The 72,089-nt window shown below is 44.5% G+C and overlaps 5 protein-coding genes across 5 annotated transcripts; 2 read left to right on the top strand and 3 right to left on the bottom strand.

The window, feature by feature from the left end:
- Positions 1-12,056: 12,056 nt before the first annotated feature.
- Positions 12,057-12,989, bottom strand: LOC124803430 (circumsporozoite protein-like). Its single transcript, XM_047264614.1, has one exon. It carries the CDS (start codon positions 12,987-12,989, stop codon positions 12,057-12,059), a length of 933 nt encoding a protein of 310 aa, XP_047120570.1.
- A 30-nt stretch (positions 12,990-13,019) lies between these two features.
- On the top strand, positions 13,020-13,829 carry LOC124803431 (transcriptional regulatory protein AlgP-like). The gene has a single exon (XM_047264615.1). The coding sequence runs from the start codon at positions 13,020-13,022 to the stop codon at positions 13,827-13,829; it is 810 nt and encodes a 269-aa protein (XP_047120571.1).
- An 8,794-nt stretch (positions 13,830-22,623) lies between these two features.
- On the bottom strand, positions 22,624-23,187 carry LOC124803432 (circumsporozoite protein-like). The gene has a single exon (XM_047264616.1). The coding sequence runs from the start codon at positions 23,185-23,187 to the stop codon at positions 22,624-22,626; it is 564 nt and encodes a 187-aa protein (XP_047120572.1).
- Positions 23,188-55,845: 32,658 nt separating this feature from the next.
- On the bottom strand, positions 55,846-56,415 carry LOC124803433 (circumsporozoite protein-like). Its single transcript, XM_047264617.1, has one exon. It carries the CDS (start codon positions 56,413-56,415, stop codon positions 55,846-55,848), a length of 570 nt encoding a protein of 189 aa, XP_047120573.1.
- Positions 56,416-56,428: 13 nt separating this feature from the next.
- LOC124803434 (putative cell agglutination protein SPAPB2C8.01) lies at positions 56,429-57,892 on the top strand. Its single transcript, XM_047264618.1, has one exon. The coding sequence runs from the start codon at positions 56,429-56,431 to the stop codon at positions 57,890-57,892; it is 1,464 nt and encodes a 487-aa protein (XP_047120574.1).
- Positions 57,893-72,089: the final 14,197 nt, after the last annotated feature.

Here is a 72,089-nt window from a genome sequence, read left to right on the forward strand (position 1 = left end):
GTTGTGCTGAGTCTTGCCCACAGTCGGCAAGACTCAGCACAACGAGGAGCACCTCCGAAGATTTCCAACGTAGCCTTGGCCGAAACGTCAGGGATTGAAGAGTTCCACGGACCACGGCCATACAGCCCGGAAGAATTCTGGTTGTGCTGAGTCTTGCCCACAGTCGGCAAGACTCAGCGCAACCAGGAGCACCTCCGTAGATTTCCAACGTACCCTTGGCCGAAACGCCAGGGATTGAAGAGTTCCACGGACCACGGCCATACAGCCCGGAAGAATTCTCAGCAATGTGAAATTTGTATTTTGATCTCCCAATAAATTAAAAGGATAGGACTTGATTTTTGGCTGTTCTCGACGATACACAGTCCAATCAGACTAATGTGACTACCGCCTATGTTCGATGTCAACGTGCCATAACCACTCATAGACGGCAGATTGCAGCTCTAGCAGCGGAGAATATATAAAGCGTGTCTAGGGGACGTGGAAAACTGTGGCGTTGTACTTATAATGCTGAAACAGAGCGATGTATCTAAGTCCAAAAGGGCGTGGTCATTAGCTTTTGGGCCGACTCATTTCCGAAACTGCTAAGTCTGTAAACTGTTTACGTGCTACCGTGGTTAAAGCATACCGTGACTGTCATAATGGCGCTTTCCAAAACCGGAGTTGAGGAAACTGTGGTGGACCACAGATGAGAGGGGTGAATGACAGCTGCTGAGACGCGTACGGGTGAATAGACGTCGAACTGTTGAGCAACTGACCGCCGAGATGAACCGATGGACGTCAGTGTCTCCTCAACCACAGTTCAGCGAACATGGCTGTGTATGGTCCTCCACAGCAGGCATCTGGTTCCTGGACCCATGCTGAGTGCTATTCATCGGCGACGAATGCTGAAATTCGCAAGCCAGTGCCGCAACTGGACGTCCACTGAGGTGGCATTCCCCGATGGATCATTTCTTTCTGGAAGGCACAGTGAATCAATACACGTATGCGACATGTGACCTTTTCAGATGAATCATGTTTCATGCTCAATCGACATCAAAGTCTGTGAGCAATCGCCTCACAATAATCGCCGGATGAATGCAGTCCGGAGCAGGTAGCGTTATTGTTTGGGGAAAGTTTACATGACTTTTCCTTGTTGATATAGTAATTAAGGAAGATACAGTCCGTCAACACGTGTACATCTATCCATGTCCACCCCTCGATGCGGTTTCTTTTTCTACAGCATGGTAGCACCTACAAGAAGGAGAACACAACGAGTCACACAGCTCGCAGTGTCTGTGCGCGATTTGAAGAATTAGGATGAGTTTAGGGTATACGTCTGACCATGTGACCCCCTAGTTTAAAGCTGATCGAGATTTGTGGAAGCATTTCGATCGTGCTGTTGCGCCATGGATCCTCAACCGGAAATCCAGCCAGCTGGTCACGGCACTGGGATCGCCATTGCTCCACAACCCTGTCGGTACCTTGCAGAACATTGCTAATTCTCTTCCAGCACCTCTCGCAGCAATCCGTGCTGCAAAAGGTGGTTATTGAGGATTTTGATGGGTGGTCACATTAATGAGAATGGAAAGATGATTGCAAGCCACAATTTAAGTAACAGCGCAAGCACAGGTTTCCTTGTAACGAATGACAAGTCATATCTCGTGTCAGTGTCATCAATATTTACACTCTTGCTCATAAATTAAGGATAATTGCAGAATGTGGTGCCACACAACGTGGCACTACACAAAACTGGCGCTAATAGCAAAGGCACATAGGGAACACACACTACACAGATCTGTAAGTCCACGGTATTGGTGATAAGTTGAGAAACCGTCCCGAAACTCATGTGCTAAAAAACGCCACTATTTTTTGCGCATTTACCCCAACATCCATATGGGATAAGATCACCATGCACACGTACACAGGCCGCATAACGGGTTGGCATACTCTGGATCAGGTGGTCGAACAGCTGCTGGGGTATAGCCTCCCATTCTTGCACCAGTGCCTGTCGGAGCTACTGAAGTGTCGGAGGGGTTTGTAGACGTGCAGCGATACGTCGACGAGAGCATCCCAGACGTGCTCGATGGGGCTTAGGTCTGGAGAACAGGGCCGGCCGCGGTGGCCGAGCGGTTCTAGGCGCTTCAGTCCGGAACCGCGCGACTCCTACGGTCGCAGGTTCGAATCCTGCCTCGAGCATGGATGTATGTGATGTCCTTAGGTTAGTTAGATTTAAGTAGTTCTACGTTCTAGGGGATTGATGACCTCAGATGTTAAGTCGCATATTGCTCAGAGCCATTTGAACCATTTTTGGAGAACAGGCAGGCCACTCCATTCGCCTGATATCTTCCGTTTCAAGGTACTCCTCGACGATGGCATCTGAATGGGGCCGTGCGTCGTCATCCATCAGGAGGAAGGTGGGACCCACTAGGCGGACATACTGGTGCAAAATGACGTCCCGATACACCTGACCTCTTACAGTTCCTCTGTCAAAGACGTGCTGAGGTGTACATGTGCCAGTCATAATCCCACCCCACACCATCAAGCCTTCACCTTCATACAGGTCTCTTTGAAGGACATTAAGGGTTTCATATCTTGTTCCTGGTTCAAGCCAGATGAAAACCCAGCGAGAACCACTGTTCAGACTATACCTGAACTCGTCAGTGAACATAACCAGGGACCACTGTTCCAATGACCATCTACTGTGTTCTTGACATCGGGCTTTACGACCCTTCCTGTGACCAGGGGTCAGTGGAATGCACCTTTCAGGTCTCCAGGCGAATAAACCATGTCTGTTCAGTCATCTGCAGACTGTGTCCGGAAACAAATGTTCCAGTGGCTGCGTTAAGGTCCCGAACAAGTACTCCGTGGCCGTCTGCGGGCACTGATGGTGAGATATCGGTCTTCTTGCGGTGCTGTACACTGTGGACGTCCCGTACTGTAGCGCCTGAGCGCATTTCCTGTCTGCTGGGATCGTTGCCATAATCTTGAGATCACACTTTGTGGCACACGGAGGGCCCGTGCTACGACCTGTTGTGTTTGACCAGCCTCCAGTCGTCCTGGTATTCTATCCCTGATAACGTCATCAATATGTGTTCTTTGAGCCATTTTCAACACACAGTCACCATTAGCACGTCTGAAAACGTCTGCACACTTGCTCGCCGCACCGTACTCTGATATGCACCAACACACCTCTGCGCATGTGGACTCTTGCCATCGCCACAGTGCGACGACCGCAGGTGAAGTGCACCGCATGGTCATAGCCCGAGGTGATTTAAAACCGCAAACCGCCTACCATGCGGTGTTTCACCATGTATCAGCATTATCCTTAATTTATGAGCATGAGTGTAATTTCTTATAAATGATAGAGCAGCAATCAGTCCTCCTTTTTTTCTTGCAGGTTTTATTACGCAAATACAGATTTCGACTCGTTCCTACCCATTATCAATGCACTATTTTTTAATCTCGATGCATGTTAGTTCCCTCTTGTTCAGGCGTCAGTCACAGTTCTTTAAATACTCTGACGACTGATTGCTGCACGTTATCGTTTATAAGTTACATAACAGTCGCTGAGTGCGGCCACTTCCCTAATGGAAGATAACCTGATCTAATTTCTAGATGAGTCTCTGTCTCACTTTTATAGCAGAAGTACGATACAGGTGGAACTGTATGATCTCTCTATATTTCGTCAAAAAACTTTTTCTTTCTTAAAGTGATGGTAATTGTTTAAATTTTTGGGCTTGAAATCGCGCTATGAACAATGGAATGATCTAACAGAGTGGAGTCAATAATCCAGTGCGTTAATTTGTCTGTTCCGAGATCAAACACCATTCTTGTCTCTTTGTGATTGCAGTTAAATGCATACGTGGTAAGATCAGTGGCCAATCGTAAGTTACAGTGGCCAGTGGTCATGAATCGTTTCCTCAGTGCTTAAATAATCTATAAGTTTCGGTACCTTTTGCCCTCGTGTACATAGTTACAATGGTTCGACCTAATTATAAATAAATCTGTGGTACTCAGACGCTCTGTTATGATTTACGGCAGTGCGTATTTTAATGTGATCCCGTAACTAAAATACGATTTGATGACGTTGTAAAAGGTAATATGCACTGAGACATAAAGTATACAAAATATAGTTTCACAGTTTTAAATGATGCTGACAGCAGTAACAGTAAATTAACTTTCAATAGATGAGGTATACAGTCAACCGGTTGCATGAAGTTTGTCGCAATAAAATATATGCAGCCGGCTGGCTGTATACACCATTTAATGAAAACACAGTGTGTTTAAGAGGTCCATCTAATTTCACAAGTCTGTGTCTACTACAGGGCTGAAGACAGAAAGTGGGATTGAATTTGAACTTACGCTCGTTAATGACTCACTGTGAACCGGGTCAAGATTCAGATAACACGTCAACAAAAGGCGTTTTGATTTCTCCACTTTAACAAGTACAGTATACTGTAATTCAGTGGCAACGGCCTCTGCGTCACTTTCGTCGAGAATACATTATTCCTTCTACAACTCAGAGGACTCCACGGTGCCTGAAACAGTCTCACAGTGCTGGTTGTGTGTGTAACAATCATCGCCCTGTGCTCGGTCGAGGCGCAGAGCGCATTTATCTGAGCTTTAAAGACAGCCCTCAGAAGTTCCCTTGGTGTGCCAGGCAAGTGTTAGCCATTCCTCATGAATTAATAATTCTGTTCAGTGAAATTATAGGGAAGACACTGAATATCCTCGAGGAAGTGCAGATAGTCACTCACCCACACTCTGAATAGCCAGATCGATCTTAGGCATCGGAGGATTTGGGCGAACTTCCGTCGCTTTAACACAACTGGTTAACTGCCTTCTACCGTCAGCATACGACTGTTTGTATTCAGAAATGCTATATTATGTTGTATCCCATTGAGCGTATTTCATAAACCGTGCATTATTTATTCCAAACAGTTCGTTATGAACATAGTTCACCAGAGCAGACAATATGTACTTTAATTAACTACAGATATGACGCGGTTGCATCCCATACTGGTTCCACGTCCGCCGATGTCATCACCTATTATGGGAATGGTTTTACATGTTTTACGCTTTTTGTAAAGGCGTCTCTGCAAAAACCCTCGGTAAGTAACATTACTTTTATGGGACTGTGCCGTTCGTTTTTCCATAACGGTCCGCCAGAGTTCCTGCAAGTAGTTCCTTGCAACAGGTTCACTCATTTTCGTTCTTTCCATCACAGAGGATATCAAATTCTGGATAGAGGTTTGCCAATATAAGTTTCTTGTACAACACCAACAATTACCAGTATGTAGCAATGGCCGTTTTCAGATTTGCTTAATGGTTAGTGATCTTAAACTTAGTAGTACTCGTACTTTTGATAGGTAGCTATCATTCACTTTCGTAGAACCGACAGACGTTACATACCGAAAACATTGTTAAAATGTTTTATATGCTTTAGCTAAAAGTTTTAAAATCTGTAGTTATTTTTGTACTTAGACTCACCACCCCATATGTGCTGTTTGACATTCACCTGGAGGTCATTAATGTCAGTTTTACTATTGACAAGAGCTTATAATCAGTCTATAATGAATTAACATTTTCGATATACAGTGATACACCTGAACTATGGGACATCGTAGGTTCCCGATTGTTTCAGGGCTATCATGCGACATGCGAATAATGTTCTTTTTTTTTTAAATTCAGGTACAGCACATATGAAAATATCTTTAAGAAATTTTATAATTTTTCCCGTTTGTTATAAAATCTAATTCTACGTACCTGTAGCTTATTTAAAGACACAACACTTCAGGTTCCATTTGCAACGATGCGTAACCGGCAGTGTTCCCAATAAAGGACTAGGAAACAGCTAAAGCAGTCTGAAGATTCTTCATTCACTGCGCATTCCATTAATTCATAAGACATTCTTTTAGTAAGAGCGGTTTCGAAGATACTTAAATATTAACAATGTACTTTCTTGGCTGTAGTTGGTCTTATGTACAAAACAGTATGCCATTCCTCATGAGTCTCTCTGGCGTGTTTTACGATGATGTTTCAGTTTCAAACTGTATAGGATTCATTTTGCAAAAAAACCCTCATGATGGTGATAAAACAACAATATACAGAGCTTCGTAAGTTCTATCAGGGTGTGGAGATGGAAGATAATAATATCCTTACTTTTACCGTTCACTGATGAGGCTACGTTCCATTTAAGAGGAAAAATGAACCGCCACAACATAAGAATATTGGGTCCACTGCAGGATGATTGAATATGAGAGAGAGAGAGAGAGACAGACTCTCCAAAGCTTCATGTGTTTGCAGAGATCACGCTGATACTTTCATTTCTCAACAGCACTGTTCAATAGGGAGTTGCCTCAAAGCTGTGGCCATAAGAGGCGGGCGGACCTCGCATCGCACCACTGATCTCCAAGATCGTCTGATGTTACGGTACATGTATCTCTCTTTATTGTGAAGCGTGTATAAAGTAACTTCTGATACGTAAAGGGTAAATCAAGACAAGGGCAACACTGATATTTGTTTAACTTGCTGAATGTTAAGTGCCGCTGCATTTGCTCGTAATTGTCTTCACTGTTGAAAGGTATCACCAGCGCTTGTCTGCTGTCGCGGTACAAAATTGCCACTTTTTATGACAGCAAGTTGATGAAGCTACCTTTCGTGTCGAAAACTCGTGAAACTGCCAGCGTAGTCATTTGAACGAGCAGTTTTCTCCTTGAAGTTACCTTGGTTTCGCAGAGTCACTATTTTTTCAAGTCTGAACGTAAGCATTTGCACCAGCCTTCGACTATTTTTACTGAATATTTACCAACTTACATTCACAAACTTCAGTAACGAGTGACGGGGTCGTACTTCCACTGAGAAAATTTGAGTCTGGTAACTGTTCCCAGTATCTCTAGATCGAGCTGTTTTGGTTTTGTTCGTTTCCCAAACACACGACGTGGCTCCCACACGGATCAGAGTGAGATAAGCTTTCTTGCTCTAACAACCACTGTACCATCCTTACCTCAGCCCACACGCAGTCTTGCAGCTGTGCTTCTCTGCCGCAGTTCCGTCTATAGAAAAAGCGTCTTGCTAACCTGTCTTGTATTCAAAGAAATTCAAGTATAGTGTAAGAGATCCAGGCTCTTCCGCTGTTGTTGACTATGGCTGTTAAAATCCTGCATCTAATTAACGAGAAACATAAATAAAAGATATTGCGAAACTTACGTTCAATGTCCATAAAAGGACTACATTTGCAGAATAAAATTTATTCCCTGTTTCAATATTCAAAGAATTAAATTTTCCACGTTGTACATTCGAACATCGTACTGGCTGATTTGTTATTTCAAGTAATAATTTTTGTACTTGCATGTTTATTTCCTTAATTTACACTTCTGTTCAAAAGAGACACGATTATGAAATGCGGTAATATATAGACTCCGAAACATTGTGTAACAACAGTAAGACACAGTCAGTTAATAGCATACATACAGTTATCTGGGTTGTCTGTCAACAATGCAACCTCACCTGAAGTGATCTGTGCTGTTGTCTAGAAACATTGCGAGTTCGAATATTCTCGCTCGCTCTAGTATTCTTTCGAAGTGCTCTGAAAAAAATGTAACTTAACATTTAATTTAAACAACACAGTTGTGCAAGTTTCTTATTACCATCTGGAAAGAAGCCTAAAGGTCCATTTTTCCAGGTGGGCACTAGTTCTTTGGAACAGGTATGTAATGAGCGATCCTCTAGATCCTTGTTTGCCGCTAGACAGATACCATATTTGCTCTCGCAGGATCGCAACCATTTCTGTTGTGCGCGTCAGCAAAAAACTCCAACAGCATCAAATTAGTAATTTTTGCAACGCAGGGACTATTGATTTCCATTCAGCAATTTAGCAAAGTACAACTTACGTTCTTGGTATAGGAAATATTTTGAAATTTCTTTCTTTTAATATTTTGACCCATGTGTCTTCCCTGTATTTGTTTCAAAGGAGTATACTGTATAAGCCTTTCCCTGTAAGCACTCCTTTTGTCAGAAACTGTGTAATTAAACAGGTACGTCACAACCGTTACAGTTTTGCGTTATTGGCTGTTCGAAGTGTGAAGCGTTGTAAGAATGATTGCCTATCGAAGCCGGAAGGGTCCACACGATACATATCGAACGTGCGATAGTAAATCGATTATGGTAGTTTCGTGGCGGGCGTTATGATCAATTATTTGTGATCGTCACTTTTATCAGTTTTCCGTTGTTCCTTCTTCGGTCCATGTACATTACATTCCCGCCGTAATTATTTGTGATTTGATTGGGAAACCCACACGGTTTCTATCAATAGCGAGTGTAATGTTTGCTGTTTCTCACGTTTCTTCTGCAGATTGTCTGACATGGAAAACTCTAATTCCATGCATATCCAGCATAGACAAATGCTTGACTTTCTGCCGCATATATGGAGTTCTGCCGGGCGAGGAGAGGAGAGACTGTGGTGCTGCGAAGTCTGTAAAACTTCGTAAGAGGAGTGTCGACACTGACATACCGTAGCAATTTCATTTCGGACTTTGCGGAAAGCGAACCAGCATCAGGAAAAATACGTGGTTCGAGTCCTCCAAATTATCAAATGGTTATGAGCACTATGGGACTTAACTGCTGAGGTCATCAGGCCCCTAGAACTTAGAGCTACTTAAACCTAACTAATCTAAGGAGATCACACACATCCATGCCCGAGGCAGGATTCGAACCTGCGACAGTAGCGGTCGCGCGGTTCCAGACTGTAGCGCCTAGAACCGCTTGGCCACTCCGGCCTCCAAATTATCGATTCAGACGAGCGTAATTCTTGTGTCGTGCTGGATTGGAGATTACTCATTGCAAGCCAGAGCATCAGAAACTGAGTTATCGGCAAATACCGTGTGTGACTATTTCGGGTTTTGCCGAGAATTCTGTTACGTGGTAGTGACAAATGATAGTGTGCCAATTGGTGGAGCGAATAAAATAGTAGAAGTAGACGAATCTCATATTGCTAGACGAAAGAACCAGAGAGGCCGACCTTCTGAAAGTGAAGTAGATCATATTTGCGTATTCGATGGGATAGAGAGAGAGTCCCGTAAGTGTTTCTTTGTGAGGGTATTGTCCCGAGACTAGGTGACTTTAGTGGGTCTCATAAAAACACTTCATACTACCTGGAACAAAAGTCATCACAGACGGGTTTCAGTCATATCAGACTCTGAAAGCTGAAGGGTTCGACCACGAATTCGTGAACCATTCTGTGGAGTTTGTTTCTTCGGATGACGCCATTCTCCTCATCCAGAATATTGAACGGCTGCGGAAGTCTGTCAAGTCTACCACAAAAAGAGAAGGACGTCCAGGACAAAGGGACGAACTGTACTTCTTCCAGTACCTATACTTCCATAACTTGCGTTTGCAGGGGAAAGTCGACGCATGCGACACTCTGCCGATATTCCTGCGCGGTATTGGCAGAGTTTACCCTGGCTACGGGAAAAAAGGAATTGCCCCTTAGCTTCTACATCACACGGACTGTCACAAAACGATATCACCGACGACGAATAAGGTAAGTCGCCTCCTTTGAATTTACAAGTGCTTCTCTAACGCTTTTCTTTTGTCGTTGCTGTAGTGACAACTTGAATCATACTCATAACGCCCGCCACGAGATTTCCATACTCGATTTACTATCGTGCTTTCGATATGTATCGTCTGGACCCATCCGACATTGATAGGCAATCATTCTTGTAAATTACTCAGTTTTGCGTTATTGTCTGTTCGAAGTGTAAAGCGTCGTTAGAGCATCGCATTCACACAGAATGTCGGACAGTATTTAGTGTGTTTCTTTCTTGCAGAAGAATTTCCGCCGGTGTCGCCGGTGGCTGCCCTGCTGTAGCACTGGGAAGGGGAGAGAGGCAGACGACCCGCCGAAAGAGAAGACCGCCCCTTGCCACCCACTGGACAGGATGGAGGTAAAGGGCGCCGTGGTGCCTGCCTTCTGACAGGCATCGCAGGGGCAGCCAACTTGTTTTAAAAATGCCATTTTTTATCTATCACACTTGGACTCACTATTAAGTGTTTTGTGAAACTTGTCAATCTTTCTTAGCAAGTGGCTGGGATAAAAAACGGTTTTCTAAATTACATGCTCCCTTTACACTGCGTTTATTTATATACTGTTGTTTGTAAGACTCAATAAAACATCACTTTCGTCAATTATGGGATTCTCTGTTCTCCTGTTAAGTGCTTAGTTCAAATGGTTCAAATGGCTCTGAGCACTATGGGACTGAACCGCTGTGGTCATAAGTCCCCTAGAACTTAGAACTACTTAAGCCTAACTAACCTAAGGACAGCACACAACACCCAGCCATCACGAGGCAGAGAAAATCCCTGGCCCCGCCGGGAATCGAACCTGGGAACCCGGGCGTGGGAAGCGAGAACGCTACCGCACGACCACGAGATGCGGGCTAAGTGCTTAGTCCTTATACATTCACAGGAATGAAAATTAGCACTAACATAAGGTGTCAAACGTATTTTTATATTTATCAGTAGAATAAGGAACTACCGACCAAAATTAATAGGGGGAAATTACGAGGAAAACAGCTCTGTGCAACGTTATATACTGGCCTAATACTGATTACCGTAAACAATATGCACACTGTGTACCTCAAGATTAAATGCTGCCTTCTGGCATTGGCAGCACTTGGTGCGTTAAGGAAGCTATCAAAATGGAGCAGGAATAAATGAAGCATCATTCTAGCTACCATACAGGTCGATAATGCGGAAATGCACTGACTTAATTGTTTATGAGAGAAGGCAGTCTCTTACGGCCAGGTGCCAGGGGCCAGCCATTCGGAAATGGCGAACATGGTTGGCTGTCGCGATCTATGAAAAGAGGTTGAATGACGGTGAAACCGGAAGTAGGCGCTAGGATCTGCGATGTCCACTCCTTCTCACGGAACGTGGAGGTCGGAATCGTCTACGGTCTCTAGAGGAGGACTGGTGGCTATCTGTGGCAGTTGTCACGACACAATGCTGGTACAGGCACAATGGCCTAATCTCCTAGAGCCATAACCGCTGGTGTATTGCGTTCCAGAGGTGGACCAACATCCTATTAATTATTCGGTCACATTGTTTTGGGTCGTCAGTATAAGTTAGCAGTACACAGACCATCATGAAACCCTGCGGAATGGAAATATGCATCCTCGCCTCTTTTCTCGTGAGTGCAGAATCAAGCTTACAGGCATGGTCCAGATCAAGTGATAGGAAAGCATCACAGCTGGTCATGTTGTGAATCAAATTGTCTCATCGTACGGCGCTTCGAGCAGTGATAGTCTTTTGCTAATGTTTAGATTGGTTCAAATGGCTCCGAGCACTATGGGACTTAACTGCTGTGGTCATCAGTCCGCTAGAACCTAGAACTACTTAAACCTAACTAACCTAAGGACATCACACACATCCATGACCGAGACAGGATTCGAACCTGCCCCCGTAGCGGTCGCGCGGTTCCGGACTGTAGCGCCTAGAACCGCTCGGCCACTTCAGCCGGCAATGTTTAGATTATTACGCAGAATAACACGCTCTTAAGGATCCATATCCGAACAAATAAAATGCACGAGAATAAAATGGAAATCAATATAATTTCAGAATATTGATTATTTCACAATACTGATTGTTAAAAAGTTATCATCTTTGTTCATTTGAAATATATACAGAGGAGTTGTACAAAAGAACTGGAACTACTTTCACATTTTAAATTACTTTGTGTAAATCTTCTCTCAATTTGTATCACAAGGAACACATTTAGCATCGTCTTAGCATCATCTATAATACCTTTTTCTTACAGGAGCCATCATTTGCAACACACGTGGCATCTCCAGCCACGTCTCCAGCTACAACACTTTTCATCAGGCATGACACAAGTGGCGTCGGCACCTACAATACTAGTGGCGTCGCCATCCTCAACAAGAGCGACCCTTCGAGCCTCATCGCCAGGCAAAACACAAGTGAATCCACCAGCAGTGCTTCTAACCACAAGCAGTGTGTCGTCAGTACCTACAGTTCAAGTGGTGTTCCACACAGTATCCTCAGTCTCAACGTGCATGCCGTTAATGAGCAGAATGAGCAGCTACAACAAAGGTAGAATCCCAAGCGCCATTGCCAACGACAATTCGAGTCACACCGCAAGCCCCATCGCCAAATACAACATGAGATGTGGTGCCAGTCCCAGCGGCAGCTGTATCTCTCATCGTGTCACCAGTCCTCTTGTGGGCTACAACAGACGTCCTGCCTCCAGTCCTGTTGCTAGCTACAGCACGTGTCCTTCCACCGGTCCTGTCGCCGGCTACAGCATGCGACCTGCCACTGATCCTGTTGCTGGCTACAGCATGCGTCCTGCCACCAGTCCTGTTGCCGGATACAGCATGCATCCTACCACCAAACCTGTTGCCGGCTACAGCATGTCTCCTGCCACCAGTTCTGTTGCCAGCTAAGGCACGCGTCGTGCCACCAGTCCTGTTGCTGGATACAGCACGCGTCCTTCCACCAGTCCTGTTGCCGGCTACAGCATGCTTCCTGCCACGAGTCCTGCTGCCAGCTAAGGCACGTGTCCTGCCACCATTCCTGTTGTCGGATACAGCATGAATCCTGCCAACAGACCTGTTGCCGGCTACAGCACGAACTGTGCCACAAGTCCTGTTGCCAGCTAAGGCACGCGTCCTGCCACCAGTCCTGTTGCCGGATACAGCATGTGTCCTGCCATCAGTCCTGTTGCCGCCTAGACCACGCTTCTTGCCACGAGTCCTGTTGCCAGCTAAGGCACGCGTCCTGCCACCAGTCCTGTTTCTGAATACAGCACTTGTCCTGTCACCAGTCCTGTTGCCAGATACAGCATGCGTCCTGCCACCAGTCCTGTTGCCGCCTACACCACGCTTCTTGCCACGAGTCCTGTTGCCAGCTAAGGCACGCGTCCTGCCACCAGTCCTGTTTCTGAATACAGCACGTGTCCTGCCACCAGTCCTGTTGCCAGATACAGCACACATCCTGCCACTGATCCTGTTGCCGGCTTCAGCATGTGTCTTCCCACCAGTCCTGTTGCCGGCTACAGCATGCGTCCTTCCACCAGTCCTGTTGCTGGCTACACCACATGTCCTGCCATCAGTCCTGTTGCCGGCTACAGCACGCGTCCTGCCATGAGTCCTGTTGCCAGCCACAGCACACGTCCTGCTGAGAGTCCTGTTGCCAGCTACAGCATACTTCCTGCCACCAGACCTGTTGCTGACTACATCATGCGTCCTGCCACCAGACCTCTTGTTGGCTACAGCAAATTTCCTTCCACCGGTCCTGTTGCCGGCTACAGAATGCGTCCTGCCACCAGTCCTGTTGCCGGCTACAACACATGTCCTGCCACTGGTCCTGTTGCCAGTTACAGCACGTGTCCTTCCACCAGTCCTGTTGTCAACTACAGCTTGTGTCTTGCCACCAGTATTGTTGCCGGCTACAACACATGTCCTGCCACCAGTTCTGTTGCCGGATACAGCACGCGTCCTGCCACCAGTCCTGTTGCTGGCTACAGCACACGTCCTGCTACCAGACCTGTTGCTGGCTACATCATGCGTCCTGCCACCAGACCTCTTGCTGGCTACAGCACATGTCCTCCCACCGGTCCTGTTGCCAGCTGGAGCATGCGTCCTTCCATCAGTCCTGTTGCCGGCTACACCACATGTCCTGCCATCAGTCCTGTTGCCGGCTACAGCACACGTCCTGTCACTGCTCCTTTTGCTGGCTACACCACATGTCCTGCCACTTGTCCGGTTGCTTGTTACAACACGCATCCTGCCATCAGTCCTGTTACTGACTACAATATGATACTTGTCGCATGATTCTGAATTTCAGCGAAATATATGATTTGTTCATTTTTACACTTTTGGCGAAATAAAAACAAAATTTTGTGTGTTACATACTGAGTCAATTTCTAACAAAGCTGATACGTCTTTGGCTGCATGTTAATCTAATCAGTAAATCATATTCTGATACTTTTCTAGTACTTCACAACTGATCCTAAGTAAATTTCCAGATGCTAATTCTACTGCAGTGTTAGCTGATATGAGAAGAAAGCGTTGTTGCTTAAAGGTTAAAGGCACGAATGGAGCATTATGACTACTGTACAGATAGCTTAACATCTCTCGCATGGCTATGATTGAGTCGAAATATTGGAAAGCGTGTCGCCCAGCATTCGGGTTTTACAGATCAATCACGTTTTGAATGAAATTTAATTTGAAACAATCTTGCTTTGTGACTAGATTAGATACTAGGTAGCAGCAAATTTTTCTTTGGGATTATTGATAGGTACACCAAGAGGGTCATACCTGCTAGAAACAATTTGTGGAGCAAGAGTCTGTGTGTGTGCCTGCAAAATTCGACGAGTGCTTCACATTTGCTTCAAAACAACCAAAAGTTCAATACTTTTAAGGGCACTTTATTCTGTGGAACCCCATCACAGTTAATAGAGTGCTGCAGGAAGAACTGGTATGTGAAAATTCGATTCATGCTTTTTAGAGCGGTTGGCATCAACAGGGTACAAAGAGATGATCACACATCATCTGTGCTGATAGTCATGCTGATGCCCCGGTTAGATCTAAACAATTGTGCATGTGCATTCAGTAGTACTTTCTCCTGCACGTAAAATTTCTAAATAATACACATCATAAAATATATCAACCACTGAAATTGCATATTACTGCGTGTACTCCCTACACTTTTGTATTTACTCCAGGCAGTAAATACTGTACCTATCTACAAATTTCCCATATCCGGTCCCTCATAGACTTTTCCTGAGATGATGCTAATACTGGACGATGAGTCATATATAGGTTTAGCTATAACTCTTACATTCCAACCATTTTGTCATATTATGACAGTTTTTTTTTCACTTTTTTACTGGTACATGTTATGGAGTCGACTTCGCTATTGCTCTCGTCTACAACCAAGCATCCGATTTCAACGAACACGGTTTCCACTTGAGACTTTCCTGATTTCTAGATTTAATGTTTAAAAAGGTATGACTCATATGTACTTGCAAATTTAGGTATCAAGTTAAGTAAGTCAAACACATTGAAAAAATAAACTGGAACTCTCCTATAGTGGCTCCTTTTCGTAGCGGTAAACCTTAGAGATGCTGCACATCGGACTATAACCTACGCCCAACGAACAAGACGGTCAGTAAACCAAAATAAGCCTGAACCATGGGAAGTATAACATACCCTGTGCTGCTCCACATTTATTTCGCATATCAGGGGAGTATGTGACTAAGATAAACACAGGCACCAACGCGAAGGAATATCTGTCACAAGACGGTCAGTAAACCAAAATAAGCCTGAACCATGGGAAGTATAACATACCCTGTGCTGCTCCACATTTATTTCAGCATATCAGTGGAGTATGTGACTAAGATAAACACAGGCACCAACGCGAAGGAATATCTGTCACGTATTTTGAATTCTTTTACCTCTTGACAATAGTATAAAGACGGGTCACAGATGTTCATCAGGATTCTTGAGGGTAATTATTCAGTTGTTTGCTTTCATGTGTAGTGACGAGTTGCTGACATCATTTTACGCACAGTATTCCCACTACTGATCCAGCAGTCTTCTTCAGTTGCCTCTGATTGTGTTATTTGTACTCCCTGCCCGAATCTCGGAGACAGGACACACTCACTGAGCGTGAGAAATGTAACGCTTGCTGCCCAAAATACACCGCGTGGCCCTTAGTCGAACTCATACTTTTTCACTGTCACCTACACGCGACGGAACATGAAACACTTACGTCTCGATGGTGGTGTGATACAGCCAATCAGGAGCAGAGGTAAATGGATATTAACAAATGATTATGTTTCACGGACAATGCATGAAGGACACAGAACGTAGACAAGACGATACTTGATTTAGGATAAGGTGGTATTTAGAATAGTACAATAGCATTAATAGTTTTGTGGTCATTAATCGCAATAAATATGTGGAACTTGCAATAATTGTATTATTATAGTAAAATTTTTATTATAACGTTCTCGCAGTCATTATGCCTCCACTGACATGTAAAATCTTTATTGCAGCACTCGTAATTTAACGAACACAGTTAAGTGATTTAACGAACACATATGGCATTGCATGCACAATGTCGATTTTTATCGATGTCGATTTTTTATCGAGGAAACAGTTGCACTAATAGTAACAACTTAGCTAATAATTTACATTCGAAAATCACGTTACACTGAACAAGTACACAGATCTTTCCGAATTGTAAATAGTATGTATAGTACGTAACTAAGTAGTTTCAGAAGAAACAGTTTGATCCAAAACTGCCAGACTCGAAGGCATCCTGATGTCACCGGCTCGGTTAGAGTTATCATCGGTCGTCTCTTTCCCTTTCTCCGTAGTTGCTCTTTCCCATCCTATATTTTTTTAAATCTACTTAGGCATCTTAATAACTGATGTATCACATCCTAGACTTATTTTATATTTAATTATTTTATTATATACAAGCCAAAATAATAAACTACATTTTTTTTGTAAAATTGTAATCAAAAGAGATAATTCCCAAACAAACTGAGAAACTGGGAGATATGAAGTGGTCTGCCTCTTCGTGGCTTTGGGCGGGCTACATCGACGGTAGCCAGAAGCTACCACAACTTGCTACTGTTCACGATGACCGAGAGACAAATAACATCTAGGCTGGGTATGTTATAACGAATCAGTTGTAATAAGAGAAGAAGGAGCCTTATAACCGTAGGCAGCTGGTTACCCATCCGGCGTAACGGAGGAAAAACGTTCAATTACCAGCTGTGCCAACCGGAAGAAGTGCTGTTCTTTAACCAGCGGTCCCGCATGCGAAGAGGATGGGAGGTAGAAAGAAATCGTATTGTGTCCCAGGTGTTCTGATGAGCAACTTCTGTCTCAGTACAGAGTACAGAAATTATCTGTTTGAGAACATTGCTGTATGTGTGAAATATAGTAATGTAGTGGGCGACAGAGGATAGAGAAGATTCCCCCCGATATAGAAAGACCTTGGCTTTAACTTCTTCTTAAAGATATTACTAACAGGAAATATGTCTTCCCGCTATTACTTAAATCGCAATCCAGGTACAAATTTCCTAGTAACGCATGAAAAGTCAAAATTTTCTTCACGGCGGAAAAAAAGTAATTTCCTGGTGATACAATGTCAGTTCAGAGCTATGATCGAAGAGAAAATGATGTGGACGTTCACTTTTTTACCTCAACACTTATGCATTATTGAAGTGATAGTAACAGTTTAGATTTTAAACTGATAAACAATACAATTATCTAAGAATGTGGACGCAGTGGTCCATTCCATTAGTCTCTTGATTCACATCAAAAATACCTTCCATGACCTCGGAGATGACAACTAAACGCATATTCATTGCGTTCATGTTAAGATAAGGTACTTGGATACATTTACAGATTTTCAGGAATGGTCTCCAAAAAGCTTAAATAAATCATCAGTTCCAGTACCCCTTGTTTTGAATAACTGATTGCTGTGATGCGATCTACTTTCTTTTAGTGCTCTGCTCGCATTTTCACACGCTTTGTTATTATCTATGGTGCTGTGTTATTTAATTTATTTTCGAAATATAAAATTACGTTTGTTTAGGGTGTAGAAGCTATTATGCACTCAGACCGACAGCTGAAACACAATATACTTTCAACTCCAACGCTCTTTATTTATTAAGCGAATCAATATAGAAACTTGGAATGAAGTTTAACTTCCACTTCGAAGTTAAAAGTGTACATTGTTGGCTACTGTTAGTTGCCGGTTCAAGTACTTGCAGCAGGAACTCTTCTTATTCGAGAACCAAACTCGTACGTTCGCTCATCCATTACCCAACAAGCGCGAAATCAAGATAGAGAAAACAGGCAACAAATAGCGTATTACATTCTCCGTTTAACCCGGCACAATTAATTTACGACGATGCGACATGGTTTTCTCCAAGAATGCGATATCGCATCTTCTATAACTGAAGCGATTCTACGATTTGTGTCATTATTTCGACACTCTTCTTGTCTGTGAGAGAGCCGCCCTGTACGCATCCCCAAGGCGCAGAGCACGTTATCAGAGTGTTAAGTATAGTTCTCTAATTTTCCTTTCTGGATTTAAATTTAATCCGTAGCAGTTTAGTCTGCGTAACAATCCGGAGTTCCCCATTCCGTACGGCAAGATTTGGGACAATATTTGAGTTTTACGCAATACAGCATTCAATTGCAAACAAGCCAATCTGATGGCAGTAAACAACTAGTTCGGATTTGTAATTTCGGTATGTGCATTGAGATGGAAGATAACACTGTCTTTTCAGGTTTAGTGTTCAGTGATGAGGGTAAATTTTAACAAGAGAAGTGTAGTGACAGAACGTATGAATTTGGGTACACAGCAACGTAGACAAGCCTGAGGGAGACTCTCCAAAACTTCATGTGCTTGATCCATTCTTCGAGAACACATTTAAGGAACCTTCTTTTTGCGGAGAAGACGATTACAGGATTTTTGTTACCTAAATATCGCAGATCTGGCTTTTTCAGTATTTCATTTTTAACATGACGGAGTACCACCTAAGTGGTACCATCACCTAAATTGTGAGAGCATTTCTCAGTAGCGAGCTGCCTCCAAGGCAGATCGCCGTATGGGGGGCGGCCCTCCCATTGCAACACTGGGGCCAAAGCTCATCTCATCTCACGGTATATGATCCTGCTTTTTTCACTTTTTATGTGTATTAATTATTGCTATGAAGACAGCCAGTAAAGTACTCTCTCATACGTGAAGGGAAAATATAGAAAACAAGGACAATATCATATTAACCTACATTAAGATATTTATTTAACAGGGCATAACAATAACTCCCGCAACATTTGCACATTAATGTCTCCCCTGATGAAACGTGTGAGCCGTGTTTGTGTCTATAAATTTGTAAATCTGAGCCGGTGGGTGGCAGTACCTTCCACAGCGACAAATCGTGAAACTCTTCGGCCATCATTGTGAAAGAGCAATTTCCTCATCTGAGTACATCTTTTCTTCTCAGAGTCACTTCCTGTGTTATGTCTGGACATGCACATCTGCACCGACATTCGAATTAATCTTACTGAATATTTCGCAACGCACATACATAAATTTCAGTTAAACGAACACAGGACTACCAACGAGAAAGAGCTAATTGAATTAACTGTTCTAGTATCAGTAGACTGAACTGTTTTTTTTCTTTTTCGTTTGCCGAACACACCGCCTCGCTCACACTCTGATAAGAATGAAATTAGCTTTCGTACTTCAGTAAGCACAGCGACACCATAAGCTGGGCTCACAGGCAAACTGGTCGTGGCGTTCCCGTGTGACAGCGTACGTCTGTAGTAACAAGTTGCCAACATTTCGTATAACACTGTCTTGTATGCAATTAGATACAAATACAGTATAAGGCATCTAGGCTCCTCCTCTGTCGTTGACAACAGCTATTAAAATCCTACTCTATAAAGGAATATTTTAATAGCGTAAGGCAATACATTACTACAAAAAATTGAAAAACATATCTTCAATGTTCATGAAGTAACGTAAAACTTGTTCTGTAGTTCACTACGTGAAAGAATGAAATTTTTCACGCACTATTCGCGAGTGGAACAGAGTTGGATAGATCAGATAGTGGTGCCGAAAGTACCCTCCGCCACACAACATTAGGTGGCATGTGGAGTATGATGTAGAGGTATATTCGGAAATCGCATTGGCATATTTTGTATTTGAAGCAATAATTTTTGCCTTTAGATATTTCGCTCCTTAATGTACACTTACGTTCAATAGAAACACGATTACAAAAATGCTGTAATATATGGAGACTGAAACATTGTGTAGCAACAGTAAGACGCAGTCAGTTAACAGAGCATGCATCGTCGTCTGGGTTGTCTGTCAACAATGCAGTGCCGCTTGAAGCGATCTGTGCCGTTGCTCAGGAACATTGCGAGTTCGTATAGTTCTCGTGCGCTCTAGTATTGTCTCGAGGTGTTCTGAAAAAACCGTAACTTAACAGTTAACTTAAAGAAGAAAGTTGTGAAAGCTTCGTATTATCATCTGAGAAGAAGCCTAAACGTCCATTTTTCCAGCCGGACGCCAGTTCTTCGGAACAGGTATGTAATAAGTGGTCCTTTCTGTCCTTGTCCGCCTTTAGACAGACATCAATTTCGCACACACAGGATCGAATTGCATTAAGTAGTCCAAAATTACACAAAAAGCTGCTACAACTGCTTAGGAATTAGTACAAGATGCACAGAATAATACAAGACACACACAACATGCTTCCAGACAAAACAGTTGCTCATAGAGGTAGGCGTATACATGGTACTCGTTTGAAAATCATAGATCGTAGATCAGATTCATTGTTTTCATAGCCGACTAGCGAATTTTGTATTAATTTTGGAATTATTTTCTATTAAAATATTCGACCAACTTAGCTGTTCTCTCTCTAACCCAATTTAGATGTTTCATGTATTAAATTATTAAGCGACTTGTTTCTGTGTATGAATGGTTAGTCTTAATATTTGTGTGTGCATAATCCATATCTTCCACGGCACTCCTGGTTTAAATGATCGTGTAATTCATATATGGTTTTGAGTCGGTTTTACCGGCAGTATTCTGTACAAACAATCTACGGTAAATTAAAGTTTTCCTGTTAAATACACGTTTGTTCGTGTGCTTCCCTTTTTAAGATGTAATCCTAAAAGAAATACCTTTGCTGACATTCAGAGCCTCAGCCGGTATCTATTCAGTCCCCTGTCAACGTTTTCGCAGACCAGATTAGCTCAGATGTGTATGATTTTTAATATATTTAAGAGCACTTAACAATCTGATTCTCCTGGAGAATTAATCAAGGATTATCAAGCTATATCAAAATTGCATACATTTTTCCTGAACTGAAGCCTATCCACTAACTGTTTTTTCTTTCGAAACAAATGTGCGAGGTAAATAAGTAGCAGGTGGTGGCTCGATATACCTTCTTTAATACAATCCCAGTTGTAGTTCACATAATACTGTTTCATGCTACGTAACAGAATAATTATCCATCGACCCATCTAACTGTGTAATTGGACTGGTACGTTACAACCGTTACATTTTTGCGTTATTGTCTACTCCAAGTGTGATCCGTTGAAAGACCATCGCATTCACACACAATGTCAAACAATATTTAGTGTGTTTATTTCCTGCAGAAGATGTTTCGCCGGTTTCGCCGGTGGCTGCCCTGCTGTACCACTGGGGAGGGGAGAGAGGCAGACGACCCGCCGGAGGAGAAGACCGCCCCTGGCCACCCACTGGACAGCATGGAGGTGAGGGGCGCCGTGGTGTCTTAGAGGCATCGACGGAGCAGCCTACTTGATTTAAAAGCGCTATTTTCATCTATGACTATTAGGTACTTTGTGAAACCTTGGCAATCTTTAAAGAAATGTCACTTTCTTCAGTTGCGGGATTCGCTACTCTCATGTTAAGTGGTTAGTCCTTATACTTCGATGGGAACCAAAAGTAGCACTCGCATAAGGTGTCAAACGTATTTCTATTTTTATCTATCGATCAAGGAACTATTTACCGACAGCAATAGTGGGAAATTATGAGGAAAACATAAGTGTGGCATGTTATATAGTGGCTTTATTCTAATTAGCATAAACATTATGCCCATTGTGTAAATCAACATTGAAAGCTCTCTCTCGTGGGATTGGGAATACGTGGTGCGTAATGAGGGTATCGAAACGGAGCACAAATAAATGAAGAGTCATTGCAGCGACCATACGGGTCGATAATGCGGAAATGCACGGACTGCCTGAGAACGGGTAGTCTGCTGTGTCAGGTGCTTACGGACATTCATTGGTAAATGGGTAACTTGTTTCGCTGTCGTGAGCTATGAAAGGAGGTTGATTGACGGTGAAACCTGCAGTAGCCGATAAGAGCTTAGCTGTGTTCTCCTCATCACGGTACGTATTGGTCGGAATCATTTGCGGACTGCAGAGCAGGATTGGAGGCTACCTGTGGCAGTTGTGACGACAGGGCAGATTTCTGGTACAGGCACAAAGGCCTAATCTGCGACGTCGAGAACCTCTTGTGTATTGTATTCTTGAGGCGGCTCAACACCATATTAAATATTCGGTCATATTATTTTGGATCGTCACTATAAGTTTGTGGGACGCAGACCACCGTGAACCTCTGCGAGGTGGATAGGCCCATGCTCCCCTCTGTTCTCGTAAGTGCAGAAGTGAGCTTACACGCATGGTCCATACAAGCGATTGGGAGATATCACAACGTCATGTTGTGAATGAGACTGTATCATTGTGTGGAACGTCGAACAGTGATAGTCTTCTGCTAATGTTTAGATTACTACGCAGAATAACAAGCTCTTAAAGATCCAAACCGGACAAATAAAATGCACGAGAATAATTTATACACCTATATAATTTCACAGTATTTATAATGTCGCTATATTGACTGTTAAAAAATTCTTACTTTCATTCGATTTAAATATGTACTTAATAGATGTACTAAAGAACTGGCAATATTTAATGTTACTTTAAAGATTCAAATTATTGTGAATAGATCTTCTCTCAATTTTTATCACATGGAACACATTTTGCAACGTCTTAACATCATCCATTATATCTTTTCCTCACAGGAGCCAGCATTAGCAACAACAGCGGCGTCACCAGCCACGTCGCCCACTGCAACACGGCAGGTGTCGCCAGCCACGTTGCCGGACACAGGAGGAGAGCCAGCAGAAGCCACAAGAGAAGAGGCGTCTCCACTTGCGTCACCATCCACAGTGCCAGTTGAACGACCAGCTGCACCACAAGTGTTTGCACCAGCCGCGTCACCAGCCACAACAGGAGTGGCCAAGGAGGCCACAACACAACTGGAGTCTCCAGCCGTATTGCCATCCACAACACAACTTGCACCAGCAGCTGCTACACACGTGGCATCTCCCGCCACGTCCCCATCTACAACACATGTCTCATCAGGCATGACACAAGTGACGTCGGCACCTACAATTAAAGTGGCGTTGCCAGTCACAACAAGAGCATCTCTTCGAGCCTCATCGTCAGGCAAAACATCACCAGCTGCCCATCTAACCACAAAACGTGTAGCATCCGTACCTTTAGGGCAGGTGGTGTCCAAAGCATCGTCGTCAGCCCCAACACGAATAGCATCCGCCATCCCCATTGCCTGCTACAGCATGCATCCTATCACTAGTCATGTTGCCAGATACAACACTCATCAAGTCACCAATCCTGTTGCCAGATACAACACCCATCAAGGCACCAATCCTGTTGCCAGATACAGCACACGCTGTGTCACCAGTTCTGCTGGCAGATACAATACCCATCAAGCCACCAATCCTGTTGCTGGATACAGCACACGTTGCGTCACCAGTCCTGCCGCCCGATATTCCACGTGTTCTGTCATTAGTCCTGCTGCCAGAATCAACATGCATTCTCTCACCAGTCCTGCTGTCGGATACAACACGCGTTCTGCTACCAATCCTGTTGCCAGCTACACCATGATTCGTGTAGCAAGATTTTGAATGTCAGTGAAATATATCGTTTGTTCTTATGACACTTTTGGTTAAATAAAAACGAAATTTTATGCGTTATATACTGAGTCTATTTGTAATGATGCTGATATATGCGTATGGATAAACGACACTGTAAGGTGTGTGGATATATTTTAATGTAACCAGCAATACATAACCTTATAGCCTTCTAGTACTTCACAATACATCCTAAGTAATTTTACAGATGCCAGTTCTACTGCAGTGTTAGTTGACAAGAAAAGAATGAGTTCTTATTTAGAAGTAAAAGGCAAGAATTGGAGCGTTATGACTACTGTGCAAACAGATAAAAATCTCTTTCATGGCTATGATTGCGCTGAGATATTGGAAAGTAGAGCACAGGATTACAGTTTTACAGATCGATCACATTTTCAATGAAATTTAAACTGAAACAATCTTGCTCTGTGACTAGATTGGATATTTGACGGTAGCTAGTTTTCCTTTTGAGTTATTCGTAGGTATATCAACAGAGTCATTCCTCCCAAACATCGTTTTGTGGATTTCGCTGGCTCTATTAGCTTTGTTTTATTACTCGCGTAACAACTATCATATGAGGTAAAATATGTTGCTACGATAAGAGCCCCGAAATACTTTTTAGGGATCCTCTGCTGTGGCTTTCTTTGGATCATTAATTCTCAACAAAACAAATTGTATTACGTTCTTATGGTTCTGGATCTGTCTTTCTATTAAAGGAACGTTTTTTCGTTACTGTAACTCGCCATAAAGTTCAATATATCTTCCTTATTTTACAGTTATTGGAAAGGTTACTGAAAATTATTTCGTTAACAATACTGATGTTACAGTACGCAATGTTCGTTCATCATCAAAATTTTGCAGTGGATTTTCGTTAACAGTAAAACACCAATAAGTACCACGACTAACACGAGAACATGAGACTGTTATCAGAGAAAAAAATGTTTTACGATAATGTTTGCCAGACCAGAACTACGGATAGCATGATTTCTTTTATCTTATGAAGGTAAATTATCTTTTTGCACTGTTAATCATATATTATCGGCAGCCCGCGTCCACCTGTAAAACAAATAATAATATCTGCTGTTCTGCTGTGCAATTCCGAAAGCTGAAAGAAATAATTTTAGTTTACTATTACCTGTCCGTTTCTTTGCGGTATGATTGGTTTAATTTAATCCAGTTTGAATGCGATGTGGCAGCGACTCGTTCGTTCGTTCGTAGCGCAGCTCTGCACCACGAATAATATTTAAATAATTGAAAATGTCTTAAAAGGATGAGATAAAATACCAGGCAAGCTTATTACAAATCATAATGCAAGTTTTCACTAAGTAGCTCTATTCATAAAATTTAAACAGATTAAATTATTACACACCTTTACAATGAGTACTTAATGGCGTACGTCTCTCAATCTTCACAAAAGAATGCTACGCAAGCGTACAATATGACGTCACAGGCTTATCCTACTCACGTAACTCCAAGAAGACGACAGAGAAATTAATGTTCGGTCACTATTATTTATACTTGTCACATATTCTCATCTTTGTTTGATATTTAATAAGTATCGTCTGTGGCGGTTTCAGTACTCGCCGACACAGATATTATCTTTAAAAAAAATCGGTACATAATTCTATACAAAATATGACATATAATGCTCTCTCTTTATTACATATAGTTCACACAATCGTTGTGCACGCAATTACAATAATCCAGTTCAATTATTCTTTTCTCCTTTTTTTACCACATAGAATAATTCTGTACTCGGCTGGCCGGAGTGGCCGTGCGGTTCTAGGCGCTGCAGTCTGGAGCCGAGCGACCGCTACGGTCGCAGGTTCGAATCCTGCCTCGGGCATGGATGTGTGTGATGTCCTTAGGTTAGTTAGGTTTAATTAGTTCTAAATTCTAGGTGACTGATGACCTCAAACGTTAAGTCGCTTAGTGCTCAGAGCCATTTGAACCACTTTTCTGAGCTCGTATGGTCATGCTGGTGTCCCAGTTACATCTAAACAATTGTGCGTGTGAATTCAGAAGTCCTTCCTCCTGCACGTTAAAATTCTAAATAATACATATCGTAAATTGTATCAACCACTGAAATTACACATTACTGGGTGTACTCGCTACGATTTTGTATATACTCTAGACAGTAAATGCTGTACCTACCTACAAACTTCCCGTCCCCGGTCCCTTATTCTCTTTTCCTGAGATGCTGCGAATATTGCATGATGAGAAATGCAGGGGGCTGCAACTCTTGCATTCCCACCATTTACTTCTTTACTGGTACATGTAATGTTGTCAGTCACGTGTACAAAACCACTATCCGATTATAACGAACAAGGTCGCCACTTGATGCCTTCGTGATTCCCAAATTTAATGTTTAAAAAGCTATTCAACACAATTACTTGCGAATTTAGGTATCGAGTAAGGCAAGGCGAACATACTGTACCAAAACAAAACAAGAATTAGAAACTCCTCTACAGTGGCTCCTTTCGTAGCGGTACACAGTAGAGTTTCTGCACATCGGAAATGAAATCTACGCCCCACCCCCGAAAATCATATTACTTACAAACTGAAGAGGAACAGAGTCAATCAAGCTGTGAGAAATGCGAAAATCAGGCATGCGCACGCTCTAACCGTTAGCAGAAGTGATCAGCTGTCATATGAAAAAACCACCGTGGTCTTGGTGCAGGCAGAATGAATGCTGCAACTCATTCCATTGCTCCAGCCCACGAATTGAACCGGTACTTCACATTACCTACAACCACAACTGAACCACAAACGAAACAGAGACTCATTGACTACTTCTCACGGGTAAAGGACTGACGCCACTGAAAAATTCTATCTCAACCGCGTTACTCGCAGTACCGTCAATAAAGGCATCAGATCAGCAGGGTCTACTGAAGCACGGGATACAACCCGTCAGCTTTGACCAATGACGTCATAGGTTGCTCATAGATATTATCTTTACCTTCCAGGCATAGATAATAAATTGGTTGTCTGCTGGGGATAAGAGCCATCTTTGTACATTTAAAAATTGAATGTGGTTTTAAAAGACAGTGCTAGATATTGCGCAAATATTTTTTCGTTTTCATTGATTTCAGTAATTGGTATTTTCCAATTCATTCACTATTTAATTTCATTCTTAGTGAGTTTGAGAAAATTTGTACTAATAGGTTTTTATTTTATGAGAGTTTTTACTTCTTCATTTAAGTTTGTAGGTATGGATTTATCTATTCCAATGAACCTGGATGATTAAAATGATGCTATGGGTGTAGACATGATCGCCAGGATTCGATTTTTACAAATGTATGGTTTTGTTGCCGGTTATGTTCGATGTCGTGAGCGCGGTGAACATATGCGCCTGAGAAATGTGTCCGCTCGCCGTACTCACGACTTATTCGTATGGCGCTGCAGCAAAGATCGGTGGTGGCTGTCCGATAGACGAGGCACATGGATCGGGAAATCTATGCTCGCTTTGAGGGATATCATAAAAATTACATGTTGTTGGTATTTGAGGTATCCTGTGTGGCTGTGCGTGCATGAATGTCGTGTGAATGAGCGTACAGTTGCAGATTGTTTCTCTTTTTGTAAGGACGTTTGTGGGGCATATTTGAAGTATAGAGGGCCGTTGGGGGGCCGGGTGTTATAGTCGAAATCGAGTCGCATTTTGGCAATAGGAAGTACGACAGGGGGAACCTCCTGTAGGATTATGCGTTTGGGGGGCTGTAGTTTGAAGTCTAGATGTGACGAAGTAGTTTTTAAAGTAGTTCCCAATAGAAGGAAAGACGTTATGGTTACATAATCGGAAATCATGTTGTAGAGGGCTCCGTAGTGATTTCAGACGGTTTTTCTTCTAATAGGGATTTGGGGAATAGGGGTTATCAGCATCATGTTGTTAATGACAATACCGAATTCTGATCTTTATTCCCCGGTGAACTGAAGAGCAGGATACAAATGTTATGTATGGCTCTAGTATTCTATTCTTCAATTGACATACATAGGGCAATTGAAGAACAGAATATGCACGTTATAAATGTCGTTATCTCCCATTACTTGTACTACTTTCCTATTCTTTAAATGGTTCAAATGTCTCTAAGCACTATGGGACTTAACATCTGAGGTCATCGGTCCCCTAGACTTAGAACTACTACAACCTAAGTAACCTAAGTGGAACAAACTGGTGCAAGACTTCATTTTATCGGAAGTGTATTAAATACGGTCCATTTTGACATTGTCAGCGCCAATAGCCAGAAGTCTACTGTATTTCGTAAGCCGTGGAAATATTTTCAAGGTAAAATACAGCACGATAATATTACACTTTGAAGAGAGTGGGATCGGAATGATAGATACTGAAGCAAATTGCCGATGATTGATGGTACTGTAAGTGGGCTGTTTGTGTTTTGGCAGTGCTGTGTAGTGGTTAGCATTGGATCTCTGACTGTGATTTCTTTGTAAGAGACTCTGTTGCTGGTTGGACTCGTTGTTGGAAGTTAATCGCCAGTAGTGCTGGGCAGTTGGAAGTTAGTCGCCAGCGGTCATGGAAGTACTGTTGGGCAGTTGGAGGTGAACAGCCAGAAGTGATGGACGTTATATGTGAGAAGTTAGAATTGTTTGAGATCTGAAGTGTTAGCGTTGGCTAACGATCTGTACATGTTCCACTTGGAGATTGAATATTATTCATGATTATATAACTTTGTACTAGATGTCAATGACAATTTATATTCGTATCTCAAGTGGATGTCACAACATTAAGATAAAAATAATTTTAAAAAAACATTATCTGGATTACAAGACAATCTTTTCTTTGCTTACCACATGCCTATTAGTAGTTAGTGGCTTTAGTAGTTAGAATCTTTTATATGGGTGGCAGTGTTGACGCTCGCTGTATTGCAGTAGTGATGAAGGTTTTTCTGAGGTAAGTGCTTAATGAAATGGGTTTCTTTTTAGTCAGGGTCATTCTTTTGAATTAAATATTTGTAGTCAGGTTATCTTTCTTTGAGCAGTCACATTTCGTTGCTAGGATATTGTGGGTCTCAGTCATTCAGCAATTTAAGTACAGCCACACTCATTTAAATAAAGAAGTTTCAGTACTCATTGTCCTTAAAAGATCAAAATTCATCCGTACCAACTTGGTAAGTGTACTTCCAAAAGCAGATCACCCAGAAGTCAACCATCACGGGTCAGTATCGCAAAATACACTGTGCAATAGAATTAAAGGTTCACTTTTTCGAAATTCCATAATTAACACCCACTACGTCACAGAAATTTGACATTTGGCCCAAAGTGCCTACAGCCTTCTTCGATAATGATGCAAAACTTTCGCCCTGCGACGTCACCCTTGGGTCGATGACAGTTCAAAACAGGCCGCAGCTCAGAAGTTCGTATGAGCTGTAAGATGGCTTAATGATGTCACATCCGCACCAAATTTCACTACATTTCTGTCCGTTGCCACAGTGGACGTCTCACTCTTTCGTTTGACGCCATTGTGATAGAGGTCACAACCGCGACACCCATCACTGAAATCACGGAGTTTTCTTGTGTTTGGCCGAGGAACACATTTCAGACACACCGCCGCTCAGAATTAAAACGAAGGCCGCAGGGGTTGCATAAAGTGCGTCAATGAATCCACCTTCCCTTGGGGCGATGACTCCCACCCACATCGCGGTCGAAAATGACAAGTTGCAGTACATGAGCTACGGGAGACGCTGACACAGCTGACAACCCAGCACGTTAAAACCATTCCCTAAGGGCTATATGGGGCAGCATTCCTGTTGAATGTGGTTGCCCCCCTTAGGGTATAGCAAGACCGAATTTTTACTGTCGTTTGCAGGTTGGAACCAACAGGGGCACAATTTGGTATGAGTGTGGGGTGGGGTGCGGGGGAGATGCGATGATGACATACGCGTGAATAAAATGGCAAAGGGTCCCTCTACGACACCTAGTTCGGAAAAACCCTCGATGGTTCCCACATAGGGTTTATTGAGAATTTTAAAAATGAACCTTGACACCTCTCCGATTCCAGCTGCATATATGTATGTATGTGGAAACCACATACCATGTGGCAGACAGTTCGACGTATTGCGTTCTGAATGGGCTACTCGGAAAGTATGGTCCGATTGATCGTGAAATGGAAACCACAGTGAAAGTTTGATGAAGCTTTGCATAGATCTGCCCAACGATCGCGTCACTCCGATCTTTTCGGTTCCCTGCGCTTAGTGAGCACCTAAAGATGCCCAGAAAACAGTGTCTTCCGCCACTTATGAGTGCCTGTGAGAGATTACGCCTGATTTCATGCAGCCACACAGCGTTCTCGTCATGCGTTTCCTTCTTTACGTCGTTTCGCTGCCCCACACTGCAGGGACAATGAGACCGCTCCTGCAGCAATTTCGATAGGAAGTGTTTGATCAGCCACCATAAAGAGGGGACTGGGCTACCTCTGAGTTTCATATCTGCTCACATGAGCCATTGGCTATAAAGACAAGATTTTGTCGCGGACAACAAGCTGCAGATCAGCGTAGAGAATAGGCAGGAAACACATTCTGCGGCCTTCTATGACGTCGGTATTGTGGAAAACTGCTACAATGCTATGACAAATGTGTCAGTCGTAGCGGCGAATGTGTAGAGTAGTAGTGGAAGGTTTATCTAACTGTTACCCATTAAACATTTTTTATCTTCACTGTAGTTTATATTGCACAACCAACTGAAGCTTACTTTCCGAATAGCTCTTGTGTAATCCTTAAATTAAGTTGGCTCTTATTAATTTCTCTCCACATAAACCTTCCAGAGCACCAACTGAAGTCCCAGGAAACTTAATAAATGCAATAAAATTCTTACCAGTATATTTTTTAACTCTTGCGCTCCTGATTTGACATATAAATTATTCATATATCTCTAGCCTTCAGTCTGAGATCGTTCACGTTGGGAAACCGTGTCATTAATAATGGATGCCACATTATCTGAAATATTACGCAACTGTACAAATATTGTGGTAGTGCGTTAATGATTCTTTCCAGCGGTAATCCAGAGTGAATATGTGCAATTGAAACAGTAGTAATAATAATAAATCATCTAAGTGTTGCCTTTGTTTATAATACCACTAGCGTTTCCCTGCACACTGGAGATATGTTTCCATATTAAATAGCCACACATCTGTATTTTGTGATAAATATGTCCACATGTGTAAGGTAATAGTCGTCTCCATTGAGCTGCTGCAAGCGTCTAAGCCAGTCTCATTTTATGTGTTATAGCCGTGTGATTACTGATATTTCGTAAAACTGGCTTGCACTGATTGGTTGCCTATAAATTTGCGGAGAGCTATAAATATGAACAGTGGAATGTGAGCGAGGCCTGGTATCATATGGAGGCAAAATCTGCGGTAGGGCTGTCGAGTGCGGTGCTGAGGAAGGAAGACCAGATGCAGGAGCAGTATATGATCTCACAGGCGTTTGAGGAGATGGCGGCAACTGGGCCTTCACTTGTGGATTGCGGCGGTGTGTCACCCACCGGTCTTCCTTCTACAGTGTGAAGACACGACGACCGCTCAGTCTGTGGATGACTGCCACGTTATCTCACTTGTGTGTCAACGCGACTAGAATCCCATGTGTGTAGTGTTTTAATAGTGGTAACTATTTATTCACAGCTCGTACGAAACAGATACGCGTTTCAAAGTTTTACTAACATTCAAGGTAGTCACCAGCAATGTGTATAACCCGTTGCCAGCTATGTGGAAGTCGTAGGATACTCTTAGCAGTGCCAGTTGTGTTGACAGTTCGAGCGGTGTCGTCTATTGCCCGACGAATTTGTAGCAGTTCTGAATAGAATGCCGTGAAGTGTGTCCTTCAGTTTACAAATCGAGTTGAACTCATGAGGGCTTAAGTCCGGAGGGGGGGGGGGGGGGGGCGTGCAGTAGGTGGAATAGCACTTAGCAGCCCCATCAGTCAATCAAATCACTAACAGCATGCACTGTACATGCCTGTGCATTGCCCTGCAGAAAGTTTCATCACTCCTGTCTCTATGCTGTTCATTTTTGGAACACAACCTACGACCAGCATAAACTTTGGAATGGTCCGTGGAAAGTTCAACAGTACCCTATATGAGTCCAGGAGACATCCATCACATCGGTAGCCAAGATAGACCCGCCAACAATCATAGAATCATTTGTTTTGCAAACAAAAATGCGACTTTTCTTGGTGAACTGTATTTTAATTCTGGCAGGCGCATTTAACTTTTATCACTTTGAGGCGTCTTCAGCGGGTTTTCGACAATCGAAGAGACACAAAGATGCTTGCTGCAGAGGATGACCACGTAGAGAGATCCTTTTAGCGGTGAATTGTTTAGGCCCGTAGGTATGATGATTGCCGAATACGCTCTAATAGCCGGGACCGATGACCAAGCAGTTTGGTCCCTCCTCCCACTTTAAAACCAGCCAACCATTATTAGCTCCAGCTGTGAAGAAGGATCGTAATGAAAAACGTGATTACCACACATCCGCAGCACACACCGTGAATGAATACCATGACGTAACAGGCACCACGGAGATTTGTGAAACAACGTGGTGCGTGATATCAGCTTATTTTTCGAATGCTTTCTATGGAATCTTTCTCGGATTTCTGCTAAAAGCAGTACGGAAATTAGGTACCTGCAACAAATACTCACCACTTGTGAGAGTCATCTTTCGAGGGGCTCAGTCAAAAAATCACGATCAGTATGTAACTAACTGGGGCATACCATATGATGTGGTGATTCCGTCGGTGATACGCACTGTCGACGGGCCTACACGCAACTGCGTTCGAACCTCTGGTAACGAAAGTTAAAAACTCATTCCCAGACCTGACCATATTACTAAAGAAAATCGTATTTAGAGTGTTTGCAGATGATTTGAACATATTCGTGTCGACACAAGACCAGACATAGCACTCACAACGTTTACTGAACACGTACTGTCCAACAATAGCAGCTATGATCAATAGTAACAAATCCAAGTTAATGTACTTGTTGAACAAATTTAGGGCCGGAATTCACCTACAATATAAGCCAAGACCCGATATGATCCATGAAGAGAATCTAGTGTAAGACTTCATTTTATCGGAAGTGTATTAAATAGGGTCCATTTTGCCACTGTCATCCCCAATAGCCCGACGTCTACCGTATTTCGTAAGCCGAGGAAATATTTTCAAGGTAAAATACAGCTGAATAACATTAACCTTTAAACAGCGTGGGATCGGAATGATAGTTACTGAAACAAATTGCAAATTACTGCTGGTACTCATTGTCCTTAGAAGATCAAAACCCGCCCGTATGTTAATCAACACAGGTCAATATGGCAAAATACACTGTGCAATGGAATTAAAGGATCACTTTTTCGAAATTCCATAATTATTACCCAATACGACACAGATGTATGAAATCTGGCTCAAAGTGCCTACAGCCTTCTTCGATAATGGTGCAAAAACTTGCGCCCTGCTACGCCACCCTTGGCTCGATGACATTCAAAATAGTATTAGAAATTCCATAATTAACACCTAATACGACACAGAAACACGAAATCTGGCTCAAAGTGCCTGCAGCCTACGTCGATAATGGTGCAAAAACTTTTCGCCCTGAGACGCCACTCTTAGGTCGATGACCCTTCAAAACAGCATTAGACTGAGGGTGGAACGGAAGTCCACGTTTGTGCTGAAGACCGTGCTGTGCACAAAAAGCGTAAAAAGTCTGACAATAAAATTGTTAACTGTTGTCTCTGACCAAGGTGTGGGGCAGATCATTGATTCAGATTATCTGAGTGAGAGGCTCTGCCGTGTTGAAGTGGTAGTTGACTGCTCTGTGAAACGGGAATAAGTGTCAATGACCGGTATTCAACAAGCATCCAAGAGGGAACTGTGAAGTCTACACGGACCCACTCACAAGGCTGATAGCCCAAACCAATGTGAATAGCTTTGCCGAGGAGTGGCCTGATACCCTGCTTATTTAGATAAAGCAATGATTAAATGTTCAAATTCATGATTAATTCAAAGCTTTAGACATTGCGGCTAGCCAATGGGGACAACAAAAAATCGCCAGCGACGAGCCCGTGTCTATGTCTGAACAGACAATAATTGTGGATGGGATTTGTGGCCCTCTTTTCAGAACATAGCGCCACAGCTGATTGGAGAACGGGGTCGATGGCGACGGCTTGAGCAATGGAAGAACTGGTTATAGAGAATACATAGACAGTGCTCCAAGCTACCTCGTATTATTAAAAGCAGAGAATATCATCCTGATTGAAACCAGAGTCAGATCCTATCGTAATTGCGAAAGGGCGACTACGATTGAATGATGAGTTACATGCGGAAATTAATAGTGTAATTACATCTACTAAGGAACAGGGCCCAACTCTGAAGTCTCGGGATTGTGTTGTACAGGAATTGTGCCACGGGGCTAAGGGGAGACAATAGCGGCTTCTGATCAGACACCAAACGAGACTTAACACTGTAGAGAAACATATAAGACTCCTTGATAGGATACATAATAACAAGCGAATCCTTCTCTATTTGAGATTAACTCTTCTGTCTATCATTAAGCGTCTTTGACGCAAAACAAATGGGCTGTTATGAATCTTTTACACAACGCCACTACAACACGAGCTCCACGCCATACCGCGAAGGGTCCGTTGCAACGACAAGTTGGAGCACCAGCTGATAGTGGTCAAGCACGGGGCAGAACGGCGGACGTTCTTCAAGGTCTGGAATGCGTGGTCTCAGGCAGGAGTTCACTCAAACGCTGCACCTTTCTTAAGCGGTTGGCATCAAGGAAATGAAACCAAAGCTGCTTGCTGAAGGAACATGTGGCAATTCGCGACTTTCCCTAAGAATGCCTGGAACCCTCTCATATTCGTGGGGCGAAAGGGGCGTAACAGGCGGTGTTTGTCTGTTGGCTGGCTGAATCCCCCGACAAGAAATAAGATGTACAATGTATTCTATACAGAGTTGCAAGAAATGTGACTTTTCCAAATTGCACATAAGTCCTACGGCAGACGATGTCTGAAGCAAAAGACTATGTTTGTGAAGACGGTCTTCACTGGTGTGCCTGGTAACGACAGTCTCGTCGAGGTGATTGATATAACAGTGAATTCGTTGCGTAAGTTTCTCCAAATAGCACTGAAAAATGGCCGGCGTGCTTACAACGCCTGAAACACTTCAGTCTTAAATGTAGAGGCCTTACGGGATATCCATAACAAGAAGCAGACGTAATTTGTCATCAAGTTGTAGCTGCTAATGTACTTCCAAGGAAACTATTTTTGAAAAATACTGTGCATGCACAGCTTCATCACAGGTTAGTCCTCGCGCAGATGTGGCATGTATCTACCGCTTACTTTGAATTAACTGGCAGCTCAGAGTCATCACCACAGACACGGATTATGGCCGTCGGCTTCTTGATAATGACTAATGTTGTAGCCCACGGACTGGAAGAAATAGGTTCCATGACGCCTAAAGCGGTCAATCTGTCTAATTCATCGTTCACTAGGGGGCGAAGTGGTACATTCCTGGCACGGAAAAGACGCTGTCATGCCGTCCATTTAAATGACATACGCACTACGTCATTAGCAGCATTCTTGAGCCCTCGGAAAAAAGGGCACAATGTTCCTGGTAAACATAATTCAGCAGTTGATAAGGCACAAAATCAGAAACAAAATAAACGGAATCGGATATCGTAAATCGAAAAGCCCGGATAGCGTCCAAAACGAACAAATGTTCCGTACGCGCGCTGTCCATTGCTAGGAATATCACTGGGCGCAACATAGCCTCGTACGTTGTTCCCGCGGTAAACTGGCCGAGGTTAGGAATCTGCTGTCTTTTATAGCTGAGAATCTGGCGCAAAGTTGCTGACAGCGGAGGAGAACCAAGACGGACGTAGCTGCTGAAGCCCTGATCAGTCGGAAGCGGTAGTGGAACCCCGTTAATATGCTCATTGATGAATGGCGTGTTAGAAACAGTTGCATTTCTTACACTGAAGAGCTAAAGAAACTGCTACACCTGCCTAATATCGTACAGAGCCCCCGCGAGGACTCAGAGGTGTCGTAACACGACGTGACGTGTCTGAAGTAGTGTTGGGGGGATTTGACACCATGAATCCTGGAGGGCTGTCCAAAAATCTGTATGACTACGAGGGGGTGGTGATCTCTTCTGAACTGCTAGTTGCAAGGCATCCCGGATATGCTCAATAATTTCATGTCTGCGGAAGGTTTAAACTCAGATGTGTGTTCTTTGAGCCACTCTATAACAATTCTGGACCTGTGGGTGTCTCAGTGTCCTGCTGGATTTGCCAAAGTCCGTCGGATTTCACAATGGACATAAATGGATGCAGGTGATAAGACAGAATACTTACGTAAGTGACACCTGTCAATGTCGTATCTAGACATATCTGGGATCCCACATCACTCCAACCGCACTCGCCCCACACCATTACAGAGTCTCCACCAGCCTCAACAGTCCCCTCCTGACACGCAGGGTCCATGGATTCATGAGGCTATCTCCTTACCCATACACGTTCGTCCTCTCGATACAATTTAAAACCGTGTTGACGCACCGAGGCGAGGTGTAAAGCTTTGTGTCCTGCAGCCACGCTACAGTCTGGAACTGCGCGACCGCTACGGTCGCAGGTTCGGATCCTGCCTCTGGCATGGATGTGTGTGATGTCCTTAGGTTTCTTAGGTTTAGGTAGTTCTAAGTTTTAGGGGACTGATGACCTCAGACGTTAAGTCCCATAGTGCTCAGAGCCTCGTGCATTCATCAGGAATACCGGAGTGTCCCTCGGCTCGGAAAGCCCATATAAATGATGTTTCATTGAGTGGTTCGCACGTTGACACTGATTGATGGCACAGCATCGAATTCTACAGTGTCTTGCGGAAGGGTTGCATTTCTGTATCGTTGAACGCTTCTCTTCAGTCGTCGTCGGTCCCGTTCTTGCGGTATCTTTTCCCGGCCGCAGCGATGTCGGAGATTTGATCTAGCAACTGAGCCAGATGTTTGTTGTATCATAAAGCCGTAGCCGAACGCCGCGCTGTATTCTGCCTGTTTACATATCTCTGTATTTGAATACGCAGTAAACTGACATACGGCTGGGAGAGTGTGTGTCGACCACATGCCACTCCATACCAGCATCCAGTGACGCCTATGGGCTTAGGATGACACGGCGACCTGTCGGTATTTTTGGAACTTCGTGGCCTATTCGAGTAGAGTTTGGTTTTCTAGTTTTTGTTTGAATACGCAAGTCTATACAAGTTTCTTTGGCGCTTCACTGTATCACAGATATTAACCACTAATCTTCGTGTATAAAGTACATGCAGACTAACCACTGCGGATGAGGTCAGTTGCTTCGTTTATTCACTCTCTCTCTCTCTCTCTGTGTGTGTGTGTGTGTGTGTGTGTGTGTGTGTGTTTGTAAGTACCTCAGATTCGTAATCAACATACAGTTCAGGCGTACATTAGTAATATCCATTAACATTACAATAAGCAAGTCATGCTTCTCCTTACACACAGATTTCATTTAATTCTCTTAGAACAGCATATATATTTCAACACTGATTCTGCAAGTACTTTTCCGACTGTTAGATGGTTAGTTGCAGAAATTGTCATATAGAACGTCGTTAAAAGTTAACTTAACTCCTGACGTATAAGCAGATGATGTTTGATTTACGAATTGGTTATATATTTACTCTGTACGACGTGTAACCACGGATACGACGTTCCATTAGAACAAAATAAGGGTTCCCCGGAAATAAGTCGATTGATGATACATTTAACCGGGCTTACGAATTAGCGCACAATGTCAACCGCAAGTTTCAAATCGAGCTTCACCTAACAGAAAAGTATGGGGGTATATTGGTACATACTTGCGATAATGTCGCATACGCCGATGATATGTTGTCTGTGGTGTGATCCAACTCATAAACAATTATGGAAACCTAAACTAGAGGCATTCTACACAGTCTGGGCGGGCGAGGTCTGAAAAAGAAGGTCACTGAGGCTACCAACATGACAGTCCGTACGTTATCGGAAGTAAAATTACAGAATTACCAGGTTATAAAACGGCAGAAAACACGTAGCTAGATATCTAGTGGTATAAAATGACGATCGACTACCGCTCAATCAACACATAAAACAGGGGGTTGATAAAACAGTCTCATCGATCAACACAGCCGTTTACACAGTTCCACTACAACCGACACTACGTGATCAAAAGTATCCGGACACCTGTCTGCAAATGACTTACGAGTTCGTGGCGCACTCAATCGTTATTTCCGGAACCCAATCCGGTGTTGGCCCAACCTTTGCCTCGACGACAGCTTCCACTCTCGCAGGCATATGTTCAGGCAGGTGCTGCAACGTTTCTTGGGAAATGACAGCCCATTCTTCAAGGAGTGCTGCAATGAGGAGAGGTATCGATGTCGGTCGGTGAGGCCTGGCACGAAGTCGGCGTTCCAAAACATCCCAAAGGTGTTCTGTAGTTTTGAGGTCAGGACTCTGTGCACGCAAGTCCATTACAGGGATGTTACTGCCATGTAACCACTCTGCCACATGCCGTGAATTATAAATAGGTGCTCGGTCGTGTTGAAAGATGCAGTCACCATCCCCGAAATGTTCTTCAACAGTGGGAAGCAAGGAGGTGGTTAAAACATCAGTGTAGGCCTGTGCTGTGATAGTACCAAACACACCAACAAGGGGTGAAAGAGCCCTCCATGAAAAACACGACCGCACCATAACACCACCGCCTCAGAATTTTACTGTTAGCACTACACATGCTTGGAGATGACGTGCACCCGACATTCGCCATACCCACACCCTGCCATAGGATCGCCACACTGTGAACCGTGATTCTTCACTCCTACCAACGTTTTTCCACTTTTTAGCCATCCTTTGTTTACGCTCCTGTCACCAAGCGAGGCATCGTTTGGCATTTACCGGCGCGATGTGTGGCTCATGAGTAGCCGCTCGATCCTGAAATCCAAGTTTTCTCACCTCCCGCCTAACTGTCATAGTATTTGCAGTGAATCCTGGTGCAATTTGGAATTCATATGTGTTGGCCTGGATAGATGTCTGGCTATTACACATTACGACCCTCTTCAGCTGTCGGCGGTCTCTGTCAGTCAACAGACGAGGTCGGCCTGTACACTTTTGTGCTGTACGTGTCACTTCTTGTTTCCACTTCACTATCACATCGGAAACAGTGGACCTAGTGATGTTTAGGAGTACGGAAATCACGCGTACAGACGTATATGACACAAGTGGCACCCAATCACCTAACCACGTTCGACGTCCGTGAACGCCCCATTCTGCTCTCTCGCCATGTCTATTGATTACTGCGGTCGCTGATATGGTGTACCTGGCTGTAGGTGGCAGCACAATGCACCTAATATGAGAAATGTATGTTTTTGGGGGTGAACGGGTACTTTTGGTCACATAGTGCATGTTGTGTGGGTCCGTAATATATTTCGCGGCGTGCACATTATCACTCTCTCTCTCATAACGAACATAACCTTGTTACGCGACGTCAAAGAACTTCTCTGCTCAGACTAATAGGGGCTTTGAGCACAACGACAGTGGAAGCACTATGCGTGGTGCTCGGAAAATACCCGAGTGACTTAACAATCTGTCAGCGAGCTGAGGTACACTGCCTGGAGAGAGAAGAAGTACACAAAATAATGGAAATTACAGATCATAAATTAAGGGACAAAGGGCAACAGGAGCAGTGACAAGTCAATGCGTGGCAAGCGGGAGTGGATAACCACTGTTAACTGCTCTACAATTTACTCTTTTTTCACAACATCCGAGTTGAGCTGAAAATTCACCATGCACACCCCATTCCAGGCATGGTGCATTTCTTTTGTAGGATATGCCCAGTACCAAATGGACCTTCATGGAAGGTACACCTCGGTCAGCAAACAGAGTGCCCCTGTGGCTAACAATGAACTCGTAAACATAGCCTTCTGCACTTCATACTACATACGAACGGCTTATTTCGATAGTAGTACAAGTCCATTTTTGTTCATTCTGAGATACAGAGTCCTAAAGTCAAATGAGCGCGGAAAAATCAGCAGTTGATATACCAGAAATATTCAAGTATATATACACTCCTGGAAATTGAAATAAGAACACCGTGAATTCATTGTCCCAGGAAGGGGAAATTTTATTGACACATTCCTGGGGTCAGATACATCACATGATCACACTGACAGAACCACAGGCACATAGCCACAGGCAACAGAGCATGCACAATGTCGGCACTAGTACAGTGTATATCCACCTTTCGCAGCAATGCAGGCTGCTATTCTCCCATGGAGACGATCGTAGAGATGCTGGATGTAGTCCTGTGGAACGGCTTGCCATGCCATTTCCACCTGGCGCCTCAGTTGGACCAGCGTTCGTGCTGGACGTGCAGACCGCGTGAGACGACGCTTCATCCAGTCCCAAACATGCTCAATGGGGGACAGATCCGGAGATCTTGCTGGCCAGGGTAGTTGACTTACACCTTCTAGAGCTCGTTGGGTGGCACGGGATACATGCGGACGTGCATTGTCCTGTTGGAACAGCAAGTTCCCTTGCCGGTCTAGGAATGGTAGAACGATGGGTTCGATGACGGTTTGGATGTACCGTGCACTATTCAGTGTCCCCTCGACGATCACCAGTGGTGTACGGCTAGTGTAGGAGATCGCTCCTAACACCATGATGCCGGGTGTTGGCCCTGTATGCCTCGGTCGTATGCAGTCCTGATTGTGGCGCTCACCTGCACGGCGCCAAACACGCATACGACCATCATTGGCACCAAGGCAGAAGCGACTCTCATCGCTGAAGACGACACGTCTCCATTCGTCCCTCCATTCACGCCTGTCGCGACACCACTGGAGGCGGGCTGCACGATGTTGGGGCGTGAGCGGATGACGGCCTAACGGTGTGCGGGACCGTAGCCCAGCTTCATGGAGACGGTTGCGAATGGTCCTCGCCGATACCCCAGGAGCAACAGTGTCCCTAATTTGCTGGGAAGTGGCGGTGCGGCCCCCTACGGCACTGCGTAGGATCCTACGGTCTTGGCGTGCATCAGTGCGTCGCTGCGGTCCGGTCCCAGGTCGACGGGCACGTGCACCTTCCGCCGACCACTGGCGACAACATCGATGTACTGTGGAGACCTCACGCCCCACGTGTTGAGCAATTCGGCGGTACGTCCACCCGGCCTCCCGCATGCCCACTATACGCCCTCGCTCAAAGTCCGCCAACTGCACATACGGTTCACGTCCACGCTGTCGCGGCATGCTACCAGTGTTAAAGACTGCGATGGAGCTCCGTATGCCACGGCAAACTGGCTGACATTGACGGCGGCGGTGCACAAATGCTGCGCAGCTAGCGCCATTCGACGGCCAACACCGCGGTTCCTGGTGTGTCCGCTGTGCCGTGCGTGTGATCATTGCTTGTACAGCCCTCTCGCAGTGTCCGGAGCAAGTATGGTGGGTCTGACACACCGCTGTCAATGTGTTCTTTTTTCCATTTCGAGGAGTGTACTTTCATATGCGAACCCGTAAATAAATATCACTACGAATCCATAAGACACCGACAAATGGCAATCTGTGAACTAGCTGCTGACACTACAGTGCGTACATAGTATGTCGAATTTATAGAAACAAGATCGTACAGACGAACCAGACGGGCAGTTAACCAAGATAAGCCTGAACCATGGGAAGTGTCATATACCCTACACTGCTCCACAATTATTTCAGCATAAGGGGGGAGTATGTGACTAAGATAAACACAGGCTCCAATGTGAATTAATATCTGTCACATATTTTCAATTTTTTTGCTTCTCGACAATGTTGTATAGACGGGTCACAGATGTTCATCAGGGTTCTTGAGAGTAATTAATCAGTTGCTTGCGTTCATGTGTAGTGACGAGTTGGTGATATAATTTTACGCACAGTAGTCCCACTACTGATCCAGCAGTTTTCTTAAGTTGCTGCTGATTCTGCTATTATTATCCCTATCCGGACCTCGAAGACAGGATACACTCACTGAGCGTCACAAGAGTAACGCTCACTGCCCAAATTACACCCGCGCGGCCCTCAGCCGAACTCTTGCTTTTTCACTGTCACTTACACGCGGTGGAAAATCAAACACTTACGTCTCGATGGTGGTGTGACACAGCCAAGCGGGAACAGAGGTAAGTGCATATTAATAAATGATTATGTTTCACTGACAATGCCTGGACACAGAACTGTAGACAAGACTATACATGATTTAGGATAACGTGGTATTTATAATAGTACAATAGCATTGACAGTTTTATGCTCATCAATCGCAATTAATATGTAAAACCTGTATTAACTGGATTATTATAGTAAACGCAATTATTATAACGATATCGAAGTAATTATACCTCCTCTGACCTGAAAAGCTGTATTGCAGCACTCCTAATTTAACGAACACAGATAACAATTCATACGGAATTGCGTACACAAAGTCAATTTATATCGAGGAAACAGTTGCAGTAATAATAACAACTTAGCTAATAATTTACATTCGAAAAACACGTGACACTGAACAAGTATGTAGCTAAGTAGTTTTAGAAGAAATATTTCGAACCAAAACTGCATGACTCGAAGGCATCCCGATGTTGCTGGCTTGGTTAGAGACATCATCGGTCGTCTCTTTCCTTTTCTCCGTAATTGTTCTTTCCTATGACCTTGAGCCGTGGTATAAATTGCTGTTTTGAAGAGCGCGTCGCAGCGCATAGTGTGAAGCAGTCGCCCTCCATTTCTGGAGGTGGCGCCGCTGTGGTAGTCGCAGCTTTGGTGTCTCCCTCTGGTGTGAAAGGGGTAAGGTTGCCTGTTCACGTGCATTTAAGGGGCGCTATGAGCTCGCCAGGGGGATCTCTGGCGGTACTCCGCAAGGTTACCGCCCTTCGATTGTGCCATTCCAGCACTAATCGAAGTGCTAGGTTTTTCAGGTGACAGACAGCCAGCCAGCCAGCCAGCCAGCCCGTCAGCCCAGCCCAGCCCGGCCCAGCAGCAGCAGCAGCAGCAGCGGCAGCATCAAGCAGCAGCAGCGGTCCCAGTCCCAGTCCCGGCCAGCAGCAATGGTCCCGGCCAGCAGCAGCAGCGGTCCAGCCGGCAGCAGCCAGCCAGTCCTCCTGCAGCAGCAGCAGCAGCAGCAGCGTTCCAGCCAGCCCAGCAGCAGCAGAAACAGCAGCAGCAGCAGCCCCGGCCCCGTCCGCGGCAGCAGCAGCAGCAGCTGCGGCGTTCCTGCCACCCGCCGTCGCCGTCGCCGTCGCCAGCAGCGTGGGTCATTGGTCTTCGTCCGTCTTCGTCTTCATCTTCCTCTGTCTCCGTCTTCGTCCGTCCCCTGTTTTTGTCCTTCTTTTTCGTCCTGTGCGTTTTTGTCTCTCTCTGTCGTCATGTCAGCCCCCACCACCACTACCACCGCTACCACCACAGCCATCTTTCATACTTCCCCCTCCGCCGCCGCCACCACCATAACATGGTGTGCCCAGTCACACCCCCCTCTTTCCATCCCACCTCTTCTCACTCTCCCTTCGCCCTCGTTATTTGTCGCCCAATCTCCAGATTCTTCCTCCCGCTCCTCTCCCTCTGATCTTTCCCCCCACTCCCCCGGCCTGTCACTGCCGCTCCAGCTAGGGTGGTGGCCCGTCGGGCCACTGCCCATGCCCAACTCTCCCAATCGCCTTCACCGTCACCGCCACCACTGTCGCCATCGCCGTCGCCATCGCCTTCACCGTCACCATCTCCGGCGCCGACTGCTGTGTCCACGCCGGGACCTGCCCCTTCCCGTCACCTCCCTATAGCTCCTGTCCCTCATATCACCACCCACCCTTCTGCCGCCGTTAAACGCCCTAGTGGCACCACCACCTCCTCCGCTCCCAAAAACGCGCCGCCCCATACTCCCTCCCCCCCAGAATGCCATGGATGTCTCCCCGCTTGGTCCCGCTCCCTCTGCCTCCTCCTCTTCCTCCTCCTCCCCCCCTCTTTATACAAATACCTCCTCTCTCGTCCCGATCCTTCCCTTCTTGAGGCCCGGAATCTCTCCCTCCTCCTCTGCCAACACTTTCCTGGTGCCCCCATCTCTCTCCTCACTCCCAGACGGGATTCCATTCTCATCTCCTCCCCAAGCCGAACCCTCCATACTGACATCCTCTCCCGCCTCCCCACCACCCATTTTGGCCCCAACGCCTCCCTCACCCCTGCTCTTTCTCCATCCCCTACCTGCCAACCCCAACCCCCATGTCGCCCACCGACCCTCACTGCCGTGATCACTCGGCTTAGTCCGACGATCATGGAGAAGGAGGTGTTGGCGGAGCTCAAGGCTCATCCCACGCTGGAGGTGCGTGCGGTCCACCGCATTTTTAACTCGGCTAGCCCCACCTGCCTTATGCGGGTTTTCTCCGAGGATGCCCCCTCCGTTGACCGTCTCCTGAAGGAGGGTGCTCTCTTCTTCAACCAGCACTACAAGGTCGACCCCTCCCATTCCCCTCCTCAATCCCTGTGCTGCCAGAGGTGTCTGCACTATAACGCACACCCAACAGCCTAGTGCTACGAGGCCCCCACCTGCCTGCACTGTAGGCAAGTGCACTTCCTCCGGCAGTGCCCTAACCTTCAATCCTCTCCCTCCTGCAATACCTGCAATCTCCCCCATCCCACCTACTCCCAAAAGTGTAAAGCCAGACCCCCTCCCACCACTCCTGAACTCACCGTTCCTGTCCATCCTCTGGACGCCCCTACCCCTCCTGGCAATTCCCTTCGCCCACCCCGTACTGCTGAGGACATCATCAGATTCCTCACCATTGTCCTTCAGAATGTTCATCCTTTTCAGCGCCCCCACACTCTCCAACAGATATCCCTCGCCACCCGTTCCATTTCCCAACTCAAAATGTACGTCACCTACTCCAACAACCAGACCCATTTCACCTTCTCCCGTCTTGACTCCCTTGTCTAAATCCCTGACATGGCGCGACAGCACCGTATCCTTTTCAACAATATGCACTCCCTTCCCCTCCAACAAGAACCTCTTCCTGCACACCCTTACCACCCACACTGTGGATGCCTTCCTCCTCAATGAAACCTTCCTCCAACCCCACCACACCGTCCACACTTCGCCCTATCTCCTCCACTGCTCCGATAATCCCCTCCCGATTGCGCGTGGCGGAGCTGTCATTGGTCACCACCGCCAGGTACCCGTTCGGCTCCAACCTCTCCTTCCCGACCCCACCGCACACCTGATCCTTAGTCTCTTCTTCCCCGGCCTTACCGTTACCTGCGCCACCATCTATGTCCGCCCTAACACCCCTATTCCCTTCGACTTCCTCTCTCACATTGACCGTACCGTCTCCTCCTACGTGATCGCCGCCGACCTCAACATCAATACTCGTTCCACTGCCCAGTTACGGTGGTGGCACTGGTTCCTCTCCTCCCTTCAAGGTGACCTCATCCCCATCCCCCAGCACACCCATCCCGAATCCAGCTCCACTTGCGATGTTATCCTTTCCTCCCCCAACCTCCTTGGCCGCATAACGGTGGATGTCCTGGAGCCTATTGGTAGCGATCATCTCCCTGTCCTTCTCACCATTTCGGACGGTCGTCGCCCCCGCCCCAACCCTCGTACTGACCCTCCCCCTAAGTACGTCCATGACTATTCCCATGCCAACTGGAATGCCTACTGGGATACCCTCTCCACCCAGGTCGATAGGCACCCCTTCACCTACCACCACCCTGACGATGTAACCCATGCCGCCTCCTTTCTCCAGCAGACCTTGTCTGAGGCCGTGGAGGCCCACATCCCTACTGTCGCCATCCACCCCCACCGTCCTACCTTACCCCCACAGGCCGTCCTCCTCCTCCGTGAATCCCGCCGTCTCTACCATGCCTTCCTCCGCATGCGTGACCCAGACACACTACGACGCCACCGGCAACTCCAGCCACACATTTGTAATTTGCTCGCAGCTAAGAAACGCCGGGACTGGCGACAGACATGCACTCGTTTAAATGCTACCCTACCTATCAACTCGTCCAAGTTCTGGTCAGCCTTCCATCGCCTTACCGGAACTAAACCCTCCCCCTACTTCCATTTCTCCATGACGATCACCCCTTCCCTGACACCCTTAGTAAGGCCAATCACTTTGCCTCCTACCTCTCCAATGTGTTTTCCATCCCCGATGATCCCCAGTTCGATTACTCCCTCTTCCCGGATGTCTGCGATCGAACTGACACCTCTATCCCTCCCCTCGCATTTGGTTTCCAGTACTTGGACAACATTGCACACACAGAACTCAATGCCCCTATCACTACACAGGATCTCATTGCTACACTCCCCACAAAATGCAACACCACTCCTGGTCATGATCGTGTCACCTACCGTCACCTTCGTGAAGCTCCTGTCTCTTTCCTCTCCACTCTGGCCAGGCTCTACAATGTAGTCCTGTCCACCGGTTACTACCCCGACCTGTGGAAAACCTCCCGTATCCTGATGTTCCTTAAACCTGGCAAACCGCCGTCCGCTGTCTCCTCCTACCGTCCCATCAGCCTTACCTCGGTCTTCATCAAGGTTCTGGAATCTATCGTCACCCAACGCATCCACCAGCATCTCCTCCAGCACCGCCTTCTTCCCCTTACCCAGTGTGGCTTTCGAACCGTCCTTCTCTTCCGACGACCTTCTCCTTCACCTCACTCATCTCCTTTCCGAACAGCTTAATTCCCGTCACTCCGCAATCTTCCTCTCCCTGGACCTCGAACGTGCTTATGACCGCGTATGGCATCCCATCAACTACGTCCGTCTGATCGGTTCCTTTCTTCCCCACCGTCCTTCCTACGTCACCATCCATTACACAGATTCCTACACCTTTTTGTTTTGCCCTCCGCCGGTGTGCCCCAAGGCTGCGTCCTCTCCCCCCCCCCTTCTGTACCTTTTGTACACAGCGGACATGCTGCCGCTGTCACCCCCCCCGTCCACCTTCTCCAGTTTGCTGATGACACCGCCTTCCTTGCCACTGCCCCCACCCTGCAGCGCTCCCAACACCTTCTCCAATCCCATATTGACTGGTTCACTGCTTGGTGCAACTAGTGGTTGCTCAAGGTCAATCCCTCCAAAACCCAGGCGATCATTGTAGGCAAAACAACCCCTTCCTTCCGCCTGCTTGATTTCTATCTCACTATCTATGGCCATCCTATCGCCCTCACTCGCACCCTTAAGTACCTTGGCGTCACCCTCGACCGTCGCCTCTCCTGGACTCTCCATCTCTGGACAATCCAAGCCAAGGCACGGTCCCGCCTCCATCTCCTCAAGCTCCTTTCCGGCCGTACGTGGTGTTTGGACCCCTCCACCATCCTCCACACCTATAAATCCCTCATCCGCCCTATCCTTTGTAACGCCCATCCCACCTGGGTCTCCACCCCCCCTACCTTTTATAAATCCCTCCAAATCCTTGAACCCCATGCTCTCCGCCTTGCCTATCGCATCCGTCTCCCCTCCCTCACGCGGATCCTGTATGATCTCATCCCCTTTCCCCACCTCCTCCTTTTCCTTTGAGAGGATACGGATCCTGTACACCTCCCACAAACTCGATCCTCCTCATCCGCTTGTCTCACCCATCTTCTCCCCCCCCCCTGCCCGCTGCCGCGCCTGTATTCCCATGTCCCACCCGGTCTCCATCTCTCCACCCTCCTTACCCTCTCCCAAGATGGCTTCCGCCAGCTCCCCCTCCCTGATGATGTCCTCCTCCGCTCCATCTACCCCTCCTACCAACTTTGATCCTTCCTCCCTCTTCCTGTGTCTGTTCCTTTGGGCACCCTCCGTCCCTCCTCCCCTTCTCCCCACTCCTCCCCCAGGCCTCCCCTCTCCTGTCCCTCTACTCCTCCTCCCATCTCCTCAGCCATTGGCATCTTTGTACTCCCCTCTCCCCCCTCTCCCCCTCCCCTCACCCTTCTTCCCTCTTGGCGGGTCCCCGGACTCGCACATGCTACATGGCCTTTCGCGCGCCGGAGATCATCACCATCCGTGTCTCGTGTGTGTGACGTCGTTCTGTGTTTTTAGTGTCCGCCGTCATGATTCTACGTTCACTTGTGCCGTCTGATTCATCAGTGTTATGCGCGCCGTGTCACCGTGTTTTCAGTGTCGTTATCGTCGAGTGTGAACGGCTCCGTGTTTTTTGTGTATCTGTGACCACTATTTTTTGCCCGTCACTGTGTTCATTTTAATTCTCCATTATTGTACTGTTATTGTCAACACTATGGCTGAAGAACGGCGTAGCATGCCGCTGCCCGCCTACCTGATTGTTAAGGTGTTAAAATAACAATAAAGAAAAAAAAACTCGCCAGGTGTCAGTCTGGGTGAGTCTCAGTCAGCCTGGGTCAGCCTCTCGTCCCCAGCTTGCTAGTCTGTCTCTCGTCCGCATTTGTTAGGCAGTTAGTGTCTGTCTGTCGTTCGGAGTGCTAGTATGTCTGTCGTTCGGATCAACCATTAAGGCCGGCAGAATGAGTGTCTTTCCACTCCGCCAGTAAGAGAACTCAGCGAGTGGTCGCCCGGTGTGGGCTTAGTTCCTGCGTCTGAGTCTGCGCGTTAGGCCGCCAGTCTGCTCGAGTTTGCTCAGGCAATGGTCACTGGCGGTTGGATCGATCGGTTGGTTGGTCCCGCATTGAGACGCGAGATGACTTGTCCACCTTGAACGTTGGCGCATATGAGGTCGCCACCTGAGTCCAATGGGCCGCGCCATATAGCGAGGGGTAGTGGCTTCGCGGTCGACACGAGAGCAACAGGAGTCAACCCACGACATCAGTCTGGCCGGTGCGAGCTGCGACGCCGTGAGACGGGAGATCGGCTCGCCTTCCTGCGTCCATTGAAGCGGCTGGCAGCGGACGGTTCGTGAGAGCGATTTAGGGGTGCTGTGCCAGGTCTTCTCGAGAAATTTCAGTTTATTAGAAGTTAAGTGATTGGTGATATGTTGTGTGATTTACTCTTGTTAAATTCTACTTGTTTTCTTGGTCTGTCTCTCGTCCCCAGCTTGCTCGTCTGTATCTCGTCCGCATTTGTTGGGCAGTTGGTGTCTGTCTGTCATGTTTGTCATATTTCGTGTGTTAACGAATTTATTGCTTGGAGTGTTTTGATCTTGCCTATGATCTTGAGAGGCGGTATCTGTGTACTGTAGAGCATCTTTTTTGACCAACCTTGTAAAATTTATATAAGATTGCATTTCATGGGCTTTAATTTAAATGATCATTTACGTATATAATGCTGCCATCCTTTCACTGTAAGACTTTTCTTAGAAGTTAAAATCAACTTGCACCTTCGCTGGCAAAATTATTATTTTAATTTATTGTGTTTTGTAGCATTAACACCCCTCCTACGGGGGTGCATAGATTGTGTGCTTGTGTAAATTTTTAGCTTAAGGTAATCTGGTGTGTTGTAGATTTGCACCGGTGTAGTCTTTCAGGGGCTGTTGTGAGCGGTCGTAACTACGGCCGTGTCAAAATGGAGTGGCAAAGATCTCTGTCCGATAGCTCATACAGTCAGAACATGTTTCTTTTTGATTCTGAATGAATTGTAACTTGATATTTAGAGGGTGCTTTCTGATTATAATTTTAAATCTTTTTCTTTTAAAAAAATGCCTTTTAGGCACTATTAAAGTGAATAAATTCCCATTTGTTAAAAGGAATTTGACTATGATTTCATCAGATACTCCCTGGCAACTACTTCCATACTTATATAGTGTGATTAAATGTATTATTGATCTTGATGAACCGCTAGCAAACAAAATAAATTCTGAAGAATATACTTTGAAAATAAATCACGGTTCAGACGTATCATTTTTAAATCTTTTTACGCATCATAATAATTGAAGCGAATTTCACATCGTAGACTAATTTTATATTTGGCTATTTTATTATATCAAAACCAGAATCATAAACTACATTTTTGTGTAAAATTGTAATCAAAAGAGATAATTCCCAAACAAACTGAGAAACTGTTAGATATGAAGTGGTCTGCCTCTTCGTGGCTTTGGGCGGGCTACATTGATGGGAGGCGGAAGATACCAGAACTTGCTACTGTTCACGATGACCAAGAGACAAATAACATCTAGGCTGGATATGTTATAGCGTAATAAGTGAAGGACGAACCATATAACCGTAGAAAGCTGGTGACCCATCTGGCGTAACGGAAAAAAAGATCAAATGCGAACTGGAAGAAGTACTGTTATCTAACCAGCGGTCCCGCATGTGAAGGGGAGGGGAGGTAGAATGAAATCGTATTATGTCTCGGGTGTTCTGATGAGCAACTTCTGTCTCAGTACAGAGTACTGAAATTATCTGTTTGAGATCGTTGCTGTACGTGTGAAATATAATAATGTAGTGGGCGACAGTGGATAGAGAAGATGCACGCTAAAAAGAAAGATCTTGGATTTTACTTCTTCTTAAAGCTATTACTAACAGGAAATGTGACTTCCGGCTATTATCAAAATAACAATCCAGGTACAAATTTCCTAGTAACGCATAAAAATTGTCTTCACCGCGGAAAGAAGTAATTCCCTGGTGATGTAATGTCAGTGCAGAGCTATGATCGCAGAGAAAATGATGTGAACTTCCCATTTTATACCGCAACACTTATGCATTCTTGAGGTGACAGTAACTGATTAGATTTTAAACTGATAATCAATACAATTGTCTAAGAATGTGGACGCAGTGGTACATTCCGTAGTCTCTGATTCCCAGCACAAATACCTTCCATGACCTGAGAGATGACAATTACACGCATGGTCATTGCGTTCATGTTAATATAACGTACCTAGCTGCATTTACAGAATTTCAGGAATGATTTCCTATAAGCTTAAATAAATCATCAGTTCCAGTACCCCTTGTTTTGCATACCTGAATACTGTGATGCGATCTACTTTCTATTATTTCTCTGCTTGCTGAAGTTGCGTTTTCACACGCTGTGTTATTGTGTATGGTGCTGTGTTATTTAATTAATTTTCGGATATAAATGCTGTTTGTTAAAGGTGTAGCAGGTATTATGCACTCAGACCGAGAGCTGTAACGCAATTTTTTTTTTTTTTTTTTACTCCAACGCTCTTTATTTATTACGCGAATCAATATAGAAACTTGGGATGAAGTTTAACTGCCACTTCGAATCTGGAAGTGTACATTGGTGACCACTGTAAGTTGCCGGTTTATGTACTTGCAGCAGGAATTCACCTTCGAGAACCTAACTCGTACATTCGCTCATCCATTACCCAGCAAGCGAGAAATCGGGATAGAGAGGCAACAAACAGCGTATTGCCTTCACGGCTTCAGCTGGCAGAATTCATTTACGACGGTGCAACGTGGTTTTCTCCAAGAATGTGGATATTGCATCTTGTATAACTAAAGTGTCCTACGATTAGAGACCCTTCTTGTCTGTGAGAGGGCCGCCCTGTACGCATCCCCAAGGCGTAGAGCACATCATCAGAGTGTTAAGTATAGTTCTCTAATTTTCGTTTCTTGTTTTAAATGTGATCCGTAGCAGTTCAGTCTGCGTATCAATCAGGAATTAACTGTTCGTCATTCCGTACGGCGTGATTTGCGACGATATTCCGGTTTCACGTAATACAGCATTCAACTGCAAACAAGCCACTCTGATGGCAATAAACAACGTGTTCAGATATGTGAACTCGGTCTGTGCGTTGAGATGGAAGATAACAATGTCCTTTGTGGTTTAGTGTTCAGTGATGAGGGTAACTCTTATTAAAGTAGAGAAGTGTAGCGACAGAATATGGGTACCCAGCAACATAGAGAAGCATGACGGAGGCTCTCCAAAACTTCATGTGCTTTGTGCCGTTGTTCGAGAACACGTTTACGGGCCGTTCTTTTTGCGGAGAAGACGATTGCAGGAATTTTGTTACCTAAATGTCGCCGATATGGCTTTATTAGTATTTCATTTTTGAACATGATGGAGTACCACCTAGGTGGTACCATCATGTAAATTGTGAGAGCATTCCTCAGTAGTGAGCTGCCTCCAAGACTGACCGCCTTCTGGGGGACGGACCTCTAATTACATCACTCGGGTCAAAGATCATCTCATTTCACAGTATATGATCCTCATTTTTTTCCCTTTTTATGCGTATTATTTAGTGCTATTAAGATAGCCAGTAAACTACGCGAAGGGAAAATATAGAAATCAGGGACAATATTACACTAACCTACATTAAGATATTTATTTAAAATGACAAAACATTAACTCCCGCTACATTTGCACATTGTCTCCCCTGATGAAACGCTCATAAAAACGTGTGAGCCTTGTTTGTGTCTGTAAATTTGTAAGTGTGGGCCAGTGAGTGGCAGTACATTTCACATCGAAAACTTGTGAAACTGCTGGCGCCATAATTGTGAAATAGCAATTTTCCCCTCTGAGTTCATCTAGTCTTCTCAATCACTTCCTATGTTATGTCTGGGCATAATCATTTGCACCGACATTCGAATTAATCTTATTGAATATTTCGCAACTCACATACATAAATTTCAGTTCAACGAACATAGTACTACCAACGAGAAAGAGTTAATTGCAGTAATTGTTCTAATATCATTAGAGTGAACCGTTTCTGTTATTTTCGTTTCCAGAACACACGGCGTCGCTCACACTCGGATAAGAACAAAATTAGTTTTCGTACTTCTGTAACCACAGCGAAACCATAATCTGGGGTTACAGACAAACTGGCCGTAGGGTTCCCTTGTGACAGTGCACGTCTGTAGTAACAAGTTGCAGCATATCGTATAACATAGTCTTGTATGAAGTTAGATACAAATACAGTAGCCGGCAGGTGTGGCCGAGCAGTTCTAGGCGCTACAGTCTGGATTCGCATGACCGTTACGGTCGCAGGTTCGAATCCTGCCTCGGGCATGGATGTGTGTGATGTCCTTAGGTTAGTTAGGTTTAAGTAGTTCTAACTTCTAGGGGACTGGTAAGTCCCATAGTGCTCAGACCCATTTGAACCATTTTTGAACAAATACAGTAAAAGACATCTAAGCTCCTCCTCTGTCGTTGACTACAGCTATTAAAATCCAACTCTATAAAGGAATCTTTTAGTAGCGTAGGCAACACAATACTACAAAAAAATTGACAAACATATTTTCAGTGGTCATGAGTTGGACTACTAAAGTCCCATAAAAGTTGTTCTTGAGTTCAGTATGTGAAAGAATTAAATTTTTCACGCACTATTCGCAGGTGGAACAGACTTGGCTGGATCAGATAGTGGTACGCCACACACTATTAGGTGGCTTGCGAAGTATGATGTAGATGTAGGTGTATATTCGGAAATCGCATTGGCATATTTCGTACTTGAAGCAATAATTTTTCCCTTTAATTTACACTTATGTTCAAACGAGACACGCGTATGAAAATGCTGTAATATATGGACACTGAAACATTGTGTAGCAACTGTCAGTTAACAGCGCATGTATCGTCATCTGGGTCGTCTGTCAACAATGCAGTGTCGCTTGAATCGATCTGTGCCGTTGCCCAGGAACATTGCGAGTCCGTATAGTTCTCGTGCGCTCTAGTATTGTCTCGAGGTGTTCTGAAAAAACCGTAACTTAACAGTTAACGTGAAGAAGAAACTAGTGAAAGCTTCGTATTACCATCTGAGAAGAAGCCTAAACGTCCATTTTTCCAGCCGGACACCAATTCTTCGGAACAGGTATGTAATAAGTGATCCTTTCTGTGCTTGTCCATCGTTACACAGACATCAATTTCGCACACACAGGATCGAATTACATAAAGTAGTCCAAAACTACACATAAAGCTGCTACAACTGCTTAGGAAATAGTACAAGATACACACAATAATACAAGACACAAACATTATGCTTTCAGACAAAACATTAGCTCGTAGAGGTAGGAATATACACCTACTCGTTTGAAAATCATAGAACGTAGTTCGGGTTCATTGTTTCATAGGCGTCTAACGAAATTCTTTTTATTAATTTTGGAATAATTTTCTATTAAAGTATTCGACCATCTTGGCTGTTCTCTTTCTAACCCAATTTAGATGTTCCATTTATTAAATTACTGAAAAATTTTTTCTGTGTATGAATGGTTAGTCTCAATATTTGTATGTACGTAATCCATATCTTCCACGCCACTCCTGGTTTCAAATGATCGTGCGATTCATATATGTTTTTGAGTCGTTTTTACTGGCAATATTCAGTACTAACAGTCCACGGTAAATTAAGGTTTTCCTCTTAAATACACTTTGATCGTGTGCTTCCCTTTTTAAGATTTAATCCTAAAAGAAATGCCGTTGCTGCCATTCAGTGACTCATCCGGTATTTCTTCAGTTCCCTGTCAAGGTTCTCGCATTCCAGATTAGCCCAGAATTGTATGATTTTTAATATATTTAAGAGCACTTAACAATCTGATTCTCCTGCAGAATTAATCAAGGATTATCAAGCTATATCAAAATTGCATACATTTTTCCTGAACTGAAGCCTATCCACTAACTGTTTTTTCTTTCGAAACAAATGGGCGAGGTAACTAAGTAGCAGGTGGTGGCTCGAGATACCTTCTTTAATATAATCCCAGTTGAAGTTCACATAATACTGTTTCATGCTACGTAACAGAATAATTATCCATCGACCCATCTAACTGTGTAATTGGACTGGTACGTTACAACCGTTACATTTTTGCGTTATCGTCTACTCCAAGTGTGATGCGTTGAAGGAGCACCGCATTCACACACAATGTCGGACAATATTTAGTGTGTTTATTTCCTGCAGAAGATGTTTCGCCGGTTTCGCCGGTGGCTGCCCTGCTGTACCACTGGGGAGGGGAGAGAGGCAGACGACCCGCCGGAGGAGAAGACCGCCCCTGGCCACCCACTGGACAGCATGGAGGTGAGGGCCGCCGTGGTGTCTGCCTTCTGAGAGGCATCGACGGAGCAGACTACTTGATTTAAAAGCGCTATTTTCATCTATCACTATTAGGTATTTTGTGAAACCTTGGCAATCTTTCTTAGCTAGTGTCTGGGATAAAAAGTGGTGTTCTGAATTACTGCTTCCTTCAGACTACGTTCTGAGCGTTACCTACTTTACTGTTATTTGTAAGAGTCAAGAAATGTCACTTTCTTCAGTTGCGGGATTCTCTGTTCTCATGTTAAGTGGTTAGTCCTTATACATCGATGGGAATCAAAAGTGGCACTCGCATTAGGTGTCAAACGTATTTGTATATTTATCAATCGAATAAGGAACTAATGACCAAGAGTAATAGTAGGAAATCATAAGAAAAACGTAAGTGTGGCATGTAATATAGTGGTTTTATTCTAATTTGCGTAAACATTATGTCTATTGTGTATCTCAAGACTGAAACCTCCCTCGTGGGATTGGGAATACGTGCTGCGCTAATGAAGGTATAGAAACGGAGTAGGAATAAATGAAGAGTCATTACAGGGACGATACGGGTCGATAATGCGGAAATGCACTGACTTCAGCGTCTCTGAGTACGGGTAGTATTCTGTGTCAGTTGCTTAGGGACAATCATTGGTAAATGGTTAACTTGTTTGGATGTCGTGGGCTATGAAAGGAGGTTGAATGACGGTGAAACCTGCAGTAGCCGATAAGACCTTCGATGTCCTCTCCTCATCGCGGTACGTAATGGTCGGAATCATTTGCGGACTGTAGAGCAGGATTGGAGGCTACCTGTGGCGGATATAACGACAGAGCAGATTGCTGGTACAGGCACAAAGGCCTAATCCGCGACATCCAGTACCTCTTGTATATTGTATTCTTGAGGCGGCTCAACACCATATTAAATATTCCGACACATTATTTTGGACCGTCAGTATAAGTTTGTAGGACACAGACCACCATGAAACCCTGCGAGGTGGATATGCGCATCCTCGCATCTCTTCTCGTAAGTGCAGAAGTGAGCTTACAGGCATGGTCCACATCGAGCGATTGGGAGACATCACAACGTCATGTTGTGAATGAGACTGTATCATTGTGTGGAATGTTGAGCAGTGCTGGTCTTTTGCTAATGTTTAGATTACTATTCAGAATAACAAGCTCTTAAAGATCCAACCCGGACAAAGAAAATGCACGAGAATAATTTATACACCAATATAATATCACAGTATTTTTAATGTCACTATATTGACTCTTAAAAATTCTTACTTTTATTCGATTTCAATATGTACTGAATAGATGTACCAAAGAACTGGCAATGTTACTTTAATGATCTAAATTATTGTGAACAGATCTTCTCTCAATTTGTATCACATGCAACACATTTAGCAACATCTTAACATCATCCATTATATCTTTTCCACACAGAAGCCAGCATTAGCAACAACAGCGGCGTCACCAGCCACGTCGCCCACTGCAACAGGGCAGGTGTCGCCAGCCACGTTGCCGGACACAGGAGGAGAGCCAGCAGAAGCCACAAGAGAAGAGGCGTCTCCACCTGCGTCACCATCCACAGTACCAGTTGAACGACCAGCTGCACCACAAGTGGTTGCACCAGCCGCGTCACCAGCCACAACAGGAGTGGCCAAGGAGGCCACAACACAACTGGAGTCTCCAGCCATATTGCCATCCACAACACAACTTGAACCAGCAGCTGCTACACACATGGCATCTCCCGCCCAGTCCCCACCTACAACACATGTCTCATCAGGCATGACACAAGTGACGTCAGCACCTACAATTGAAGTGGCGTTGCCACCCACAACAAGAGCAATTCTTCGAGCCTCATCGCCAGGCAAAACAGAAGTTACATCACCAGCCCATCTAACCACAAAGCGTGTAGCCTCATTACCTTTAGAGCAGTTGGTGACCAAAGCATCGCCGTCAGCCCTCACACAAATAGCACCCGCCATCCCCATTGCCTGCTACAGCATGAATCCTATCACCAGTCCTGTTGCGAGATACAACACCCATCAAGGCACCAACCCTATTGCCAGATACAGCACACGCAGTGTCACCAGTCCTGCTGCCAGATTCAGCACACGCAGTGTCACCAGTCCTGCTGCCGGATTCAGCACACGCAGGGTCACCAGTCTTGCTGCTGGATACAACACACATCCTGTCAACAGTCCTGCTGCCAGATTCAGCACACGCAGTGTCACCAGTCCTGCTGCCAGATTCAGCACACGCAGTGTCACCAGTCCTGCTGCCGGATTCAGCACACGCAGTGTCACCAGTCCTGCTGCTGGATACAACACACATCCTGTCAACAGTTTTGCTGCCGGATTCAGCACACGCAGTGTCACCAGTCCTGCTGCTGGATACAACACACATCCTGTCAACAGTTTTGCTGCCGGATTCAGCACACGCAGTGTCACCAGTCCTGCTGCTGGATACAACACACATCCTGTCAACAATCTTGCTGCCAGATTCAGCACACGCAGTGTCACCAGTCCTGCTGCCGGATTCAACACACGCTGCGCCACCAGTCCTGCTGCCAGATTCAGCACACACAGTGTCACCAGTCCTGCTGCTGGATACAACACACATCCTGTCAACAGTCTTGCTGCCAGATTCAGCACACGCAGTGTCACCAGTCCTGCTGCCAGATTCAGCACACGCAGTGTCACCAGTCCTGCTGCCAGATTCAGCACACGCAGTGTCACCAGTCCTGCTGCCAGATTCAGCACACGCAGTGTCACCAGTCCTGCTGCCAGATTCAGCACACGCAGTGTCACCAGTCCTGCTGCCAGATTCAGCACACGCAGTGTCACCAGTCCTGCTGCCAGATTCAGCACACGCAGTGTCACCAGTCCTGCTGCCGGATTCAGCACACGCAGTGTCACCAGTCCTGCTGCTGGATACAACACACATCCTGTCAACAGTTTTGCTGCCGGATTCAGCACACGCAGTGTCACCAGTCTTGCTGCTGGATACAACACACATCCTGTCAACAGTCTTGCTGCCGGATTCAGCACACGCAGTGTCACCAGTCCTGCTGCCAGATTCAGCACACGCAGTGTCGCCAGTCCTGCTGCCGGATTCAGCACACGCAGTGTCACCAGTCCTGCTGCTGGATACAACACACATCCTGTCAACAGTTTTGCTGCCGGATTCAGCACACGCAGTGTCACCAGTCCTGCTGCTGGATACAACACACATCCTGTCAACAGTTTTGCTGCCGGATTCAGCACACGCAGTGTCAACAGTCCTGCTGCTGGATACAACACACATCCTGTCAACAGTCTTGCTGCCAGATTCAGCACACGCAGTGTCACCAGTCCTGCTGCCGGATTCAGCACACGCTGCGCCACCAGTCCTGCTGCCAGATACAACACGCGTTCTGTCACCAGTCCTGCTGCCAGCTACAACATGATTCGCGTCGCAAGATTCTGAATTTCCGTTGAAATATATCATTTGTTCTTATTACACTTTTGATTAAATAAAAACGAAATTTTATGCGTTATATACTGTGTCTGTTTCTAACTATGCTGTTGTATGCGTGTAGAGACACAACACTTACATGTGTGTGGATACATTTTAATGTAATCTGTAATACATAAGCTTATAGCCCCCTAGTACTTTAATGTTCATCCCAAGTAATTTTCCATTTGCCAATTCTACTGCAGTGTTAGTTGACAAGAAAAGAAAACGCTGTTGTTTAGAAGGGAAAGGAACGAATGGAGTATTATGACTACTGTACAAACTGATAAAAATCTCTTTTCTGGCTATGATGGCGCTGAGATGTTGGAAAGTGGAGCACAGGATTACAGTTTCACAGATCGATCACGTTTTGAATGAAATTTAAACTGAAACAATCTTGCTGTGTGCCTAGATTAGATACTTGGTAGCAACTACTTTTCCTTTGGAGTTATTCGTAAGTATATCAACACTCATTCCGCCCACACACAGTTTTGTTGAGCAAGATTCTGTGGGTATCAGCTGCAGAATTTGACGAGTGCTGCATACTTGCGTCAAAACAACCAAAAATTCCATAGTTGTACAGGAACTTTATTCTGCGGACCACTACCACACTTAATAGAATACACTAGAAAGAACTATATGAGAAAGTTCGATTAATGCTGTTTAGAACGGGTGGCATCAGACAGAGTTCAAAGATCTGATAACACATTTTCTGTGCTCATATGGTCATGCTGATATCGCAGTTAGATCTAAACAATTGTGCATGTGAATCACAAATCCTTCTTCCTGCACGTTAAAATTGTAAACAATACATATCGTAAAAAGTATCAGCCACTGAAAGTACACATTACTGGTTGTACTCGCTACAGTTTCGTATATACACCAGACAGTAAACGATGTACCTACCTACAAACTTCCAGTGGCCGGTCCCTCGTTGTCTCTTCCTGAGATGCTGCGCATACTGCTTGATGAGAAATATAGGGGGCTGTAACTCTTACGTTACCACCATCTTGTCGTACTCCAACAGTATATTGATAAATTTTTTTTACTTCTTTACTGGTACATGAAATGTTGTCAACCACGCTATTGCTTTCGTGTACAAAAGTACTATCCCATTATAACGAACAAGTTTTCCACTTGACGCATTCCTGATTCCCAAGTTTAATGTTTAAAGAGCTATTTAACATATATACTTGCGAATTTAAGTATCGAGTAAGGCAAGTCGAACATATTGCACAAAAAAATAGAAACTCCTCTACAGTGGCCCCTTTCGTAGTGGTACACAGTAGAGTTTCTGCACATCGGAAGTGCAATGTACGCCCCATCCCCGAAAACCATGTTAGTTAAAAACTGAAGAGAGTCAGTCAAGCTGTGAGAAATGTAAAACTCAGGCATGCGCTCGAATTAACAGTTAGCAAAAGTGATCAGCTGTCACATGAAAAAACCGCCGTGGCCTTGGTGTAAGCAAAATTAGTGCTGAACTGGTTCCATTGCTAAAGCCCCAGCACTGAACCGGTACCTGACATTACATACAACCACAACTGAACCGCAAACGAAACAGAGACTCATTGACTACTTCTTACGGATAAACGACTGACGCCACTGAAAAATTCTATCTGAAGTACCCTCAATAAAGGCATTAGATCAGCAGGGTCTACTGAAGTACGGGATACAAACGGTCAACTTTGACCAATGACGTCCTAGGTAGCTCCTAGATTTCAATGTCTTTACTTTCCAACCATAGATAATAAATCGGTTGTCTGCTGCAGATAAGCGCCATCATTGTGCATTTAAAAACGTGAATGTTGTTTTATAAGACAGAGCTAGATATTCGTAAAATTTCTTTCGTTTGCATTGATTTCAGTAATTGGTATTTTGCAATCCATTCGGTACTTAATTTCATTCTTAGTGAGATTGAGATAATTTGGACGAATAGTTTTTTGTTTTATGAGAATTTTTTCTTTTTCGTTTTAGTTTGTAGGTATGGATTTACCTATTCCAATGAACCTTGATGATTTAAAGGAGGCTATGGGCTTAGACATGATGGCCATGACTTGATTTTTACAAATGTATGTTCCTTTTGCCGGTTAAGTTTGATGTCGTGAGTGCGCCTGACAAGTATTTCCGCTCGTCGTACTCACGACTTATTCGTATGGCGCTGCAGCAAAGATCGGTGGTGGCGGTCCATTAGACGAGGAACATGGATCGAGAAATCTAAGCTCGCCTTGAGGGATATTGTTGGTGTATCCTGTGTGGCTGTGCATGCATGAACGTCGTGTGAGTGAACGTACAGTTGTAGACTGGCACTCTTTTTGTAGGGAAGTTTGTAGGGAATATTTAAAGTACAGGGGGCCGTTGGGTGGCCGGGTGTTATACTCGAAATCGACGTGTCGCATTTTGGCAAAAGGAAGTAGAACATGGGGAACCTCCTGTAGGATTATGGGCTTGGGGGGCTGTAGTTTGAAGTCAAGAAGTGACGAAGTAGTTTTTAAAGTAGTTCCCAATCGAACGAAGGAAGTTTTGGTTACATTAATTGAAAATCGTGTTGTAGAGGGCTCCGTAGTGATTTCAGATGGTTTTTCTTCTTATAGGGATTTGGGTAATAGGGGTTATCAGCATCATGTTGTTAATGACAATACCGAACTCTGATCTTTATCCACTGGTCAACTGAAGAGCAGGATACAAATGTTATGTATGGCTCTATTTTTCGTCTTCCGTAGGACTAGTATCCTATACTTCAATTGATATACGTAGGTCAATTGAAGTACAGAATATGCATGTTATAAACGTCGTCACCTCCCATTCGCTAGTACTCCTTTTCCATTCATCAAATGGTTCAAATGGCTCTAGGCACTATGGGACTTAACATCTGAGGTCATCAGTCCCCTAGGCTTAGAACTACTTAAACCTAACTAAGCTAAGGAGAACACACTCATACATGCCCGAGGCAGGATTCGAACCTGCGATGGTTAGAAATTTAAGTATGATTGACACGTGAAACGCAACAAACGCAGGCTTACTATTATACACCTAGGTGTATAGACCTTCAGCGAGAAGGAAAGACCGGATTTACATCTCATAAGATTTATTACGTAACATCACTACGTAAGAAATGTGGCCTACAAATTTTTCCAACCACTGTACTTATATTACCAAAGTCATTTTACAAAAGGGAACAGCTTTTCGTGGGTAAGCGTAATAGATATGAAATACGACCTTAGCCTGAGGCGAGAAAATACCCGTGGTGGAAACACGGGGGCCTACGTCACTAGCGTAAAGAAATATCCCTGCAGATTAAACTGGCGGATGGAGCATGCAAAATACAAACTACGCAGATTAGGAAGACAATACGGTCACAATAAAAGTGAGAAGAATTTTATTTCATGTGCCTCTGAGAATTGCACCAAGACACACGAGACATAATCACTAACAGATACAGACAAAGCATATGTGCATGCAGAGAAGAAAACTAGAAGATCTTAATGTGAGATCTGGAGGCGACAGTATTATCCAAGAGGAAAATAAATAACTGTACCACCTAATCCTAACACGGTAGAGGACAAAACATAAAATAAAAAAGAACACAAGATACGAAATGAGGCAACATCACAGCACTCTTATATGAAAAGCGCAGTGCTGCAACGTTTCCATGAGTTGTAGACATAGATGAGAACCTCGAACCAGTTTTTCAAATTGTTATTGTTGACGTACTGGCAGAAGCGGACAACACTTCTGCCAGCTAACTATTCACGGAAGTGTTATTACGAGGGCTGAAACTGATGTGGACTGCTAAGGCAGCCAGTCCACAGTGACGGGTAGCCGAAAGAAAGGCACGCGTACTCACACACGCCGACTGGCGTGAATTCTGGAACAGGATAAGTATTGAATGCTAATAAGAAAAGTATGCAGCTCCTCGAATACTTAACTTTAATTCTTTGTTGGTTTACAACGTTCTTGATGAGACATTTCATACGATAACTCTCAAACTAGGTAAGGCTAATGGCGCCTTGCTAGGTCGTAGCCATGGACTTAGCAGAAGGCTATTCTGTCTCTCGGCAAATGAGAGGAAGGATTCGTCCGTATAGTCGCTAGCAATGTCGTCTGTACAGCTGGGCGAGTGCTCGTCCGTATCTCGAGACCTGCCTTGTGGTGGCGCTCGGTTTGCGATCACACAGTGGCGACACGCGGGTCCGACATGTACTAAATGGACCGCGGCCGATTTAAGCTACCACCTAGCAAGTGTGGTGTCTGGCGGTGACACCACAGAAACAGTAATAGTTGTAACTATTTACTTACAGCTCGTACAAAACAGATACGCGTTTCAAAGTTTTACTGACCTTCAAAGTAGTCACCTGCATTGTGTATAACCCATTGCCAGCGATGTGGGAGTCGTACGATACTCTTGGCAGCGCCAGTTGTGTTTAGAGTTCGAGTGGCGTGGTCTATTGCTCGACAAATTTGTAGCAGTTCTGAAGCGAATGCCGTGAAGTTTGTTCTTCAGTTTAGAAATCGAGTTGAACTTACTAGGTCTCAAGTCCGGGGTGTGCAGTAGGTGGTATAACATTTAGAAGCCCCATCACTCAAACAAGTCAGTAACAGCTTGCACTGTACGAGCTCGAGCATTGCCCTGCAAAATTCTGGTCAGGTCCTGCAGAAAGTGTCATCACTTCAGTCTCTATGCTGTTCATTTGTGGAACACAACTACGACCAGCATAATTAAAGTATTGAATGATCCGTGGAAAGTCCAACAGCTCCATATAGGACTCCAGGAGATATCCATCATATCGGTAGCTAAGAAAGACCCGCCAATTATCATCGAATCATTTTTTTTCTGGCCAATAAAAAGTGCCTTTTCTTGGTGACCTGTATTTTATTTCCCTCAGATGCATTTAGCTTTTTTCTCGTTAATTCGTCATCAGTGGAATCCCGATTTTCGAACAGACACAATAATCATAGTATGAAGGCTTTCACGACCGGATGAAATATCTTCTGGTAAACCTTGCGGGATGTAAGGTCGTGGTCCATGAAACTCTTCAGCTCCTGACGTTTCGTCCAGTGCTTCGCTGGACATCTTCAGAGGGGTGTTTCTCCTCCGGTGAGTCTTGCCGACTCGGCAAGACTCACCGGAGGAGAAACACCCCTCTGAAGATGTCCAGCGAAGCACTGGACGAAACGTCAGGAGCTGAAGAGTTTCATGGACCACGACCTTACATCCCGCAAGGTTTACCAGAAGAGACACAATAATGTTTGCTGAGAGGATGACTACCCTAGCTATTTGGTCTCCCACGTCATTAAAAGCAGCCAACCATTAATAGCCCGAGAAGTGAAGAAAAATCGTGATGAAAAACGTGATTACCACACCTCCGCAAAACACACCTTGAATGAATACCATGACGAAACAGGCACGGATATATGCGAAACAAGGTGGTGCATGATATCAGTTTATTTTTCGAAAGCTTTCTATGGAATCTTTCTCGGATTTCTGCTAAAAGCAAAAAGGAAGATAGGTACCAGCAACAAATACTCATCACTTGTTAGAGTCATCTTTGGAGGGGCCCAGTCAAAAACTCACGATCAGTGGATAACTAACTGTGGCGTACCATGTGAAGTGGTCATTCCCTCGGTGGTGCCGATTGTCGGCGGCACTACACGCAACTGCGGTCGAGCCTCTGGTAACGAAAGTTAAAAGCTCATTCCCAGACCTCACCTTACTACGAAAGAAAATCGTATTTAGAGTGTTTGCAGGTGATTTGAGGATATTCGTGTCGACACAAGACCAGACACAGCACTCACAACACATACTGAACACGTACAGTCCAACAATAGCATCCATGATAAATAGTAACAAATCTAAGATAATGAAATTGGTGAACAAATTTAGGGCCAGAATTGACCTACATTATAAGCCAAGTCCCCAGATGATCCAGGATGACAAATTGGTGAAAGACTTCATTTTATCGGAAGTGTATTAAATAGGGCCCACTTTTGCCATTGCCAGCGCCAATTGCCAGAAGTCTACTGTATTTCGTAAGCCGTGGAAATAGTTTCAAGGGAAAATACAGTACAATAACATTATACTTTGAAGAGGGTGGGATCGGAATGATAGGTGCTGAAGCAAATTGCAAATGACTGCTGGTACTCATTGTCCTTAAAAGATCAAAATTCAGCCTTACCAACCTGGTAAGTATACTTCTAAAAGCAGATCACCCAGAAGTCAATCAGCACATGTCAGTATCGCTAAATTCAATTTTCAATAGAATTATAGGATCACTTTTGCGAAATTCCATAATTAACACCCACTACGTCACAGAAATTTGAGATTTTTCTCAAAGTACCTACAGCCTTCTTCGATAAAAACTGGCGCCCTGCTTCGTCAGTCTTGGCTCAATGATACTTCAAAACTGGCCGCAGCTCAGAAATTCGTATGAGCTGTAAGATTTCTTAATGATGTCACATCCACACGAAATTTCACCACATTTCTGTCCGTTGCCACAGTGAACGTCTTAGTCTTTCGTTTGACGCCATTGAGATAGAGGTCACAACCGCGACACCCATCACTGAAATCACAGAGTTTTCTTGTGGTTGGCTGAGGAACTCATTTCAGACACACCGCCACCCGGAATTAAAACGAAAGGCGGAGGGGTTGCTTAAAGAGCGTCAATGGTCCACCTTCTCTTGGGACGATGACGCCCAGCCACATCGTGGTGGAAAATGGAAGTTCGCAATGCAATGAGCGACGGGAGACGCTGATTTTGCTGACAGCCCAGCACGTTTCAGCCATTCTCCAAGGGCTATATGGGGCAGCATTCGACTTGAACGTAGTTGCCCCACCGAACTTTTACTGTCATTTGCAGGTTGGAACCAACAAGGAATGAAGTTTGCTATGAGGGTGGGGAGGGTTGCGGGGGAGATGCGATGTTGACATACGCGTGAATAAAATGGCAAAGGGTCCCTCTAAGACACCTAGTTCGAAAAACCCCTCGACGGTTCCCACCCAGTTTTATTGAGAATTTTAAAAATGAACCTTGACGCCTCTCCCATCCCAGCTGCATATGTGTTTGTGGAAACCACGTACTGTTGCAGACAGTTCAAGGCATTTCGTTCTGAGAGGGATACTCGGAAAGTACGGTCCGTCTGATCGTGATATGGAAACCACAGTGCAATTTTGATGAATCTTTGCATAGATATGCCCATCGATCGCATCACTTCGCTCTTTTCATTTCTCAGCGCACAGTGAGCACCTAAAGGAGCCTAGAAAACAGTGTATTCCGCCAAGTATGAGTGCCTGTGAGGAATTACGCCTGATTTCACGCAGCCCACACAGCATTATCGTCATGCGTTTCCTTCTTTACGACCTTTCGCCGCCTCGCACTGCAGGGGCAATGAGACCACTCCTGTAGCATTTTTGATAGAAAATGGAACTGGAGCACCTGCAAACTGTGCTCCTGAACGAAGGATAATCATCTCAACAAGTATAGAGAGCGCTGCAGACGTACAAACTACAGAACAAGCAAGAGGACGAGGATTTCAAAACGACTGCTTATCTCCCACATATTGGAAATGTTTCATTTGTGTAAATCCCACACGAATCGAGTCGTTGGTTTTTAATCAATTACTGCATGAGATCCGATTAAAGACAAACTTCGTGCTCCACGTGATCGGCGTTGTCCTGCGATCTTACCGTGCAAAGACAGGGAGGGCACGCAGAGCAGCGCACAGGCTTACAGCAGAGGGGCATGCGCTCATACAACGGATGCGCAGTGCCAACTAGGTCACCATGCATGGGCCGGGTGGATCAGGCGAGTTTTAATGTATTGTTTGTCAGTATTCACCTGAAGATGACCAGAAGACGCTGCGCCGAAACATCGCACCAGCAAATTACAAACATCCGGCGCTTATCCCTAAATTTTGTAGATAGAGAAATTTATTTACTTTCTAGCGATTATCTAATTTCGACTCCTCAATCTGTGTCAAGCTACGCGATGGTAAGAACCATAGCAAAATTACGGGTATCTTTCAGTAAGCTATCCATACAGCGTAGCGCACAGTGAACTAGCTTGCGGGACAGGAAAGTGACTTAGGCCAGGATCGTAGGCCAAACATCCCCATTCGTTTGGTCTGTTGCCACTACAGCACTTCTTCTTTCACTTCCCACTCCGTGGAACTAATAACCCGGCCAGCGTGCACCGATGTTTAGGTAAATGCTGCACTGAACTCCATCTTCCACCAGATACAATACACTGCACAAACAGTTGAAATAGGATCACCCACCGGACAAAGCCAATGCAATTCGCAGGCAAAGGGCTCTCATGAGCTCCTTCACCTAAATAAATGATGATAGCGGCTACCGTAAGAACATTCAGACGCAGAGTTAAATTAATAAATCGCCGAAACTTGGGTTTAGCAGAACGCATATCTAAGACAGGTAAATGGAAACGAAAGACGAAGCACAAAGAGCAGCATTAGGTAAAACAAGAAATATACACAGTTGGGGAGTACGGAAAAATTCATTAGGGGAGGAAGGGGAAGACACCTCTGTCTTACACTGTTTTCAGTCCGTGCACGTCGTTCTTGGTCTTCCACTCTCACCGTTCCCTCTTGTTTGTTGTACATATTGTATATTACCCGTGTTTCCCTATAACTTACCCCTATTTTACTAATGATTTCGAATAGCATGCCCCATTTGACACTGTCCAACGTTTTCTTCCATGACGACATAATCAATGAATATGGATCCAGGGAGATGAACTTTCACCTCTTCTCTTCAACTCTGCACTGGACAAGGTGATCAGAGGATGGCGAACAGAAATGGAAGTACAAAATATACCGACCGGTATTTACCTGGGACTCAAACGGAAGGGACTAGTAGTAGACTTTAGCTTTCGCAGATGATCTGGCGCTTATAGCAAGCCCAGTGGAAGTAACAGTATAGCAGCTCAATATGTTTAAACTCCAGGTTGCGAAGATAGGAATTCAATTGTCACTAGAAATGGCAAAATACCTCATCAACATCAGTGATACACCCAGTGAACTACAGATGGAACAAGGTCAAATTAAGAAAGTTGACAGATTTAAGTATCTAGGAGATTGGTTGGAATCTAATCTATCAGAAGGAACAGCACTAACAACTCGTATTAATAAGTTACAATTAGCATATCATTGTACATCCATAATAAGAAACGCCTATCTCACAATTCCAAACTAAAACACTAGCAAACAGTTATCCGCCCTGAAGCCCTATATGCCTCAGAATGCTTGAATCTGAACAGGAAAGGCTTGACAGATAAACTAGAGATTTAGGAGAGGCGGATTCAGAGAATAATTCTGGGACCGATCAAAACAGATGGTGAGTACAGAAGACAATCAAACCAGTAGCTGTACAATCATACTGAGAAAATCACAGATGTAGCCAGGAAGAGATATCTCGGTTTCTACGGACATATCACAAGGATGGACCAAACAAGACTGAACAATCGACTTCTAAACTGCTGGACGAGCAGGAAGACCGTGACACCATGGCTGATAGAAGTAAAGAAAGACATCTAGGAATTGAACATAACTCAAAGTGACATTAGAAACCGAGCGCTTCCCAGAAGGATACCAAATTAAAAGAGATTTCAGGATAGATCATCCTGTAAAAAGACCCGCGCCCTTTGGAAAAAGGAGAGAAAGGAGAAACATAACCAGAGAATGCGGGATTACTGTGCAAACATCAAGTCCCTCTCCAGGCTGAAAAGTTGAATATCGTGGTCCTTAGATGGCCCATTGGAAAGAAGAAGAAGAACATGTCTTGATATTTCTGCAGTTATGCTTCTATTATCAACCGCCACGTCAACTGCCTCCCTAGTGCCTAACAAATCCCCAGTTTTCTTTTCGATTCTTCTGTATACTATTCCTGTGAGCAACTTGTATACATGAGCTGATTGTGCTGTAATTCTCACCCTTGTCGTCTATCGCAGTCCTTGGAATTGCGTGAATGATGTTTTCCCGAAAGTCTGTTGGTATATCACCAGTCTCGTGCACTCTACACACCCACGTATATAATGGTATTGCTGCCACTTGCGCCAACGGTTTTAGAGATTTCGATGGAATGTTATCTGTTCCATGTGCTTAGTTTGATTTTAAGTCTCTCAGAGTTCTTCTAAATTCTTGTTCTACCACTAGATCTCCTATATCTTCTCTATAAATTCCTATTACTTCTTCTGTCACGTCATCAGATAAGTTCTCCCTGTCGTAAAGGCCCTCGATGTACTCTTTCCACCTAACCGCTCTCTCCTTTGCATTTAAAAGTAGAACTGCCATTGCACACTCTTAATGTAAGCGCCCTTGTTTTTAACCCTTCATTTGGCAGTGTTGCTCTCAAGCAACATCAAATTTACGTTGGCCTTATGGGACAACAAACACTTCCCAGTGCCTTTTACTGGCATTGTTGCCTCCCGGCAACGTTCCTTTACACACTGCGAATGCCAGTTGGTGTAATAGTTCAAGGTTTTCCACACAAGATGGCAATTTGTGCAGTGGTGTTACAGAGATCTCCTCGTGTGAGCAACAGGGGTGTCTTATTTTGGTTCTGAAAGAGTGGATTTCAATACATTGGCAGTAATATTAGCAGATTTTCTTCAAGAAATACCCAGAGGTGAGGTTACAGCAGAAATATTTCAAACTAATATTGTTTTGAATTACGTAAATAGTATAAAAGTTTTATGTTGCCTGTGAGCAACATTGCACATAGTTGGGACATGGGCCATTAGTATATTATATTTCCTTACGGCGTGGCAGAATATACATTTTTATTTTCAGGGGCTTTTTAGCTATGGATTCCAGAATATTTTATGGAATTAAAAAAGCGAGAGGAATAGTAGTTCCACCAGAAAACCCGGCTTTGTCTGATCTAAGCGAATCTGAAGAGTCTGAAGTTTACGTTTTGGCAGACTGTAGTGATGATGATCCAGACTATATTCCAGAGCGTCAATCTCTGTTCCATAACCTAGTTATACCAGAAACTGATTCTGATTCAGGAACTGAAATCTCAGAAGCTGAACATGTGCAAGGACCTTCTGCAGTGAATCCTTCAAGTGCAAGTGTCAGTCAAATGAAAAAGAAAATTACAAAAGCAGTCACTTATATGTGCGTAAAGGAAAAGATAAGTGCTAGGGCAGAAAGATTCTCTCCTGTTTTCTGATGAAGGCAATACACCACTGGGTTATTTCAGAAGATTCTTTGATTCAGAACTAATTGACAAAATTGTGCAGGAAACGAACTTAAACTCTGTGCGTCGAACTACCACGTCAGTAAACACCAATATAAATGATATGGAACAATTTTTCGGTGTTCTGATATACATGGGTCTTGTTTCTATGCCTTCGTACACTGACTGTTGGTCTCAGTCAATGAACTGTGTAAAAATCACGAGCATTTTCAGTTTAAAGCGCTTTCAGAAACTCTGCCGATACCTACATTTTACGAACAATGAGAATGCTGTGAACTCTTCTGACAGACTTTTCAAAATAAGACCTGTTCTTGAGTCCATTGTAAAGAACTGCCGTGAGCAGAAACAAGAGTCGGAGTTTTCTATAGATGAGATGATGGTTCCATATAAAGGTACAAGAGCAGGTAATTTGTGGGTTTTAAGATTTTTGTTCGTTCTGGTGTGTCTGGAGTTGTCTATGGTTTTCTTCCCTATACTGGCAAGGGGACGATAACTGATCTTGCTGATGACGAGAAAGTATTTGGAATTGGAGGACAAGTTGTGGTTACACTTTGCAAAAGTATTCCAAGTGATATTTCTCTCAGAGTTTATTTGGCAATTTCTTTTGCAGGCTTGAACTTATAACATACTTTACAAAATCAAAACATTGAGTCCATGGGCACCATAAGGAAGAACCGAATAAAGAACTGTCCTCTACAAGACGAGAAGCAGTTACTGAAACAAGGACGAGGCAGCTATGACTACAGGAAGGACAGTCACTCGGACCTCATTTTGGTAAGATGGGCAGACAATAAAATTGTGATACTTGCAAGCTCATTTTGTGGTGTCCAACCACTCTCAACAGTAAATCTATGGGACAGCAATGAAAAAAGAAGAACTGACGTGCCCTATCCCAGTATTGTACGTCAGTACAACAAGCATATGGGAGGAGTTGATCTTGCTGGTATGCTGATAGAGCTCTACAGAGTACCAATGAAAACTAGGCGTTGGTACATGAGATTGTTTGGATTTATGCTAGATCTGAGTGTGGAAAATGCCTGGCTGGTATTTCGAAGAGAATCTCTGGACAAGAAGACCTCATTGAAGTCATTCAGGGCAGATATTTCCAATGGTTTATTATTTTCAGGGAAAAGGGCAGTAGGAAGGCCCTCAATAGACATAACACCACCACAAAAGAAGAGGAGAAAGCCAACAGCTCCGACTATTACACAAGATCTCCGATTTGATAATATGGAGCATTGGCCTGTATACGATCCCAAAGGGCGTTGTCGTTATTGTCCATCTGGATATTCTACAGTCATGTGTTCAAAATGCAATCTAGTATTGTGCTTCGTTCCAAAGAGGAACAGTTTCCAAAAATTCCATTGCAAGAAGAACTAGAAGGGAAAATGAAACAGTTCTATTACACAGCAGGAATGCATAAATGTGTTTATAAATTAAATTATTCACGCACAGGAAACCTTTTGCTTGAGGTTATTGGCAAACCCTTTTTTTCTATAATACGTATAAATGTGGTCTACTGCTGGCAATGTTGCTTGTAAGCAACACTTCATAATTTTCATAATTTTTGTAAAAAATTTCTAAAATTAACTCAATTGTATTTCTTTAAGCATAATAAATAAATATAAGCACAGAATTTTTTTTTTTTTTTTTTTTGCTTTTATTTTCACCATTTGCCAAATAAAGGGTTAATTTCAAGGAAGGTTGTTTCGACTTTTCTGTACGGTTCAAAAATGGTTCAAATGGCTCTGAGCACTATGGGACTTAACTTCTAAGGTCATCAGTCCCCTAGAACTTAGAACTACTTAAACCTAACTAGCCACTGCGGCCGGTTTTTCTGGACGAGTCAGTACTTCCGACACTCATTATTTTTCGGCTTCTTCACATTTTTTAGGTAGCCGTTTCACCTTTGCGTATACTCCTTCCCATCCATTTTATCCCGAAGTGACTCGTATTTCTGTATTTCTGAATTTCCCGGCACGTTTTTGTACTTCCTTCTTTCGTCGATCAACTAAAGAGTTTCTTGTGTTATTCATGATTTATTCGCAGTCACCTTCCTTGTTCCTACATTTTTCTCTGCAGCCTCTGTGACTGCAGTTTCTAGAGATGTCCATTCCGCTTCGCCAAAGGCCTTTCCGCTATGGTAATACCGGTTCCCGTCAGATCATTGAAGTTAAGCACTGTTGGGCTTGCCCAGCACTTGTATGGGTCACCGTCCCGGTCTGCCAGTTGCTGTTGTTAACAGCGGTGCACTCCGCCCTTGAGAGGCAACTCAGGAGCTCGGTCGACATAAAAGTTTTTTGGGTTTGGTACCGCGTCATAATGTAAAAACTACTGCTGCTATAGAAAAGCCCACGTTTCGGCCACGATTGCAGCGGCCTTCTTCTGGGTCATTAGACCCAGAAGAAGGCCGTTGCAATCGTGGCCGAAACTTGACGCCTATCGGGTGAGGATGACACGGCCGATCATCGGCACCAGTGGACCTCCTTAGGCCTGTTTGGACAGAGTCATTCGGGCTCAACTGAACTGCCTACTGAGCTATTCATTATCGCAATATCTACTCTTTTAGAGAACCTCAATATATCTATTCATTTCTTAGTACTTCGGTATCGCTCTTCTTTGAGCACTGATTCTTCCTGACTAGTCTCTGACACCTCAGCCTACTTTTCACGCTACTTGACTGTGCTTTGAGTCTTCTGTCTGCACCTTGGATGGACTTACAATCCAATATCTGAGTTCGGAATCTCTCCCTGACCATGATGCAAACTATTTGAAATCTCCCTGTATCTCCCGGGCTTTTGCAAGTATACCTCTTCTTGTGATTCCTGAAGAGTTTAATGCAGAACACAATTACTCTTTCTCCTCTTACATTTCTACTACCAAACCCAATATTCTCATAATCCTTTCCTCTACTTGTCCAACTGCAATCTCATTCCAATCCCCCGCGACTATTAGATTTCC

The sequence above is a fragment of the Schistocerca piceifrons genome, chromosome 6 (genome assembly GCF_021461385.2).
Source record: "Schistocerca piceifrons isolate TAMUIC-IGC-003096 chromosome 6, iqSchPice1.1, whole genome shotgun sequence".
Lineage (NCBI taxonomy): Eukaryota > Metazoa > Arthropoda > Insecta > Orthoptera > Acrididae > Schistocerca > Schistocerca piceifrons.

Bases quoted from the DNA above. Each gene is read 5' to 3' on its own strand.
- LOC124803434 (XM_047264618.1), top strand. From the start codon at position 56,429: ATGAATCCTATCACCAGTCCTGTTGCGAGATACAACACCCATCAAGGC.
- LOC124803430 (XM_047264614.1), bottom strand. From the start codon at position 12,989: ATGTGTGCTGTATCTGGCAACAGGACTGGTGGCAGGACACGTGCTGTA.
- LOC124803431 (XM_047264615.1), top strand. From the start codon at position 13,020: ATGTGTCTTCCCACCAGTCCTGTTGCCGGCTACAGCATGCGTCCTTCC.
- LOC124803433 (XM_047264617.1), bottom strand. From the start codon at position 56,415: ATGGGGATGGCGGGTGCTATTTGTGTGAGGGCTGACGGCGATGCTTTG.
- LOC124803432 (XM_047264616.1), bottom strand. From the start codon at position 23,187: ATGGGGATGGCGGATGCTATTCGTGTTGGGGCTGACGACGATGCTTTG.